The following is a 72,089-nucleotide window of genomic DNA, read 5'->3' as shown; positions in this document are numbered from 1 at the left end:
CTGGTACTTGTGTGAAAACGAAGGCAAAAGGTAAGCGAAATCCAAAATGTCTCAAAGAAAACAGCAAGAGATACCACGATTCCATGCCGATGATAAAATGCACCGGAATCGAAGAGAGCCCAAGAGAGGACAAATCGGAAGATCCAAAAGGGAGAATGAATGGAAGAGATAGATTAGGAAGAGCGAGAGAGAGAGTGAGAGCCGGTGGCAGAGGAGCGCGAGGCGAGACTCGCGACCGGCAAAACAATGACAGTGGTAACAAAATGAAAGGAAGCCAAAGTAGAGCAGAGTGTGGCTGTAGGTACATGGGGGAAAGGATGAAGCTGGACAGTATCCCAAAGACAGTTCAAGTAGTGAGCAGGAATGGAGAGAAAGTAACTCCTAGGGTGACCACGCACCTGAGGGTGGGGCTAGCTAGCCGAAGTAGGAAACACTATCAAAAGACTAGATCACCACAAGGAACAACAATGGAACGTTAATGGTGGATCCTCCACGTAGTCCAGTGTTTCCAGGAACCAGCCCTCATAACACAGTGTCCTTGGCAAAGATGTGCACAACAGCTGCACTGACAGACTGGTCTGTGTATCTCAGCAAAGTCAGCATGTCAGGCCTTTCACTGTATTCTCAACTTCTTCCAGTGTCTTCCATTAATTTCAATGTGGCTGTGGCTTCCATCTTTATTTACATGGCCGTTCATGTTATTTGTATTTAAGCATCAGCAAGCAGTTCATATGTATTCTTGTGCAACTTGAGGTTATTGCATAGTGCAGATGTGTCTGTCCTCTAGCTATTTGAGTCATAAGCATGTATTTTGTGTCTAAGAGAAGTGTGGCCTAAGTATCTGAGTAACTTTGTACAGGAATATGTGTGTGCTTTATGTGTAGTGCTTTATGTGTACTGCGTTTATGTCATAATCTTAGTCGTGATGTCATCAGCTTTCTTCGTGGTTACATTCAGTGGACTTGCTCCATCGATTGCACATGTATCTCTTCAACAATGTCATCAGGATAGGGTCTAAATGGCTGTCTAAGTGGATAACATTTTTCACATCTGCGGTACATCGATGATCGGTAGAGGGGCCAGGAATGATGTACACCTGTCATTCCTGTAGCGTCGAGATGAGGGTGGGACCGGTGCAACAATGGCCACATTTAAGTTTCCCTCTTCAATCCCCCGTCTGGTCGAGCAATCACCCACACTTCCTTGGATGTGTTCCCTGCTTAGGTATGTTTTTGGAATCCATACTTTCACCACTCCTCTCAGGTGACCTTCATACTTCACTTGTTCATTGAAACCCTAGGTCATATATCAGCATTCTCAATGGGGTTTTCATCTCATACAACGTCCCATTTAGTTGCATGGAACCGGGGGATATAATAATCTTGTGCCTGGAGGGAAAAGGGAACTTTGCTTCAAATGAGATTGTAGTACTTCGAAAGTCTGTATCTCTCTGTCTGCCTTTGTCTCTACGTCCAGTAATATTTTGATCCCTATTGTATTCTTTGTAGTCTTCTTGCAATGGGTTATTCCTAATCTGATGGCACAGAAGGCCAGTAGTACTAGCACAAAAGCCGCTACCGGTACTTTCAGTCCTTTGGCCATCCATGATGGTATCCAGGAAAAGATATACGTCAGCCAATCTTCATATTCTCCTGCTGGGCTCATGATTTCTTCCATCTTGGCATGTAAATCTGATAAATGCATGATAGCTTGTGTCGGGTTTCATTTTCTACATTGTGGGAGGGCACTTATGAGCAGTAAGACGTGCCGATCGTTTTGCACATGCCTCCTTCCATAGCTGCGAGGAGATCCAAAACATATCTATTCTGGAGAGTCATGAGTCTGACAGATCTCAATTCTTCTTTGATGGTGCTGAACCCCTTAACCATCTAATTGATCATCTGCAACAGTTCCCATTGTTTGATTTGGAGCCATGTGGCATCCGTGTTGACTGGGACCCCTGCAACAACTGATGCGAAGAACACTTCAGTTCTGTTGAACAGTCTGTGCTCTGGTGGTATCGCATCAAGTGCTTCTTCCATTTTGGATGAGACATAGTTTCCTCGTTTCACTCTTATCAGCCCCACAGATATTTTCTTCCTTTGGTGTACATCCATTTCGGGAAACCCATCCAGTTGTCTGTCTTTCTGTGCCACTACCAAGACTGGTGTTTTGAGCTGTACTAAAGAGCATGTCCCTCCTCAGTTTGGTGGCAATTGCATGTATGCTTTAAATCCACAGGCCCAGTATTGGTCCATTATTACTGCAGTACTGACCTGCATACCAGGTATCTTTGATGTTCATTTGCATCCTTTATTCGCCCCAACCTTCACTGGACCATTGTTCTGTGAACACGGGGAAGCATTCTCAAGTGGTATGATAGACATAAGGCCCTCTGAGGACTGAGAAATGGCCGACAAGTGATTTTATGGCTGGATCTACCAGTCTGTTTTCAGTCACTACTTTGTGGGAGGAGCCTACTTCATAAAGCTTTGGAGTAGAAGCTAAATACTGCATTACAGGGCAGAGCACGCACAGACTGAGAAGTGGCTGACAAGTGGTCTTACGTACTGAAGTCACCATTCTGTTCTCAGTGACTACTCTGTGGGAGGAACCTACTGCATGAAGCTTTGGAGGAGAAGCTAAATATTGCATTACAGCACAGATCTCAAACAGACAGAGAAGTGGCTGACAAGTGGTTTTACGGTCTTGGGGCTCATGGGGCATACAGCATCCTTTAACAATTTCAAGGCAGCCTCTACACTGCAATGGGTAAGCATGCAAGTTGTGCTGTCTTTGGTGCCACTTGATTGACATTACTACCTCTTTAATTGTTTGAAGCATTCGAAACTGCAGAGTGGGAGACTGAAGATCACAAACAAGAGTTTGGCAGCACTACAAGCTAGGGAACTAAACTTGAAGTTGGGGGTGCCCATCGTTCAAACCGCTCCAGAAATCTTATAGGAAAATCGAATAGTTCAATTAGAAGGGGAGGGTAAGATAGGCACTCCTCCCAAACAGTCTACCTTGCTTACCTCGCCCTCCTCTTCTCTCAGGTGGTGAGCTCCTCACCAGCCACAACCAATAATCCCACTCAATTCACTTCAAACATAACAAACTCTTTGAGTGAGACCAGGACAGATAGTTTCCCTCATTCTAAACAACAATGAATTCCATTGTCGGTCCAAGAGACTTTAAGACTGCAACCCCTGGGTCAAAGTACTAAGGGGAGTGACAGGTTGGGGTGCACTCAACTTTCGCAAAATATAGGTAGTCCAATGCAGCAGGAACTACACAGGAAGTTCCCCTGGGCTCCTCCAACAGTTATTAGCATAAGAGTATGGTTTGTGTAGTTATACTGCGCAGAAGACTCAGTATTCAAATATTCAAGTCCTTAGTATTAGTATGTACCCTCATATATCTTTGAATAAGCAAAGAGCAGACATCCAAATATCAGCCCTTTTAGACGCTGCACAAGGGATGTACCCCTTACACTGTACTCAAAGGTATTATAACCCCTTATAGGATCATAATATACTGCCTGACTACTAGCCCTAACATCTCTCCACTGGCTCCCAGTGACTGCAAGGATCAAATTTAAGACCCTCTGCAAGATCCACAAGGCTTTCTGGAGCATGGGACCGTGCTGCTACAGTCAATGTTTGCTCCCTAAATACCACCCTGCTAGAGTATTTGGTCCTCTAGCTCTAACTCTTTGCAGGTCAGACGTTTCTCACTGCAGAGAGTGGGGATATATCTCTTTCTTCGCAGGAGCCTCCATCTGGAATGGGCTTCCTGCCCCTCTCAGACTTGAGCCAGATCTCCTTAAGTTCTGGAAGACCTTCCTTTTCTCCTCCTTCCCTCTCCCCCTTCCTTGCTAATGCCACCCTACTGCTGTGACTTGCTGCCTGTTCCTTTCTGAGTCATACAGGGGCCAGGCCCTCCCTCGACCAGTCTGTCCCAGCACCCCTTCATACCAGCACTTGCCTTCGTGCAGCCTTCTGTGAGTAGACTACTGAGTCTACTCCATCCCTCTCCTCGCACTAGTTAACCTTAAATGCCAGGGGATGAAAATGCAGGCGATGAAAGGAAGTCGTACCCTTTCATCTGCAGCTCTGCACTTGCGTTTCAGGGCTGCAAGTTCAGAGTCGTACCAGGTGTTATGCTTGGAGGCATGTTCCAGGTGGATCCTCATGACTGGGGCAAGAATATCAAGAGTGTTAGTGATGCAAGATGGAGGTTGCTGAGAGCGGAGTCAGTGGTAGAGTCTGCAGGAGGGGAAGGGGGGATGAAGGTGAGAGGTAAGGAGAGAATGGTGTGACCGGGAGAGAGGGTGTCGAGTGGGGAGGAGATCAAGAGATCAGTGTGGATGATGGCATTGAGAGTGTGTTCAGCCGAGTGGATAGGACCAGAGGGGAGAATGGAGAGGGAGAGTGAGGTGCAGAGGTCACGGAAGAGAGTGGATGCCTTGATTGAGGAGACAAGGTGGATTTCGAAGTCACCCAGGAAAAGATGTTTAGAGGCGGATGAGAGGAGAGAGGATTAGAAATCAGCCCATTCAGGGAGGAACACGGTGGTAGGACTAGGTGGCCTGTAGATAGAGGCAATGGTTAGGGGGGAAGTGGGAGAGATGACCAGTTTGCTAACCAGGCTCTCGAAGGAAGATTAAGGCTGGGTGGGTATGAGTGAATAAGGGACCCCCTCAGGGAAAATCAGGGCAACCCCACCGCCAGCACGGTTAGGGCGAGGCTTAGAGATGATCTTGTAGCCATCAGGGTGAAGAGAGTCAAAAGTAGTCACTGAGCTTGCATAGAACCACGTCTCGGTAAGAGCAAGGATATCGAGGTCTAGGTCTTCAAGGAGGACAGAGATGGCAGAGTGTTTGATAGCAGAGCGAGCATGAAGCATGGCTAGATATTCAGAGGTGCCTTTGAAAGTTTTCCAAGGAGGGGTACAGGGCTCGTGGTACACCAGTCGGAGAAGGGGGGGGCAGAGAGAGTGGGAGAAGGAATAGCAGGTGTGGGAAGGAAGTTGACGAGGGATGGCAAGCACTGGTGAAAGAGAAGGGAGTTGGGATGAGGACCCTGATCCAAAATAGTGACATTGTGATAGATATTAATGATACACCTGGATGATGAGAAGCCCGTCAAGAGTACTACCCATCTAGTGCCACCAAAAATGGGTGAAGATGTGAGAGCAAAGAGAGTAGAGTTAAGATGAGGAGTCCATAGATCTGGAGAGGGGACAGAAAAGAGGATATCAGTGAAAATCTGTCTGGAAGTTGCACTGACATAGGTGTCTGAGATAGGTAGGCCAGGGTTAGTGGTCAGGATGTCTTTTTTAAAATATAGAATAGTGCGCTCAGAAATATTAATTGCTGAAATGATGGCAAATAGTCTAAAACATAGTTTAGACATATTTTGAATAAAAGTTCCTATGTAAACACTTTGAGCAAAGGAGGCTCAAAGTATTTACATGGGAGCATCCATTTTGTGATTTCAGGCAGCCTCCTCAGCTCTGCCCTGGTGGCACTAAGCAAGCAGCAAAAGCCCCCTACTGGGAGCTTTTGCTTACTGCAGCCAGAGCAGAGCTGAAGAGACTGCCTTCACTTTCATTTTGAGGCCGATTCATGGAATAAATGTGCGCCGAAAATTTCGGCGCAAGCATGCCAATACGTGCGATTCGCAGTGAAAGAGCGAAAATCGCAGTGCAAGTGCGAATATCGCAGGGAACCCATTGCACATCTATTCATGGAAGTCCGTGCGCGAGTAAAAACAGGGATGTGCGCTGAAAAAGTATGCGGCACACGCCGGCGCACAGGTCATCTAACGGCGTGCGCCAAGGCCACAGCAAAAGCGTACATAGCGCAGCACACATAACAAAAGTAGGCGGAACACGGGGCGGAACACTCGGAATGGGGAACAACTCGTGAAAATGTGGGCGTCACAGGGGAAGTACAGGAGGCAAGTGCGCGGAACGCCCACACGCTCGCCTACAACACGTATTCATGGAATCGAATAGGGCAAACCAGCGCACAGGCAAAGACGCACACTGACCCAAACCCGTCTGCCACAGGAAGGCAGGCGGTAGCGTCCCTGCACTGGAAAAAAATGTGCACCAAAATGTGCGCTAACAAAAAGCATGAATAAACAGCTCTGATGAATGTCCCATATTGTGGCCCCTTAGGACAAATGACGTGCAAAGGGGTACGCGACAAACAGCGACACCCACTGTGTGAAAAATTAGCTTGTGCGTGTATTTCGTGTGTGCGCGTGAAGTTTCACATGCGATCGGGCATGGGTTAGCGGGGTACGTGTATTTCACGGGTGCGCGTGAAGTTCCACACGCGATTGTGCCTGGGGGAGCGGGATACGTGTATTCCAGGGGTTCCCAGGAAGTTTCAAACGCGATAGGCCCTGTGCGAGTGGGGTGCGTGTATTCCTGGGGTCCGCGTTAAGTTTCACACACGATTGGGCAGGGTACGTGTAAATCTGGGGTGCGCGGTAAGTTTCACACGCGATTGGCCTTGGTCGAGCGGGGAACGTGTATTTCGGGGGTGCGCGGGAATTATCACACGTGACAGGCCCTGTGCGAGTGGGGTACGTGTATATCTGGGGTGCAGGGGAGTCCTACACGTGAATTGGCAGTGTGGGTCCTCCCAGGTGTTCCTCTACACCCACCATGGCCCCTGCAGGCAGCCCACACCACAGGGGACTTCATGTTCCGCAGGCAGCCCATCCACCATGGGCATGCCCCCCAGGCAAGCCACATGTCAGCTTGCACCACTACTACTACTGATCACCAACGCATGAGCCCCTGCACCCGACCCCCCAGCAGTGCGGGGCACCTGCCAGCAGGCCCACACTCATGTCCCACTCATGTCCCCTTGCACCCCCACCCCCCAACAGTGCGGTGCACCTGCCAGCAGGCCCCCACTCATGTCCCATTCATGTCCCCCTGCACCCCCACCCCCACCAATGCGGGGCACATGCCAGCAGGCCCCCACTCATGTCCCACTCATGTCCCCCTGCACCCCTACCCCCCAGCAGTGCGGGGCACCTGCCAGCAGGTCCCCACTCATGTCCCCTTGCACCCCCACCCCCCAGCAGTGTGGGGCACCTGCCAGCAGGCCCCCACTCATGTCCCCTTGCACCCCCACCCCCAGCAGTGCGGGGCACCTGCCAGCAGGTCCCCACTCATGTCCCCTTGCACCCCCACCCCCCAGCAGTGTGGGGCACCTGCCAGCAGGCCCCCACTCATGTCCCACTCATGTCCCCCTGAACCCCCACCCCCAGCAGTGTGGGGCACCTGCCAGCAGGCCACCACTCATGTCCCTTTGCACCCCCACCCCCCAGCAGTGCGGGGCACCTGCCAGCAGGCCCCCACTCATGTCCCACTCATGTCCCCCTGCACCTCCACCCCCCAGCAGTGCGGGGCACCTGCCAGCAGGCCCCCACTCATGTCCCACTCATGTCCCCCTGCACCTCCACCCCCCAGCAGTGTGGCGCACCTGCCAGTAGGCCCCCACTCATGTCCCACTCATGTCCCCCTGCACCCCCACCCCCAGGAGTGCGGGGCACCTGCCAGCAGGCCCCCACTCATGTCCCCTCTCACCCCCACCCCCCAGCAGTGCGGGGCACCTGCCAGCAGGCCCCCACTCATGTCCCCTTTCACACCCACCCCCCAGAAGTGCGGGGCACCTGCCAGCAGGCCCCCACTCATGTCCCACTCATGTCCCCCTGCACCCCCACCCCCAGGAGTGCAGGGCACCTGCCAGCAGGCCCCCACTCATGTCCCACTCATGTCCCCCTGCACCCCCACCCCCCACCAGTGTGGGGCACCTGCCAGCAGGCCCCCACTCATGTCCCACTCATGTCCCCCTGCACCTCCACCCCCCAGCAGTGCGGCGCACCTGCCAGCAGGCCCCCACTCATGTCCCCTTGCACCCCCACCCCCCAGCAGTGCGGGGCACCTGCCAGCAGGCCCCCACTCATGTCCCCTTGCACCCCCACCCCCCAGCAGTGCGGGGACCTGCCAGCAGGCCCCCACTCATGTCCCCTTGCACCCCCACCCCCCAGCAGTGCGGGGCACCTGCCAACAGGCCCCCACTCATGTCCCACTCATGTCCCCCTGCACCCCCACCCCCCAGCAGTGCAGGGCACCTGCCAGCAGGCCCCCACTCATGTCCCACACATGTCCCCCTGCACCCCCAACCGCCAGCAGTGTGGGGCACCTGCCAGCAGGCCCCCACTCATGTCCCCTTGCACACCCACCCCCCAGCAGTGCGGGGCACCTGCCAGCAGGCCCCCACTCATGTCCCCTTGCACCCCCACCCCCCAGCAGTGCGGGGACCTGCCAGCAGGCCCCCACTCATGTCCCCTTGCACCCCCACCCCCCAGCAGTGCGGGGCACCTGCCAGCAGGCCCCCACTCATGTCCCACTCATGTACCCCTGCACCTCCACCCCCCAGCAGTGCGGGGCACCTGCCAGCAGGCCCCCACTCATGTCCCACTCATGTCCCCCTGCACCTCCACCCCCCAGCAGTGCGGCGCACCTGCCAGCAGGCCCCCACTCATGTCCCACTCATGTCCCCCTGCACCCCCACCCCCAGCAGTGCAGGGCACCTGCCAGCAGGCCCCCACTCATGTCCCCTTGCACCCCCACCCCCCAGCAGTGCGGGGCACCTGCCAGCAGGCCCCCACTCATGTCCCCTTTCACACCCACTCCCCAGCAGTACGGGGTACCTGACAGCAGGCCCCCACTCATGTCCCACTCATGTCCCCCTGCACCCCCACCCACCAGCAGTGCGGGGCACCTGCCAGCAGGCCCCCACTCATGTCCCACTCATGTCCCCCTGCACCTCCACCCCCCAGCAGTGCGGCGCACCTGCCAGCAGGCCCCCACTCATGTCCCACTCATGTCCCCCTGCACCCCCACCCCCAGCAGTGCGGCGCACCTGCCAGCAGGCCCCCACTCATGTCCCACTCATGTCCCCCTGCACCCCCACCCCCAGGAGTGCAGGGCACCTGCCAGCAGGCCCCCACTCATGTCCCACTCATGTCCCCCTGCACCCCCACCCCCCACCAGTGCGGGGCACCTGCCAGCAGGCCCCCACTCATGTCCCACTCATGTCCCCCTGCACCCCCACCCCCGAGCAGTGCGGGGCACCTGCCAGCAGGCCCCCACTCATGTCCCCTTGCACACCCACTCCCCAGCAGTACGGGGTACCTGACAGCAGGCCCCCACTCATGTCCCACTCATGTCCCCCTGCACCCCCACCCCCCAGCAGTGCGGGGCACCTGCCAGCAGGCCCCCACTCATGTCACCCCTGCACTCCCACCCCCCAGCATTGCGGGGCACCTGCCAGCAGGCCCCCACTCATGTCCCACTCATGTCCCCCTGCAGCCCCACCCCCCAGCAGTGCAGGGCACCTGCCAGCAGGCCCCCACTCATGTCCCACACATGTCCCCCTGCACCCCCACCCCCAGCAGTGTGGGGCACCTGCCAGCAGGCCCCCACTCATGTCCCCTTGCACACCCACCCCCCAGCAGTGCGGGGCACCTGCCAGCAGGCCCCCACTCATGTTCCCTTGCACCCCTACCCCCCAGCAGTGTGGGGACCTGCCAGCAGGCCCCCACTCATGTTCCCTTGCACACCCACCCCCCACCAGTGCGGGGCACCTGCCAGCAGGCCCCCACTCATTTCCCCTTGCACCCCCAGCAGTGCGGGGCACCTGCCAAAAGGCCCCCACTCATGTCCCACTCATGTCCCCCTGCACCCCCACCCCCCACCAGTGCAGGGCACCTGCCAGCAGGCCCCCACTCATGTCCCACTCATGTCCCCCTGTACCCCACCCCCCACCAGTGCGGGGCACCTGCCAGCAGGCCCCCACTCGTGTCCCACTCATGTCCCCCTGCACCCGTAACCCCCAGCAGTGCGGGGCACCTGCCAGCAGGCCCCCACTCATGTCCCACTCATGTCCCCCTGCACCCCCACCCCCCAGCAGTGCCGGGTACCTGCCAGCAGGTCCCAACTCATGTCCCACTCATGTCCCCCTGCACCCCCACCCCCCAGCAGTGCAGGGCACCTGCCAGCAGGCCCCCACTCATGTCCTAATCATGTCCCCCTGCACCACCACCCCCCACCAGTGCGGGGCACCTGCTAGCAGGCCCCCCCTCATGTCCCACTCATGTCCCCCTGCACCCCCACCCCCCAGCAGTGCAGGGCACCTGCCAGCAGGCCCCCACTCATGTCCCCTTGCACACCCACTCCCCAGCAGTGCGGGGCACCTGCCAGCAGGCCCCACGCATGTCCCACTCATGTCCCCCTGCACCCCCACCCCCCAGCAGTGCGGGGCACCTGCCAGCAGGCCCCCACTCATGTCCTCCTGCACCCCCACCCCCCAGCAGTGCGGGGCACCTGCCAGCAGGCCCCCACTCATGTACCCTTTCACACCCACCCCCCAGCAGTGCGGGGCACCTGCCAGCAGGCCCCCACTCATGTCCCACTCATGTCCCCCTGCACCCAAACCCCCCAGCAGTGCAGGGCACCTGCCAGCAGGCCCCCACTCATGTCCCACTCATGTCCCCCTGCACCCCCGCCCACCACCAGTGCGGGGCACCTGCCAGCAGGCCCCCACTCATGTCCCACGCATGTCCCCCTGCACCCCCACCCCCCAGCAGTGCGGGGCACCTGCCAGCAGGCCCCCACTCATGTCCCCTTGCACACCCACTCCCCAGCAGTGCGGGGCACCTGCCAGCAGGCCCCCACTCATGTCCCACTCATGTCCCCCTGCACCCCCACCCCCCAGCAGTGCAGGGCACCTGCCAGCAGGCCCCCACTCATGTCACCCCTGCACTCCCACCCCCCAGCATTGCGGGGCACCTGCCAGCAGGCACCCACTCATGTCCCACTCATGTCCCCCTGCACCCCCACCCCCCAGCAGTGCAGGGCACCTGCCAGCAGGCCCCCACTCATGTCCCACACATGTCCCCCTGCACCCCCACCCCCCAGCAGTGCGGGGCACCTGCCAGCAGGCCCCCACTCATATCCCACTCATGTCCCCCTGCACCCCCACCCCCCAGCAGTGCAGGGCACCTGCCAGCAGGCCCCCACTCATTCCAACACATGTCCCCCTGCACCCCCACCCCCCAGCAGTGCAGTGCACCTGCCAGCAGGCCCCCACTCATGTCCCACACATGTCCCCCTGCACCCCCACCCCCCAGCAGTGCAGGGACCTGCCAGCAGGCCCCCACTCATGTCCCCTTGCACACCCACCCCCCACCAGTGCGGGGCACCTGCCAGCAGGCCCCCACTCATTTCCCCTTGCACCCCCAGCAGTGCGGGGCACCTGCCAGCAGGCCCCAACTCATGTCCCACTCATGTCCCCCTGCAGCCCCACCCCCAGCAGTGCAGGGCACCTGCCAGCAGGCCCCCACTCATGTCCCCCTGCACCCTCACCCCCCACCAGTGTGGGGCACCTGCCAGCAGGCCCCCACTCATGTCCCACTCATGTCCCCCTGCACCCCCACCCCCCAGAAGTGCAGGGTACCTGCCAGCAGGCCCCCACTCATGTCCCACTCATGTCCCCCTGCACCCTCACCCCCACCAGTGCGGGGCACCTGCCAGCAGGCCCCCACTCATGTCCCACCCATGTCCCCCTGCACCCCCACCCCTCAGCAGTGCGGGGCACCTGCCAGCAGGCATCCCACTCATGTCCCACACATGTTCCCCTGCACCCCCACCCCCCAGCAGTGCGGGGCACCTGCCAGCAGGCCCCCACTCATGTCCCCTTGCACACCCACCCCCCAGCAGTGCGGGGCACCTGCCAGCAGGCCCCCACTCATGTCCCCTTGCACACCCACCCCCCAGCAGTGCGGGGCACCTGCCAGTAGGCCCCCACTCATGTCCCCTTGCACACCCACCCCCCAGCAGTGTGGGCACCTGCCAGCAGGCCCCCACTCATGTCCCCTTGCACACCCATCCCCCACCAGTGCGGGGCACCTGCCAGCAGGCCCCCACTCATTTCCCCTTGCACCCCCAGCAGTGCGGGGCACCTGCCAGCAGGCCCCCACTCATGTCCCACTCATGTCCCCCTGCACCCCCACCCCCACCAGTGCGGGGCACCTGCCAGCAGGCCCCCACTCATGTCCCACTCATGTCTCCCTGCACCCCACCCCCCACCAGTGCGGGGCACCTGCCAGCAGGCCCCCACTCATGTCCCACTCATGTCCCCCTGCACCCGTACCCCCCAGCAGTGCGGGGCACCTGCCAGCAGGCCCCCACTCATGTCCCCTTTCACACCCACCCCCCAGCAGTGCGGGGCACCTGCCAGCAGGCCCCCACTCATGTCCCACTCATGTCCCCCTGCACCCAAACCCCCCAGCAGTGCAGGGCACCTGCCAGCAGGCCCCCACTCATGTCCCACTCATGTCCCCCTGCACCCCCACCCCCCACCAGTGCGGGGCACCTGCCAGCAGGCCCCCACTCATGTCCCACGCATGTCTCCCTGCACCCCCACCCCCCAGCAGTGCGGGGCACCTGCCAGCAGGCCCCCACTCATGTCCCCTTGCACACCCACTCCCCAGCAGTGCGGGGCACCTGCCAGCAGGCCCCCACTCATGTCCCACTCATGTCCCCCTGCACCCGCACCCCCCAGCAGTGCAGGGCACCTGCCAGCAGGCCCCCATTCATGTCCCACACATGTCCCCCTGCACCCCCACCCCCAGCAGTGCAGGGCACCTGCCAGCAGGCCCCCACTCATGTCCCACACATGTCCCCCTGCACCCCCACCCCCCAGCAGTGTGGGGCACCTGCCAGCAGGCCCCCACTCATGTCCCCTTGCACACCCACCCCCCAGCAGTGCGGGGCACCTGCCAGCAGGCCCCCACTCATGTCCCCTTGCAACCCCACCCCCCAGCAGTGCAGGGACCTGCCAGCAGGCCCCCACTCATGTCCCCTTGCACACCCACCCCCCACCAGTGCGGGGCACCTGCCAGCAGGCCCCCACTCATTTCCCCTTGCACCCCCAGTAGTGCGGGGCACCTGCCAGCAGGCCCCCACTCATGTCCCACTCATGTCCCCCTGCACCCCCACCCACCAGCAGTGCAGGGCACCTGCCAGCAGGCCCCCACTCATGTCCCACTCATGTCCCCCTGCACCCCCACCCCCCACCAGTGTGGGTCACCTGCCAGCAGGCCCCCACTCATGTCCCACTCATGTCCCCCTGCACCCCCACCCCCCAGCAGTGCAGGGTACCTGCCAGCAGGCCCCCACTCATGTCCCACTCATGTCCCCCTGCACCCCCACCCCCACCAGTGCGGGGCACCTGCCAGCAGGCCCCCACTCATGTCCCACCCATGTCCCCCTGCACCCCCACCCCCCAGCAGTGCGGGGCACCTGCCAGCAGGCCCCCACGCAGTGAAATGGCGATCCCACGACACAAATAAAAATTCAACTATGTACATCAACACATGTCCGCCACATGAAGGCAGGCGGCAGCGTCCCTGTGCATTAAAAAAATGTGCGCTAACGAAAATCCGTATATACAGCTCGATGAATGTCCCATACTGTGGCCCTCTAGGACAAATGACGTGCAAAGGGGTACGCAACAAACACGGACACCCACTGTGTCAAAAATAGCGTGTATTTCGGTGCTCGCGGGAAGTTTCACACACGATTGGGCCTGGGCGAGCGGGGTCCGTGTACTTCCGGGGCCCGTGGGAAGTTTCACACACGATTGGGCCTGGGCGAGCGGGGTACGTGTATCACTGTGGTGGGCGTGGAAGTACAGGAGGCAAATGTGCGGAACGCCCACATGCACACGCAAAAAATCTCGTGCTAATCCGGAAACACGTACGCAAGCAGGAAGCAGGCGTACATCGACCCGCGCAGCATAAAAGTGCGCACAAACAACAAACAAGCTCAGACACCAGGATGAATATACCGTTCCTAGCAGCAGAGGCCATGGGATACCGCAGGAGGAGGAGGATAGCCAGGGCCAGAATTTTTACACCCAGAACCAGCCTTTTTGGGATGCCTGATGACCACATGTATGGGAGGTATAGGTTTCCACCTCACATAATACTCGACCTGGTCAGTGAGTGTGAGGATGACCTCACATCACCCACCCTCTGCTCCCAAGCACTCAACCCCCTGGTGAAGGTCCTTAATGTACTGCACTTCCTGGCCACTGGATCATTTCAGCGGACAAGTGCCATAGTGGGAGGGGTGTCACAGGCCACGAAGTCATGCTGCCTACACCAGGTCTTGGCCATCATGACTGCACGCCCATCAGTACGCAGGCACATATACCTGCCCAGAACACCTGCAGAAAGGCAGGCTGTCGTCCAGGATTTTTACGGGGTGGCATACTTCCCCAAAGTGCTTGGTGCCATTGACTGCACCCATGTGGCTCTACGTCCCCCCAGGGTATCTGAGCACATCTATAGAAACCGCAAGCACTGGCATTGCATCAACGTCCAGGTAGTATGTGATGCCAAGGGAATCATCACCTTAGTATATGCCAACTATCCAGGGTCCACCCACGACAGTTTCATTTACAGAATATCAACCCTAAACCGGGACCTATAAGCTGGTCGGCATGGCGATAGATGGCTGGTTGGTGAGCATAAATGCCACAGCACATGCATGCATGTCAGATACTGAGTAATGTCACAACCCCACTAATGATACCCATCACCACCTCCCCAGGGGACAGTGCCTCCCTCTGAGCAACCACATGATGATGCCAATTCGAAACCCCACCACGCCACCCGAGGTAAGATACAACACAGCCCATATTGCAACCCGGGGCATAGTGGAGCGCACATTCGGAGTGCTCAAGTCACGCTTTCGCTCCCTTGACCGCTCTGGTGGGCAGCTGTTATATGCTCCCCCATTAGTGTGCAGGATCATAGTGGCAGCATGTGTACTGCACAACGTTGCAACACGCAGGGGCCTGCCGGTGGACATGGTGGTGCCCCCACATTCCCAACCGCATGCACGCCCGCTGCGCATGGGAGGGGAAAGGGCACGGGGTGAGGCAGCCGGTACGCAGCTGGTGGCTAATTACTTCACCTGAAATCACACCCCTGTGGAGTGCACACAGCCCTGGCACATACCAGCTGACTATCAATGATGATGAGTCAACCGACAGTCAACTGTCACAACCATACCAGCCTTAGATTGTTCACCTGGTAGTGTTCCATTGTGTGCATCCCTACCTACACAAACCCCACCAATGCTGTGTCATCAAAAGACACACTTCTATGCTGCTAAAATCATTACCCCCTTGCAAGATACAGCATGACAACAGTGCCATGTCACCCAACACCACCCCAGCACCGTCCCCAACACACCATGGCATGTCATGCTATGTGAGAGCAAACAAAGGAATCCCCAAAACATGACACAAGTGTCACAAAGTACAGTGTCCCGATGGGAAAATGGCCACACACAATGTGCTCCCATTAATGTAGAACTGACAACACACATGACCAAAGACTTACCACAATACAATGCAGCTAGCCACCCCAAACATAGCATTTACATGACAGTACTAAATTAAAGGATACGTAGACTTACAAACTGGTGATGCTAGCACATCGACCACCCCCAACTGTACAGTGTTGGTGCCACGCAAATCTGGAAGTGCACTGCTTACAACATGAACTCCATCTCCAAAGTAGACAGCCTTGTGAAGACATGTGGAATGAACCTGCAAATTAGGAGGGAGACATGGATGCACAAGCACACATCAATACACCATGCAGTGTACAATACTACAACAATATGCACTAGGAATGTATACACAGTATTGACTACAGACTGCCCACACATGTCATGGGAGTCCAACGTCACTGTGTAAGTTACTGTCACTTGGGCACACCCTTTGCAAGCCCATGGTAACGGGAAGCAGGAGGGGTGTGTGTCTCACGAACCCAAGCATCTAACCCAAACTCAGGACAAGCCTGAATGTGCCCAGCCGCAATACAGTGGATGCCCATGGGAGCTACACAAGGCAACACACTGTAACAAAAAAGCAAAAATCAAAAATCAAAAACCAAAATCAAAAAATCAAAAATCATAAATGGCCATGTGGGGGCCAGGGGGGGTGGGGGAGGCCTCCCAGGAGGTCCGAGGACAAGGTGCACACCAACAGCCACCTGTGTGGATGTTGCGAAAAAAAAACACCTCCATGGGCTCATGACCTGCACGGCTACGCTATTGTGAGAGATTCTGAATCGCTTTGGTCGCTCTCATCACCCTGTGCTGCTGCCACCACTAGAGGTGGTGGTGCTATGGGAGGCAGCCCATGCAAAGCCCTAGTCTGGTCCTCCATGGCAGCAAGCATGCGGGTGTGGAAGGTCTCGTTCTGTAGGATTATGGTGCGGAGATCCCCATGCACCACCTGACGTGATGCCCGGACCTCCTGGAAATAGGCATTAGCACCAAGGCACACAATTAGGCCTCACGAGGTACAGACCCAGTACTTGATTGACACATGGCCCACATGACTATAACCCTCCCAAGCATGCACTGTCACTGAGTTTGAAGGGGAGGAAAATGTCAGACACTGATGACACCAAGATGGAAGAGCAACACATTAGCTGCATGCTGGCTAGCAGAGCCATCACACATTGGCCTGTGAGTGGCATGTCCAATCCACATACATGACACATGCCATCACACAGATGGCATGTACCATAGGCATGTCACATATCGTTTGACAATAGGGCTGAGATATGCGTAGTGAAAGTGGGGGGATCGAAACAATCAGCATGAATGAACAATGAGAAATACGGAACAATGTTGTTGCAAGATGCCACTTCGAGGGCTACTGGCGTGAATTTGCACAAAAAGTCTACTGTGGGCAGAAGGGATACTGTAATACCCAAATCCAGGGGTGCAGAATGTTATGGATGAAGCACATGGGTGACCCAAACCACTCAGGCACAAACACCCTCACCTAGCACTCAATCAGAACCCCTCACACACACAACATACACATGGATCACACACACATGCATGTGCACTCACCGGACAATGCCTCGTAATCTGGCAGATCTCCCACACCTTGGATCTGTTCCTCTGTGACGTAGGTCCCAGCAACAGACTCATGTACAGTGAGTTCAATGTCCTCTTGTGGAGACCCACCTCCAGTCACCAGAGTAGCGGCATGACTTGAGGCCAGCTTTTTCTTTGCCCTGCGCTTAAGGTCATTGCAGCGCTTGTAGCACTCACCAGATGTGCGCCTCACTGATCCAAGGGCACTTATGATGTCCGCGACGGTCTGCCAGTGTGCCTGACATTGAGCAGGTGTGGTCTTGCACCCTGCAGTTATCAACATTTTGCTGTTGTGTGCGGACACATACTGCACAAGTGCATCACGTTCGGCTTCATTGAAGCTAGGCTTCCTTTGCGTGCCGGACTGCATAGCCGTGTCTGGAGTATCAGCCTGTAGTGGACGAGCACTCTTCCTCTTTTTCTTGGAAGGTGGTGGGGATCCTGAGTGGCCTACGCCACTCTGGCCACCAGGGGCAGGAGCACTGGTGGACTGGGTAGTTGGAGTGTGGGAATGCACACTGAGCATGGGACTTGGTGCAGGCATTGGCTGAAGTGTTACGTAGTCAGGGGGAACGTTAGCAAGATGGACTGGGACCAACACTGCCCTGGCTGGGAGAGTCAGAGCTGGGGTGGATGGAGCTGCAGCTGCCCCTACAGCCTCCCCACCCTGCCTACTCGGGGCAGCAGATGACATAGCTGCCCCTGATCCACGTGGCTTGGTGACACCAACTTGCACCACCACACATGGCCTAGACTTGGTGACCTGGAAGTCAGCCTGGGAGTCACCCTCTGCCATGTCAGGTGCCACAATGGGCCGGTCCAACAAGGGCTGATCAGAGATGGTGTCAGCCACGTTTCCCTGAACTATGGGGGGGTCATGGGTGTCCCTGACTGGTCCTCCACACATGGGGGGCTATGGGTACCCTGCAAATCCCGGCCACATCCCCTAACGCGCCCACCACGGCCACCTCTTGCGGCTCGGCCACCTTTGCCACCCTTACCGCTTGGTCGCCTCCCAACCATGGCACTGATGTTGTTGTGCGTATGGGAGTTGCAGTAAACTATTGTCCTGGGCAATTGGGTGTCAAAGGGGTAGGGTACTAGATGGAATTCGTACCCTAGTGCTCTAGCAAGGCTGTATGTGACCCCTGGGGAAAGATGACGGGTCACGCAACGCACAGGCACCCCAAAAACAGAAAATAGCGTGCACGCAACCCCTCGTAGACCACGTGCGTGGAAAAATGAACCTGCACTACGCTGTGGCACCCAGAAACACAAAAATGAATGTACGCGTGTTACACGCAGCCTACAATGAACTCTGAAGGGGTACGCGACACACAGGGCAAGCACAGTTGTTAAATACGTGCGCGACTCACCGTCTGCCTGGAAAATGAGCTACACATGGCAACACCCCCGCCAAAAGAAGAATTGTACACTGTCTGAGGAGACAGGACAAAAGAAGAAGTGAACGCTGTTTGAGGAAACAGGCCCAACAGAAAATCAGAAAAAAGCTGTCAGAGGTAACAGGGAGTACGAACTAGAAACGCTGTGAAGTAAATCGCGTGTGAACTGACAAGAAGTGCAGAATTCACCCACTCGCTCTCCACGAAAAGCATGTACAAGGAAATTACGTCCTACACGTGCCTTTTGAACAGGCCCACACGTCCCACGTCACTTCCGCATATACGCGCTAAGCCCCTATCCTCCAATTACACGAGCTGACACTCGGACGTGCAGTTCTTGGACATGTAACATGCACCCGTGTACAGGGAAATGCCTGCGCACGCACGTCACAGACGCGCTTACGCGCTAAGGGCCTTTGGTCCAATGAAATCGCGTACGCGTGCTGACGCGCTTATGCACTAAGGGCCTTTCCTCGAATTACACGCTGACGTGCAAGATTTTCACGTGCCAAATCACTCCGTATCAAGCTGGCCACGCGTAAGCACACAGAAGACCATGCTCCTGCCCAGAAGGCCGAATTACTGCCCCCCAGAGCCCCGAGCACGCTCCCACCTGCCATCTGCTGCTGCCTGACTGCCTGCTGCCCACATGCCCTACTATTTGGTGCCTGCACATCAGCCATCTGCAGGGGTCCAGTTGCTGTGTCCACCCCTGCTGGAACTGAAGACTCCCGACTGGGATACCATCGCTCCACAGCCCAGCCCCATGACCCAGTTGCCCACCCACGCCTGCCTCTGGGGTTGCCATGTCAGGCACACCACCATCTGGCAGCACTGGCAACCCCCAGCCAGAGAGGCAGAGGGGCACCAGCTTCACTGCCACCGAAGTTGGTGCCCTGGTGGAGCTTGTCCTGGGGCATTATGATGCCCTCTTCGGATCATCACGCGCCAACATGGAAGGACAGGACAGGATCTGGGACGACTTTGTGGTTGCCATCAACACGGAGGGGGTGGCAACCCGCAACATCAAGCAAGTGAGGAAGCGCTGGGAGGACTTGAGGTCCAGGACCCTCATGAAGGCCCGGCGCCTCGTGGAGGGGGGCCGGGGCATCATGAGTACCATCCAGCTGAGGGTCCTGGAACGCGTATGTCCAGCGCTCCACGCCCAGATCCTTGAGAGGCAGACCCGTCTGGAGTTGAGCGGTAAGTGGCCAAGCATTGCCGTGTGAGACAGGGCATGTTGCAGTGTGCTGGTTGTCTGAGACCTGCCTGTATGTGTGACATAGGCCATGTACGTATGTGTGTGTGCAGGGACATCATGGTCATGCATGTGGGACCAGTAATGTGTGAACCACATGGTTGGTGCATGTGTCGAAATGCAACATGGGGAGCTCTATGCGGAATGGACACATGAAAGCATGCCAGTCTCTGTTCCTGGACATGGGTGGGGGTTGAGGGATAGGTGCTGATGCCATGTACATGTATGGTGTCCATATCTGTGTGTCTGACCTGCATGTCTGTGACTTGTAAATGCCATGGTTGCATGACACATGTCTGTGACAATGTTTGGATTCACTGATGCAGCCTAGTCATCCTTGTATCCACTGTGTCTGGGGTGTACGAGTCTAGATGGATGAAACTACGTTGAGGTGTGTGCATGTGATAGGCATGACCCATGATGCATGTGAGTTTCAAACCAACATTGTATGTTTCAAGAGTCCCTTGGACATGTATGCTAATGTCCATGGCATGCGCCATGCCTGTTACTGCATGTGTTTTGCCTGCACTGACCCATGTGTTGTGGAGGGACATGATGGAAGTGATGTTTGACAGTGCCACTCATCTGCTATTGCTTTGTGTCTAGGGGACCATTGTACAGTACCCTGATGCTTGTGTTCTATGTCTCCCTCTACACAGCGCCAAGTGAAGAAGAGGGCAGAGACGGCGCTGTGGAGCAAAGTGGCGGGGATGCCCCCACGGCTGCAGCCGAAGGGGTGGGTGAGCCCCCACAGGGGCTTGCAACGGCGGAAGATGGTGTGGAGCCATCCAGGTTGGTGGTTTCCACAGAGGAGGAGGAGGCCACTACTGAGCCGCACATGGGGTCTGGTGGGGGCATCCCTGCTGGTGCAAGTAGTGCAGTCCAGGGGCAGGGGCAGGAGGCAGCACAGGTCACCGTGGAGGGGCCTGTGCATGTCACTGTCCCTGACACTGTGACTGCACCACCATGCACCAGCAGGGATGCCCCATTCCAGGCCCGTCCACAGGTAGGGGGGATGTCCATGTCATCTGACACTCCTCTACCTGCGGATGAGGGGACTCCTGGCCTTATGGAGAAGGTCCTGATTGGTGTCTCGTTGCGCACGGGTTTCATTCATGATGAGGTGCGTGCTGTACGGGGGGAGCACTCACGTCATCACGAAGAGCTCCGTACCAACGTGGCCCAGTTGGGAGCGACCATGGTCGGGGGTTTCCTACATGTGTTGGGCACTCTGGCGACCCTCTCCTCCTCTGTGGAGGCTATGCACCAGTCGTTCTCCATGCCGTCTTCCGGCCCAGATGCCACCAGGGCCCCCTGTGGACCTGCCCCGACCAACGCAGCCAGCTCGGTGGGGATCCCATCCCTGCCACAGTCGGGAGTCGGAGGTCCAGCAGGGGTGGACACACCAGCAACTGGACCCCAGCAGATGGAGGATGTGACGGCATCATCGGGCAGGGCACGTGCACGACGGCGTCGGTGGATTCCATCAGCCTGGATGCCGTCGTGCTGGCAGAGGCAGTTGCGTCGGAGGCAGCGGCAGGCTCGACGTGGGAGGCATCATGTCTCAGGGCCATCAACCTCAGAGGGGCAGGCATCGGCCGGATGGCAGGAGAACCCTGGAATGGGAGTGTCTTCCGTGGGGGAGCGGTTGGGCCAGCAGATAGGTGCGGAACGGCGCCGGGCGGAGGAGGAACGGCTCACAATGGTCAGGGCGGAGAACTCCATGCGGAGGGCGCTGAAGCGAGCTGAGTGCCTCGAGGGTATTCGCAAGGAGTTGGAGCTGGACACTGCATTATCCCTACGAGACCTCGGTGACAGTGAACATGCCCGCCTCCAAGCCATTGAACAGGAGTTCGATGATGCCCTGGCCCATGACATCAACCAGTGAGCCGTCGGAATGGCCCTCTGCCTTTGTATATAGTTATTTAGGTTTAGGTTTCATTTCTTTATTATTATGATTTGGAGTCCACAGACTTTGCTCCACTTTTTGTATATAGTTGTATTTTAGATAGGGTTTTTGTTAGGTTTCATTTGCTTTTGGGATAATGGACCCTTCAGACTTTCTTTTTCAATTTTCAGGACATGTATATACTTTCTTTTAGTCATATTCACATGGAGTAATGTTTTTTTATGCTTTTCATCTTTGGATTTCGTTCTATGGACTTTGGGGATGCACTTCTTATATTTTTTAATTTTTTGGATTTATTTTCTTGCTTGGATTTGACTTTCCTTTTCTTATTTCAAAAAACATTTCTTCTTTTGCATGTGTGCTTTTCATTTTAACATTTGTTGTACTTTTTAATACATTTATGTATTCTACATTATTGGTGTGGTGTTGTCTGTGCTGCCTGTGCCGAGGACCTTGCTTGTCCAACAGAGACCCAGGAGAGACCCAGGAAATCGAGGGTGCACGGAGAAATCTAATCCATCAGCTGTTTTGGATAGCGACAGCGTGTCGCTTCGTTCCCAGGAGGGGGCGGAGCCTTGTTGCTGCTCACGTGAGGAGTCACGTGACCCAAAACACACTGAAAAAGCATCCGCTTTCACCCTCGCTGCGTTGAGCCCGGTAGGGGTGGAGGGCGTTGGCTGTTGTGCGGCTGTTTTCCGCTGACAGCGCGACTAGAGACTAGGGAACGGGAGACGGCGGAGGTATACCCTCTTTGATCCCGACCCAGAGCAAAAGGTAAGTCCAATCAACACTGCCCAAAGGTCCTAGATAAAAACTTGTGCACCGTGGTAAAAATTAAGTACTGTAAGTCTTAGCTGGTGCTTGCTGGTCGTTCTAAGAATAAAACTGTCCGATAATGTCAGCAGCAATGAGGGGCACGCTGTCATGACCACTGCTTTCAAGGAGTCAGGACCTACCCAACACCCTTGGAAACAGGCTCATAACATGCCTTATCGGCACCAGCAAGTCCCAATAGGGACCTTTTGGACCTTGTCCTGGCACCGGTGGTGCCAGGCTCATAGTAAGGACCCGTCCCGGCACAGGAAGCGCCGGGCTCATATCAAGTGTAAAAGTGCTTGGGTGAACCTACCTGAAGCAGACCATGCTGCTTACTTACCAGCCAGATGATGCTTTACTCTCTTCTAACTGGGACTACTTTTCTTTCTGGGTGGGGCAGGCACCACTCCCTGGATCACTGATGCTGGAACTCTTCTGGAAGCAGGAACTCTTTTACCTGGGCGCGGCTGCTGTGGAAGAAGACCCCTAAGTACTCCTATGGGCTATTTAAACCACACCCGATTGGTACCACATGCTTCGCGTTATTCTGCATCTGCAGCAGGACGCTCACCGTGTCAGCTCCAGCGAATCTTCAGCTCCGGATCCTGTAGTTACGAAAATTACCTGCTGGGAACCAATCTTCAATCTTCAGCAGCTCCTGCAAAACAAAAGGCACAGGTTAGACAAAGGCAAAGTTAGCGCTTCAACTCACCCGAGCCATCGGCAGCATCCAAGTCGTTTTCTTTTCTGCATTCCGCGTCCGGCACCGGGCCTGCAAAGACAAAGAACATTGGTTAGTAACGTTCAGTTACAATACTGCTTACCTGTGTTGCGCTTGCTCCAACTTAGTTCGCGCTGCATTCCGGCACCTGTAAAACAAAAGGGGACATTAAGGTGCATTCTACGGCCCTAAAGCAGTCTTCCTACTTACGTGCCTTCGAATTCACCATCTTCTTGTTACGCTCTCTGCCACGAATCTGGGAGAGCATCTTCTTTGGCATCGACAGCATCCTAAAAGCAAAAGACATAATCATAAGGAAAAAGACATTTAAAGAGAGCAATCCAAAGAGAACTTTAATACTTACAAGTCACGCTCGTGCAGCAAAACGGCGGCATCGCTCTCACCTTCCCTCTGCAATCAAGAGGCGGAACTCACATCCAGTGAAGTAACTGGACCCAGCGCCCCTGCACAAGACGCAGGATGGAGAGCTCAACATTCACTTACTTAAGGTGAGCACAACAATCATCTGAGTACCACGGGGAGAAAGGGAGAGAGGGGCTAGGAACTTCTCCCATCCTTCCAGCCACTAATACCTTGATTTTCCACTTGCAGACACCTCACTCTGCAGGTCAAGCTTTCGGTGAGTAAGGGGCCAAATCCGGGAGCCAAACGAACCCTACGCCTAACTTTGAAGACGTTTGCAGCGCCCAGCCCAGGACCAGCGCCTCCGAGGGAACCAGGTGAGCGTTACAGAACGCGAAGCCTCCCAAACATTTCCCGCCCAGGCGCAATGGAGACTTCAGACACAGACCAATTGGCCCAGTTGCTCGGGGAGTTGAGAGCAGAAGTACACGCAGCATGCCAGGAAACAAATGCCCTAAGAAGAGAGCTAGTGATTTCTAAGGAGCGAACAGACGACTTGGCTAGACAATTGTTACAAGCCCAAGCGGGACAGACTCCTCTGCCTACCCCTGGTGGAAGCCATGCCCCAACGGCTTCCTCTAATCCGGTGCAAATTAATCTACCAGGAAATGTACCTTTGGCTCCGCCCGAACGCTTTTCAGGTGATCCGAAAAGGTTTGCTGTGTTCATCAATCAGTGTCGTTTGCACTTTCTGTGTAGACCTGCCGCTTTTCCAACAGACCAGGCTAAGGTAGCCTTTGTGCTCTCATATCTTAGTGGCAGCGCTGCAGATTGGTCTATTCCTTTAGTGACTCAGGATAACCCTATCCTTTATAATTTCCAGGACTTCCAAGCTAGTATGGAAAGATTGTTCGCAAGGCATTCTCAGGGACAGGCTCTGGACAATGAACTTCTTTCACTACGACAGGGCAATCAAGATCTTCTGGCCTACATTGCATCATTTAACAGACTAGTGGTTGAAACCGGATGGCCTGAGGATAAGAGAATCACCCTTTTCTATAGAGGCCTTCGTGGAGAACTTAAAGACGTTCTGGCCCAGGTGGTGAATCCACCACAAGACTGTTCCGAATACATTGATCAGGTGGTGCAATTAGATCATAGGATACAAAATCGAAAAGCCGATCGTTCCAGGTTTGAAAATCGAGTTTTTTCAAGACCACAGAGCTCCGTTAAAGGAAATGATACCGTGGAACCCATGCAGATTGGGGTGGTGAAAGGACCTCTAACCCAAAAGGAAAGAGAAAGGAGAAGACAACTACAATTGTGCCTCTATTGCGGGAACTCAGGGCACTTCCTCCAAGATTGCCCAGTGAAACCAAAGAAGAAGACAGTAGGAGCTTCCGATAAGGGTGCCAAAGGTTCAGAGTCGGAAAACGACCTCGCCCGACAAGTGTAGAGGTCCGCTTGCCGAGCGTAAAAACCAGTTCTTTGACCTCGCATTTTACCATGCCCATGGTCCTCGTGAGTCCGGAACAACCCAATCGTATGCATGCCATTAAAGCATACATTGATAGTGGCGCAATCGGCAATTACGTGGACTGTGAATTGGCCGCCAGGATGAATCTGTCTCTTTGTCCTAAGTCGGTGAAAGACGTCATCACCACCGTGGATGGTACGGAAATAGCTTCCGGACCAGTTACTCACACCACCATGGAAGTGACGTTGGTAAGCCAAGATGGACATCAAGAGAAAATCGTGTTTGATGTGATCAAGGCTCCACAGTTTCAAGTTATCCTGGGAATCCCTTGGCTGGAAAAACACAATCCTCAAATTGATTGGCGAGCAAAGACAATCCGGTTTCCAGAATGCGCACCTACCTGCTATCCGCAGCCCCCCACGAAACTAGCTGCAACTGCTTCTGAGAGTCCTCACCTGCCTCCTGAATACCGGGAATTTCAGGATGTCTTTCGAAAAGATCAAGCTAATTCACTGCCTCCTCACAGATCATACGACTGCCAAATAGACTTGGTTCCAGGATCCACTCCTCCATGCAGTCGAATTTATGCCCTCACAGAACCTGAAAATCTTCACCTAAGGCAGTATTTGGATCAGTACCTGGCTAATGGATTTATCCGTCCCTCGAAGTCCCCAGCCTCTTCAGCTTTGTTCTTCGTGCCAAAAAAAGAGGGAGACCTAAGAACATGCATAGATTACCGTGCCCTGAACCAGATTACGATTAAGAACAGATATCCGTTACCATTGATCCCTGAACTTCTTGACCAAGTTAAAAGTGCCTGTATCTACACAAAGCTGGACCTCAGAGGAGCTTACCATTTAGTACGAATAAAGGAGGGCGATGAATGGAAGACGGCCTTTCGTACTAAATATGGACTGTTCGAGTATCAAGTAATGCCCTTTGGGCTTTGCAACGCTCCGGCAGCCTTTCAGTATTTTATGAATGACGTCCTCAGAGAGCTCATTGATGTATGTGTAGTTGTCTATATTGATGACATTCTGGTCTACTCGTCCTCTGAGGCGGAACATCGAAAACATGTCACCGCAGTACTGGAGCGGGTCCGAAAACACAGACTCTTTGCAAAATTGGAAAAATGCGTTTTTCACGTCACGGAGGTCGAATTTTTGGGATTCATTTTGTCACCAAATGGAGTCCACATGGACTCAAGAAAAGTGGACGCTATCATTAAGTGGCCCTCACCAACGTCAGTGAAAGGAGTTCAAAGCATGTTGGGCTTTGCTAACTTTTATCGAAGATTTATCCCAGATTTTTCTCGAGTTGTCCAACCCATTACAGCCCTCCTCAGAAAGAATAAACGTTTCGAGTGGTCTACAGAGGCTGAACAAGCCTTTCTGGAACTAAAAACAAAATTCACCTCGGGTCCAGTTCTAAAACATCCTCACCCGGAACTTCCCTATATCGTAGAGACTGATGCTTCCAGTCTCGCAATGGGAGCAGTGCTTTCGCAAAGAGACCCGGAAACAAATCAGTTACACCCAGTGGCATTTTGGTCCCGCAAATTTTCAGCTCCTGAAATCAACTATACCATTACAGATAAGGAACTTTTGGCGATTAAGTCCGCCTTTAAAGCTTGGCGGCATTATCTCTTGGGAGCCCGACACACAGTCACCGTCATCACGGATCATCGTAATTTACAGTACCTTAAATCAGCCAAAGCTCAATCCTCTAGACAACTTCGCTGGGCATTGTTTTTCGCCGAATTCGACTTTGTGATAACTTACCGACCAGGCAACAAGAATGGTAAAGCAGACGCTCTCTCCCGAATTGGAGTAGATGAACTCACGACCAATCTTGAACCCGTACCTATAATTCCGGAACAGAGAATCCTGGGTTTAATAGATGCACAATCCATTGAAGACATTGAAACTAAAGTTAAAGATCTTCTGACTCCAGCAGAAGTGCAAGACTGGCAGCTCAAGGGAAATGATTTCACAATGGATAAGAACCTATTATACTTTCGAGGAAGATTATATCTACCATGTACCGATTTACAAAGACAGGTGATCTCTTGTTACCATGACTCCTTAATGGAAGGACATCCTGGCATTACCAAAACGTTGGAAAAGATAAAGAGACATTTTTGGTGGCCATCTTGGAGAAAGGACATTAAAGACTTCATTAATTCTTGTGGCGTGTGCGCTCAAAGCAAAAGCCAGAAGGAGAAACCAGCAGGCCTCCTACATCCAATAGACATTCCTCCACATCCATGGCATACTCTCTCCATGGACTTCATCACGGATTTACCACCATGCTCCGGATTTAATACAATCTTAGTGATTGTGGACCTATTCTCGAAAATGGCTCATTTCATCCCATTGAAAGGGTTACCTACAGCTCAAATTTTGGCCCGAGAATTCCTCGAAAACATCGTTCGGTTGCACGGCTTTCCTTCAATTTTAATCTCAGATAGAGGGAGTCAATTTATTTCTCACTTCTGGCGGAGTTGTTGTCGTCTAGCCCAAATTGACATAAGGCTTTCGACCAGCCACCATCCCCAGACCGACGGGCAGACCGAGAGGACCAATCAACCCTTGGAACAGTATCTACGCTGCATGTTACAACAATCAGAGGGCACTTGGAAAGACATTCTCTGGATTGCGGAGTACGCTTATAATAACTCAGTCCACGCCGGAACAGGAAAAACTCTGTTTTTTCTTTCATATGGAATCCACCCTCGCACCTCAAATCTTGACCCACCTCAGACTCTTGGAACACCCGCTGTAGATCATCTGCATTCGACAATCACTCAAGCCTTTAAGGAGGCCACATCTCACCTTAAGCAGGCCAAGGAACAATATAAAAAGAGTGCGGATCTACATCGAAAGGAAGCTCCTCAATATCTTGTGGGAGATCAGGTCTGGCTGTCCACCAAACATTTACCCCTAAAAGGACCGCGTACTTTCAATCCACGATACCTGGGGCCTTACCCAATCACTGCCATAATCAATCCAGTGGCGGTAAAATTGGGCCTACCTGCTCATATGAAAATACATCCAGTTTTCCACGTTTCACTACTGAAACCCATGCAACCTGGAACCCGTTTGACAAAATCTCCAGACCCTATTCTCGTGGACGGAGAACTAGAATTCGAAATACAAGACATATTAGACTCCAAGATTTCCAAATCTAAATTATACTATCTGATTGACTGGAAAGGTTATGGCCCCCAGGAACGATCTTGGGAACCGTCGGAACATGTTCATGCACCCCGTCTGGTTAAGAAATTTCATCGAACTTTTCCTGATAAACCAAGACCCCCGGAGGGAACAAATTTGGGAGGGGCCTTGAGGGGGGGTGCTGTCATGACCACTGCTTTCAAGGAGTCAGGACCTACCCAACACCCTTGGAAACAGGCTCATAACATGCCTTATCGGCACCAGCAAGTCCCAATAGGGACCTTTTGGACCTTGTCCTGGCACCGGTGGTGCCAGGCTCATAGTAAGGACCCGTCCCGGCACAGGAAGCGCCGGGCTCATATCAAGTGTAAAAGTGCTTGGGTGAACCTACCTGAAGCAGACCATGCTGCTTACTTACCAGCCAGATGATGCTTTACTCTCTTCTAACTGGGACTACTTTTCTTTCTGGGTGGGGCAGGCACCACTCCCTGGATCACTGATGCTGGAACTCTTCTGGAAGCAGGAACTCTTTTACCTGGGCGCGGCTGCTGTGGAAGAAGACACCTAAGTACTCCTATGGGCTATTTAAACCACACCCGATTGGTACCACATGCTTTGCGTTATTCTGCATCTGCAGCAGGACGCTCACCGTGTCAGCTCCAGCGAATCTTCAGCTCCGGATCCTGTAGTTACGAAAATTACCTGCTGGGAACCAATCTTCAATCTTCAGCAGCTCCTGCAAAACAAAAGGCACAGGTTAGACAAAGGCAAAGTTAGCGCTTCAACTCACCCGAGCCATCGGCAGCATCCAAGTCGTTTTCTTTTCTGCATTCCGCGTCCGGCATCGGGCCTGCAAAGACAAAGAACATTGGTTAGTAACGTTCAGTTACAATACTGCTTACCTGTGTTGCGCTTGCTCCAACTTAGTTCGCGCTGCATTCCGGTGAAGTAACTGGACCCAGCGCCCCTGCACAAGACGCAGGATGGAGAGCTCAACATTCACTTACTTAAGGTGAGCACAACAATCATCTGAGTACCACGGTGAGAAAGGTAGAGAGGGGCTAGGAACTTCTCCCATCCTTCCAGCCACTAATACCTTGATTTTCCACTTGCAGACACCTCACTCTGCAGGTCAAGCTTTCGGTGAGTAAGGGGCCAAATCCGGGAGCCAAACGAACCCTACGCCTAACTTTGAAGACGTTTGCAGCGCCCAGCCCAGGACCAGCGCCTCCGAGGGAACCAGGTGAGCGTTACACACGACGAATAAAGCTAACACACAAGCTCAAGCTAAGCGAGGGCTGAATACTATGTCCATTACTATAGGAAATCCTACTGACATGGAGAGAGCTCTTAATCAGTCCTCCGCCTCTTCTAATGCCCATGTAGCCGCTACTATGGTTAGTAAGAGCGTCACTCCCCAAGTTAACGGACCCAGGATGGCAGCCATCAACGTCAACACTAGACAGCAGCAGTACTCTAGCACCGAGGCACCCAGCTCTACCGGTTCTCATGAACATATGGGAATGGTGTGGATGAGAAGGGAAGGAACCACTAATGACTCGATGGATACTTTCGATCTAGGAAGTGACTCTGAAAGTAACGAAGACCAAGAACGGGACAAGGCTATCGAGAAGGAAACCAAAGATGAGCCTGAGACTGAAAAAGAAACTCAATCTGAGAACTGCAGGGAGAGGCAAGGGACAAAAGACATTGGTTCACCAGAATTGCAGGGAAAAAAACCCAGAGCAACCATGGAAATGGAAAAAGAGATGCAGGTGGTCGAGGCACAGAGAAGAGACAGCGAATCTGAAGGAATCCAATCAGGAACAAAGAGTGTTGAAGTCTGTACTGCTATGATACACCAGGTTCTGAGTGACCAACCATCTCCCAATACCCCCTACTTCGGGCATAAGCCTGAGGACCCAACACGAGACCCAGCCCATTTGACTCAAGACAAGAACATAAGCCTAGTGAAGATACAAAGAGCGGCAGCCAAGGTTGAGCATTTAAAATCGAGTTCATCGCTAAAACTATTGGCTTGGACAAAGGTAGCTGAGATGCATAAACCAGAGTCAGACAAAATAGAGATAACAGCAACCACGAGTGAAGGAGATGAGCAATTGATCAAATCACTACAAGATACAAGGGGTTCCCTTGCCAAACTAAACACAAAACACCTTACTGCGCTAGAGAAAATGGAGGGTACTAGAGAGATGTGGTTACCTCCAAATGAATGGATAGAATGCTCTACACTACCAACGACGCTACCACAAAATAATCCAAATTCAGGAGAAAGAAGAAATTCAGTTGGGATTGCGGATCAAGTAATAAAAGATCTAGCAAAATTGAATGCAAAACTGCTGCAAATTCGAAGGTCATCCCAAATAAGCGCCAACGTGGAAAATCCACTATCTGCAGAGCTATACTATCCTAAGCATAGGAGTATCCACGAAGTAATGACCCTAGAAACAAATTCGCCAGCATTCGAATCTAGAAATGAGGAGATTATAGTGTCTCAAAAGAGAAGTCGTAGAAGAGAAAGTTCCGAAAATGAGGACAGACGTCTGAGGAAAAGACTCAAAGGCCAAAGAGAAGAGGAAAGCATGGGAAGAAATACATCTGGTGAGACTCAATCACCAAAAAGGTCCAAACGACGTGCCACCTTAATTCCATCTACAGATTCGGACGATGAAGATGGTACAACAACTTTGAGAAATGAAAACTGGCGGAGATCAACAGAGATACCCCTGACGGGAATAAACAATACAGATGAAACATCGACCTGTGTTGAAAAAATAATATCGAAGCTAAGTCCAATTCTGATGTCTGCCGCAACAATAGCTGTTGCGCCTCTGATGAAGCTATACGAGAACTTAAATGAGAACTACAGAGACCAAACAACTTTGATTGCTCTACTAAACTCTAAAATGATCAAACTAGAGACAGACCTTAAGGAAATGACCTCTGAGATTGTGGTAGCCAAACGAGGGAACGATATTTCACTAACGGCTTTAAAAGAATCCCTAAGAAATAATTCTGAAGATAAGAAACTCCTAGCAGAAGTGACAAGGCAAGCCCTTACGCTACTACAAAATGAACGAGAAAGAAGGAGAGACTCAAATACAACACAAGTCCCAAAAACAGTGCAAACGAGCCAGACCTCAGTGATCAACCTAGAAACATTAGAGTTACCCGAGAAATCTGGTGTAACTAAGCAACCATCTGAAAAAAAAAAGAAAGAAGCAGAGATAAGGGTATCTCAACAGAACTGCTGTTATGATAAGGAACTCGTAATTAGGCATGATACAGTGATTGTGGAAGGATAGAGTTTAATAGTGCGGAGATTGCACAGAAAACAGGGTCTTGCTCCTCGACTGTCTCTACGAAACCTATAGAAAAAGAGGTCAAGAAAAGTAAACAGCAAAATGGAAAAGAAGTAGATAAAGAGCAATCACTTCCACCACCCAATCCACCTGAAACGTCTAAATCCATTGACACAAATACAGAGAATCTGGGAATTAAGCCTGCAACTGAACATGAAAAAAAGAATGAGAGGGAGTGGTATGATATATTCGAAAACCCGAAAATCTGTGCAGGAGTAATGAGAAGAGATCAAAAATAGCTAAGTTAAACTCAAATGATTGTAATAAAAAATCTAAGAACCAACAAGTAAAAAAGAACAGGAAAGCTCGTAGTTCAGCCAACTTCATCAGAGACATTAAAGCATTGAACATAACTGTAAATAATTCTGAACTATCGACATTGAAGGGAGAAAAAAAAAAAAAAAGACGATGAGATCCAAATCGTGGATAAAAAAGTACAGCCAGTAAACCTGACTGAAGACAATATGACGCTGACAGGGAGAACAATTGAGCTGGATGTGGAAGACATAGAAGGTGATGAGGAGGAACTGTTGAACATGTCAACTTACAGTGTGTCTGATGCGGAAGAAAACAAGGATAATAATAGGGTAGTGAAAACAATCGAAAATGGAAGTAATATTGGACAAGATAATCGTGAGTCAGAGACAAGCCCGCAGAAACCGTCTACAGAAGGATACGAGAAAGAGAAAGAAGATAAAATGTCAAGTAAAAGAGTGATTTCGTGGCCAGAAACACCTAAAAAACCTCAATTTACAGCAAAGAAAAAGGTGGAAGATCCACAAATCTTTTTCACCTTAGAAGAGAAAAGGCTGAAGAGTATGTTGAAGCAGGGAAACTCATCTAAGATCAGGGAAGTTACAAAAAACCCCATATTAGATGAGCAGGAGAACAATATGCACGGTACTGAGCTCCCGAAAGAAAATCTACAACAATCCACAAGAGAAGTCGGAGCATCTAGAGGGAATGTCGAAGAGTCCACTAAGTTAAGAAATCCTAACTTGATTGTCGGAAACCAAACATCACGGAAAAATCACCAGTACAGATTACTGGTTGAGAAAATTGACGGAAGAAAAGGTGGTACCCCACTAAATCGGTACACCATTCTACAGATATTCCAAAAAATTCCTGTGTTAAGGGTAATAAAGAGTGCTCGGATTGATCGTGTGGAAATCATGGCTGAGATGAACCAGAAATTTGTACTCTTACACATCAACGACAAAAAAGATGCAGAATTGATCATGATGAGTGAGAGACAACTCCTGGAAGTTGGATACCAAGTATACGAAGTAGACAACACCTTAAAGGGAAGTGATGATGCAAAAACAAAAGAATCAAAAGTACAAAAAATAAACAAGAAAGATCTAGTGACAATCAAAACAACTGAAAAAAGCAGAATAAAGGAACACGTGTCTAATGTCAAGTTTAAAGACACTGAAATGGAGACTGAAGTAGCAGGTCTTCCCGATGATATAAAGACGAAGAAAATCAAAATAACAGTGGACAATCGCGAAAAGTTAGGTCCAGTGAACTCTAAATCCCCGGAAGTAAACTCTGATGTAGATGAAAGGAAAAAGTGGTCTTGGTTGGCAAAATCACTAAACTCAACAACGAAGAGCTAATGCTATGGCGAGATAGGGACACTGATGATAGCCTCGTGGAATACCAGAGGATTTTCACATCTCCTAGGATCTCCACCTGAAACAATACAAAAGGCAGACTTGATATGTTTACAAGAGACATGGGTCCCAATCCACCATGTGTGGACGGTTACGAAGTAGCGATAAATCCAGCTATAAAACAAAAAAAAGGGCGGCCTATGTCAGGACAACTGACTTTAATCAAAAGAACATGTGGGCTAAGAATAAAATCGGCCCGTAACTTGTCACCTTTCCTTCAGGAGGTTTGCGTAGAACAATCAGAGCCCACAGAGAAGCTGACGAACCAATTACATATATTAAATATATACTGGAACACAACGCCAAAGTTCAACCAAAAGCTGGAAGATGATATCACTGAAGCCATAGACACAATTAAAACAGAAGATTCAAAGGCAATAATCATCCTATGTGGAGATTTCAATAGGAAATTTATTGATCTAGACCAACGAAAAACAACGAAGATCAACGGGATGAGATTTAAAAGTGAATGTTGGCTAGAAGAAATGGCAAATAGAAATCTATCAATGCTTAACCGAGCAACAAGAGGGGACATTCCAGCAAATCCGACCTGGGAAAGAGGAACTCAGCTATCTATTTTAGACTATATCTTTGTCTCGGAGAACATATTACACGAAATAGTTTCCTTCACAGTCACTAAAAACATCCAAAGCGATCATAATATTACATCAATGGAATGGAAATGGAGAAAAGTAGAAAAAAAGGAACAATGGAGATGTGACATCTCAGTGGAACCTGGGCGTAACAGACTAAGGATAAATAAATCAAATATTAAGGTGATATCTGAACAATTGCAAAGATCCCAGGAGCAAGGCCTGACTGAGGCAATTGAATACCAGCATTTACTAGAAATTTATAAATCTAAAAAAACAAAGGCTCTAAAGAACCAAAATTTCTGCAAACATAAGTATGACCCGGAAGTGGCGAAAAAAAAGAGGGAATTGAGGAAAGCATTAAGATCGATTAATGCCACTAAAGGAGTAGCAAATCAAAACCAGTGCAAAAAAGTGAGAAACCAATATAACAACTGGCACAAGTTACACAGAGCTAAGATGGAGAAAAACGACGCAGAGATAATATTGAAAGCGCTGAATCAAAGGAATTCCAGGGGTTTTTGGGCCTTAATAAATGAATCATCTAACTCAGAAAAAGCGATTGTAACAAATATGGTAACGGAAACGAACTGGGAGTGTCACTACAAAAATCTGTTTAAAAGAAGGGAAGGTCCAAGTACAGTAGAGATCCACACAAAAGTACCATGGGACCTACAAATGGACAGAGAGGACATTCGAACCTCAATTGCAAATAGCAGTACATCCAGAGCCGCTGGACCTGACGGCCTCTCGAATGCTGATTTAAAAGAAAACATCGATGAATGGTCGGAATTTTGTGATATCCTGTTCAAGGCGATAATAAAAGAAGGAAGGATCCCTGCAACCTGGAAATTAGGAGTCATTGTTCCGATATTCAAGAAAGGCTTACGGTCGGAGCCAGCAAATTACCGCCCCATTGCCCTCCTCGACGTTATAGGTAAAGTGTTTGCAACTCAGCTCCTTAAACAACTCACACTGTGGATTAATCACGAAAAAATCTATGATGACCGACAGTCTGGGTTCGTAAAGGGAGTGGGTTGCAGCACAAACCTTCTAATATTAAACCTACTAAAAATAGATGCCATTCGATCGGGCCAGAAAATCTATCTGGCATTTATTGATATGGCAAACGTGTTTGATGGAGTAAACAGGGAAATCCTGTGGTGTAATTTAAAGAAGAGAGGCTGTGATGAGAGTTTGATTGCAGCCATCAAAGAACTCTACTCCGACACCTACATTCAAATAAGGCTAGACAAAGAAGGAAATCTGTCAAATCCAATTCCTACAGAAAGAGGAGTGAAACAGGGCTGCCCATTAGGGGCGACCCTGTTTAACTTCTACATCTCGGAAGTAGGAAAAGCACTGACAAACGTGACTTCATTCCCGCCAACCATCAATGGATTCCAACTTCATCACATCTTATACGCAGATGATATGGTGATCTTGGACTGAACACCAATCGGTCTACAGAGGAAATTGTCTGCACTGAAGATCTATTCAGAAGAACTCGGACTAGAGATAAATGCAGCCAAATCAGAAATCCTAGTCCTGGAGAATAAAAGAGGAAGGAAATCTGGCAAGTATAGATCAAGCTGGTCCGTGGGATCAAAGAAGCTAGAGAAAGTGCATTTTACAAAATATTTGGGCACAATAATCAACTCCAGCATAAATGACGAACCAATGGTAAAAAAATTTTTAAATAGCTGCAAACAATTAACCTTACAAGGGATCGTAATGCAGAAGAAATTCGGGAAATTCACGTGTGAGCCAGTGAGAAAATTTTACCAAAATAAAATTACACCGATCTTGATCTATGGGGCAGAGAACATGTTTGGCTGTGACCACAAGATATGGTCTAGGTGCGAAGGTTTCTTCTGGAAAAAAGTTCTTCAAATACCACAAAGTACACCGACTGCGTGTGTTCTATATGAAGTAGGAATATCCACTCTGATCGCAAGGATTACATGGAATAAGCTATTGCTCTTTAGGAAAATGCATGACGAAGCAAATCTACCACCTTTCAAAATCCTATTAGGAAATGAAATAGGTGAAAAAAAGTCGGCCCTAAGAGACTGGAAACAGCAATGTGGAGAAATCCTCAAACAGTTAGGGACGGATGAGTCAACGTTATGGAATAATCCAGATTTTGTAAAAAGAAAATTGCTGGATCTCGACTGGATTACAATTGGGGAAAGAAGAGCCTGTCAAAAGTCCATGATAAATCAACCAAAAGAAGCAAAAAAACGGAATACTCTTCAGAAATATCTGGCACTGGCTCCATGCAAGCACCTCAGAAAACATTATTTGTTGTTTCGTCTAAACATTCTAGAAACAAAAGAAATCCTGGGAATCAGGCGTGTGATATCAAGGGAAAACACTCTATGCCGATTCTGTGGGGAGAAAGATGAAAATTTAAAACACCTCATTCTAAGCTGTACTGAACTAAACGACCAACGTGATAGTTGCATGGGAAAGATGAAGACAAAGTACCAGACGCTATCTGAAGAAGAATGGTGGAGACAACTACACATGACTGAAAGCAAGCCACTGTTGATCGCAGTAATGCGATTCTTGGAGCTCCTGCAGAAGCGCCTAAAAATGAATCCGGTGGTTGCCTAGAACAGCGGTCTGCACAGTTATAGGTCAGGAGACCAACCTCTCTGAAAAGACTGATAAAGACAGAATATCTGTTGGTGCAAAGGCAGAGGAATTAGGGGTAGAAAAAGTCTAGAGAAAAAGACCAATAAGGTGTTTATGAAAAATAGTTAAGGACTATAGATGGAATGTTGATCTTATGTTAAAGATAAAGTTTTTCAAAAGTTTGTATAAACTAAATGAAAATAAAAAAAAAATAAAATAAAAAATTGGTGTGGTGTACAGTGATGGTTTGGTGCATGTCTCCATGAGCATTGGCACAGTCATGTGTTGCAACTGTGTGGCTCTGTAGGACATTTGCTGATGGGCATGCTGGTTCTTTTCAGACTATCATGGAATGGGTGATTTACTAGGGAGTGGGTGCAGTGGATCGTTGGGTGTTTGCACTGGGGGGTGGAGGGTTGGTATTTGGGTTGGCATTAGGGCCATGGGTCTGTAGAGTCATGGCGTGGTGTTTGGGGGACATGTGTGGAGGCCTGCTGGCAGGTGCCCCTGACTGCTGGGGGGTGTGCAGTGGAACATGAGTGGGGGCCTGCTGGCAGGTGCCCCTCACTGCTGGGGGTTGAGGGTGCAGGGGGACATGAGTGGGACATGAGTAGGGGCCTGCTGGCAGGTGCCCCTGACTGCGGGGGGTGGGGGTGCAGGGGGACATGAGTGGGACATGTGTGGGGGCCTGCTGGCAGGTGCCCCTGACTGCTGGGGGTGGGGGTGCAGGGGGACATGAGTGGGTGCCTGCTGGTAGGTGCCCCTGACTGCTGGGGGTGGGGTGCAGGGGGACATGAGTGGGGGGCCTGCTGGCAGGTGCCCCGCATTGCTGGGGAGTGGGGGTGCAGGGGGATATGAGTTGGTGGCCAGTAATGCAAGGTGACATGTGGCTTTGCTGGGGTGGCATGGCCATGGTGGATGGGCTGCCTGCGGGACATGACCAGGGGTGCAGGGTAGTCCCCTGTGATGTGGGCTGCCCGCAGGGGCCGTAGAGGGTGTAGAGGGAACACCTGGGAGGACCCACACTGCCAATTCACGTGTAGGACTCCCCGGCACCCCCGTAATATACGTACCCAGCCCATTCGCATGTGAAACTTCCTGCGCACCCCTGAAATGCACGTACCCAGCCCATTCGCGTGTGAAACTTCCTGCGCACCCCTGAAATACACGTACCCAGCCCATTTGCGTGTGAAACTTTCCGCGCACCCCTGAAATACACATACCCAGGCCAATCGCGTGTGTAACTTCCCGCGCACCCCTGAAATACACGTACCCAGGCCAATCACGTGTGAAACTTCCTGCGCACCCCTGAAATACACGTACCCAGCCCATCTGTGTGTGAGACTTCCCACGCACCCCTGAAATACACGTACCCAGCCCATTCGCGTGTGAAACTTCCCGCGCACCCCTGAAATACACGTACCCAGCCCATTCACGTGGGAGACTTCCCGCGCACCCCTGAAATACACATACCCAGCCCATTCGCGTGTGAAACTTCACACGAACCCCGGGAATACACATACACCACTCGCACAGGGCCTATCGCATGTGAAACTTCCCGCACACCCCTGCAATACACGTACCCAGGCCAATCGCATGTGAAACTTCCCGCGCACCCCTGCAATACACGTATCCAGCCCATTTGCGTGTGAAACTTCCCGCGCACCCCTGAAATACACGTTCCCAGCCCATTCGCATTTGAAACTTCCCATGCACCCCTGAAATACACGTACCCATGCCAATCGCGTGTGAAACTTCCCGCGAACCCACCCCAGTTATACATGTACCCCGCTCGCACTGGCCCTTTCGTGTGTGGAAGTTACCGCGAAACCCGTAATACACGTTCCCCGCTTGGCGTTTGCTGTTTGGCAGTCCGGTAAACTGGTTTTGGGTTGGCGCAGACCTTTGCGCTGGTTTGGGGATTTTGATGCCTTTTCCTTGCACGAGGGTATTCTTGGGGGCGTATTGGCGCTGCTGCAGGGTCGCTGCGCCACTCTGCACCACGGGTGGTTTTGGAGGCTAAAATCCATGAATACGCTGTGCGCTGAAATGGATTTTATCGCATGCGCCACTTTTGTGCGAATTTCCATGAATTACCCTGTTTATGTTTTCGGTGCTCCCCAAGCCCAGGGAAGCACCGAAAACGTAAAATTAAGGCAAAAAGCCAAGGCACATCAATTAAAAATACAACGTTGTTGTATTTGTGATTGCAATGGTTGGAAAACCACGGAAATCATAAATACAACAATGTTGTTATTCTGACTGTGGCAGATTTGCGTGGAGTCTCCTGGGCTCCCCCAACCCTGAGGGAGTCCAGGAGACTCCAAGCGAAAGCTGCCGCATTCAGAATAATAACGTTGCTGTTAACACAAAACCGCGTTGTGGTTCTGCCTGCAGCGGCTTTCGCTTTGGGGCTCACTGGCTCCCCTGGCAGAGCCCGCGAGCCCCAAAGTGAAAGCTGCTGCATGGAAACACAACCGTGTTATGTTTCTGCCTGCAGCGGCTTTCACTTTGGGTCTGCGGGGCTTCCCTGGAGCGAGAGAGAAAAAGAGTGTATGAGAGCGTAAAAGAGAATGATAGAGTGGGAGAGAAGGGAAGGTGACAGAGTGAGTAAGCGGAGGGAAAGAGATGAAGAAGGAGGGGCATAGTTGCACCCCCGCAGCACCTCATGGATTAGCCACCAGGCATGCAGCCTGTTACCCCACGAACTTGGGCCTCTGGATCGTTTTGCACACTCAAGAATACTTGTGTTTCAAGGCTGGACATTGCTATCGCTTACTAATAACCTACACCACTATTGACCCAAGGTGTGCCTATGCCATTCTGCCTTTCCTGCCTCACTTAATCATTCTATAAATCCATTTCTGTACCCTTGTGCCAATTCGAATCCTGGTGTGTTTTTAATATCTCTGCACCCCATTTTGCATTGCATTCTGTGCCCTTGTGCAAATTCAAATCCTGGCGTGTTTTTAACATCTCTGCACCCCAGTTTGCATTGCATTCTGTGCCGTTGTGTAAATTCGAATCCTGGTGTGTTTTTAATATCTATGCACCCAATTTTACATTGCATTCTTTGCCCTTGTACAAATTTGAATCCTGGGGTGTTTTTAACATATCTGCACCCCATTTTGCATTACATTCTGTGCCGTTATGCACATTCGAATCCTGGTGTTTTTTTAAATATCTCTGTACCCCATTTTGCATTGAAATCTGTCCCCTTGTACAAATTCGAAGCTTGGAGTGTTTTTTAATATCTCTGCACCCCATTGCTGGTACAAAAAATGCAGAAAGAGGGTTGACTTTGAAACCCTTTGCCTGTTGTGTAAATGTATCACTGGCCCTCTGCTTCGTTCAGCAGACCAGCACTCGGTTTGCTTCTCGAGGGGGCAATGGATGTTTTCCATATATGGCCCCCGATTATGGAACTTTATCGATACAAAGTTTGACTTAATTCCACATTTTTCAGAAGTCCTTAAAACCTAACGTTTTACTTAAGTCAGGTGTGTTTTAAAAAATGAAGCTGATTCCTAGGTTACGGGATTATTTTTATATTTAGTTATTTGTAACGCACTTAATACCCACAGATTTCTAAACGTGGACCCGGGGATCAAATCTGTGTTGCACCGTGTTGTCTTGCTTCCAAGGCGAGCACTTTGCCCCTGAGCTATCCTCCCGTGATTAGATCTCTCTCTAATGACTTTTGTTCTGGGTTGATAATGGGTCACAATTGTGTTTTGGCACTACGTGTTCATTATAATATTCTGCGTTTAGATGCAGTTAATTCTTCTTGATACAAGTATAACCATGACATTGAAATGAAAACATTTAATTGCATTTCTGCGTTTACACTATCTGATGCCACCTGTTCTGCTCTCCACCTATCTACATCTGCAGAATTAAAAAGAAGAAGAAATGAAGCACCATAGGAAACTTTTGAATACCGTAATGGCTTTGGAGGTATAAATCTTAATGCAAAGGTCAGTAAGGGAATGATTGTGTATGCTGTCTCCAGTCCAAGATGGCTGCTAAACCAGGGGAGCAATGTAGAGGCGGCATGACTTCCAAGACGGACCTTTAGCCGATCAGTATATTAAACCCATTCACCCATCCCTTTCCCGTGTTAATGAACGACACATATTACTGCAACATTTGCAAACACCAGCAGATAGATTGTGGTCTTAACACAAGGTTTTGCCAGCCTATGCAACACAGGGAGACTTGGAAAGTCAGCCCAAAAGTGACTCCCTAAGAGACAGTATGCAAGTGGATGAACTGTACTCTTGCCATGAATCTAAGTTTGATCCTACTCCACTGCTTTTGTTTTGGGATTTCTAGTTGTACCCTGTCAGCATCCTATAAATTACATTTCACTGACTAACTTACTGTAGCCAGGCTTCAGCCTGAGCTTTTTCTGACGTAGAATAAAGTTTAAAAACTAGAAAAAGCAAAGGGGAATGCAGGGCTTCACCCGTGCTGATAAAATAAATATGAACAGTTACAGTCAGGCACATGCAAAGGGTGCCGAGGGCTACAGTAGGATGGGAGTGGAAATGTATGTGCACGATTGCACCATGTTTTAAGTGCTTCAAGCACCCTCCTCCCTCCCCACCTACTCAAGCAATGTCAAAAACCTGTACCGCGAAGGCGTGAAAGGCAGAGTGGATGCAGGATGCAAGTGCTGCACAGGACAAACAGGAAGTGCGTCACGCGAAGAGAGCACAGCAAGGAAATAACATCTCAAACGTACACTATGGAACACAAACTTGCGATAAGGTGACCCCGATGCATCAGCCTGATGTATCGTGTGTACTAGCGACATGTGGAGCAGTGGCGTGTCCACTCTTCTGACTGGGGTGGCCCAAGTGTGACACTGACGTATGCAGGGGTGGCATGAAGTAATGATCATAGTTTAGACTAATGGAATGGAACCTAGGGTGGCCAATCAGATTCCAGGGATAACACATGCCACCCCAGGCCACGCCACTGATGTTGGGAGCTACAGTTAGCATTTTGCGTTGGCTTGAAGTTGTACACAGCACCCAGGTCTTCTCGCCAAGAACCTCCACCTCCCTAACGTTCCCAGGCCTTTGTGACCTGGTTCCACAACACAGGAGTGCGTTCTTCTTTTTTCGTCTCCAGCATTATTCACCAAGATGTTAAGGTGCCATTGTCTTACCAATGCTCCATCGGTCACACCTGCTTTCTATGTCAGCAATCGGAAACTCATTTGATTTTCCTTTTTTTATATCACCCTACACATTTTACACCTCAGTTTGTTTTTCATGTTCACTTAAACTGACTTTAGTTTTCTTGAAGGGAGTATAAGCCTTCAGCATAACATTGGGCCTCATTCCGAGTATGGCGTTAAGGGATAGCGGCCACCGCTAACGAGAGCGGTGGCGGTAATCCCTTACCGCCATACTCCGAGTTCCCTTAGCGCCATGGTGCTTTTAACACCTGCTTTTAGCAGGCGTTAAATACCATGGCGCTAAGGGACCTTGATGTTAATTACGCCACCGTAATTTACGGTGGCGTAATTGACGCCTTCCCCACTCCCATTATGCCCTATGGGGCGAGAATGGGAATGGGGAAGGGTAAATGGGGATTGGGGAATTACCGCCCCGCCAACCTTGGAATGGGGCGGTAATTCCGCCAACCACCAAGGCGCTGCCGGTCCGGGTACGGCGTCAACCAAGGCGTTAATAGCGCCATTGGTTAGCGCCGTACTCGGAATGAGGCCCATTGTGTTGATACTCATCAATTTATTTATTATTTCTGACCCCCATTAAGTAAAAACCCTCTCTCCGGCCTCTTGCTGTTAAGGGGCGATATACGGAGCATGCATGGAAGCTATTGAGGAGTAATGCGATTGCTTTTAATAGAAGCTTCAGCATTCCATGCATTGATGCCCAGGTCCCTTGACGCTTTACTTATAATATGGAATAATAAGTTATCAAGCATCATCATATCGGTCCTTCCCCCAAAATAGCCTGATCCTCCTTTAGCATGTTTAGAGTGATTACTGCATTGTATTGCACATCAGCTCGCTATGTTTGCATTACAACCATCACAGGGTTTCTGAAAACACACAATACCATGACTATTAAAAAAGAACATTTTAATCTACGAGTGCAAAGGCAACCTTGAAACGGTTCACAAAAGCAGCAAGGGATTTCCATCAACTCATGAAAGGTGAGGGAATGGGATGCAGTGTAATTGCTTTTCTCAATCTCCAGCCCAGAAAGCTCTCACTATATGAACCTGCCACGATCTGAGTGGATAGTTCAATACTAGACAGATCAGTAGTCTATTATCAATTATCCGTACAATTCATTATCTGAAACAATTGTCATCAGAGATCATACTTGAGACACACCTAAAACTAACTTAGAAAGCTTCCTTGCTGCACCAATACTGGCAACTCCCTCCCCCTATCTTCTGAATAATTCCCTGATGGCATAGATAATGCCTTTAAAAAGGAATGACGCAAAACTTAACATGGATGGCGTAAAAAGAGGTTATCAAAAAAATACGGTTGATTTATTACTTGTTTGTTTATTTGTTTATTTATTTATATAGCGCTGCAAGCCTGGAGGCATCAGAGCGCTGACAAACAAAAAACATATAAACATATAATATAAATTATTGCAAGACTTGAAACGAGAACATAGAAACTACAAACATAACACTAGTCAAAGAAAAATGATGAAAAACAAAAAGGGACAAATATACCAGAGAATCAGCATGGCCCAACCACTCCAACTAAAAAATGCATCTCTGAAGATAGAAGGGGGCGCATGTACTCTTGGACATTTAAAGGTTAAATTACTCCAACATACTAATACTCAAAGTGAATGAAGCTATCTACTCAAACTGGATAAAACCAACAAAAAATTGGTCCAACACAATTCTCAGATTAGAGTGAAATGGTGTACTTTTCAGGCTCCTGCAAATGCTCGGAAACGCGGGCAGGCTACTTTTGCCGCATCACACAATGCTACAATCTCTGTTGTTGAGAGGGCACCATTCATTAATATGGACTATCAGGTCAGCCAATCTTAGAGTCCCATGTGCTTTAGAGCAGATTCTCCCCAGCCCTGAAATTGCTTCAACAGCTACAGAATAGTTAAGGAATTGAAAACAGAATTTACGGGCAATACCATTGAGCCTGGGCGAATTTCCTGAAAACCTAGCACCAAATCCCACAGGGCTAAACCGCTGGATCTAGCTTGATCCACAGCAGACCGTGTCAGACACATTGCACCCAAACGTTTTCGGGTGAGATCGGGAAGCCCATGCATGGAGTGAAAGTGTGCACGAGGATTCGCTGTGATCATGATGTTTATGTGCAATTCGGGTACTCAGCGAGGATTGGGGAGAGTTTCAGAAACTGCCTGCTTCCTGTGTGGGTTGGTTTGGCCACAGGAAAGAGAAGCAGGGCTGATGGATACCACAGTATAAGAGTAAGAGACATTTTGAAGGGCAATCAGGCAGCATTTCTTTTTCTTTCCAGTGAGGAGGACTGTGCGTTTTGTGAAACCTTTGCTATTTTTGTAGGGAAACTTTATTTTGTTTCTTACTTTGGAAAACACTTTTAATGTTGGGCATCATTAAGAGATATTGGGCCTCATTACAAGTACTCCGGTCCGGAATTAACACTGCCGGTAAAACCATACCGGCACCGTTTGCATGTCCGCGCAATCATGACCCGCGGCCCCGGTAATAGCACCACCCTAAACCGCCACCGCGGAAATAGGGTTCCCCTTAATTCCGCCTGCACGGAAACCCCTCCGTTACCGGCAACACGAAACACCGTGAGCATCACAACTAGCGCGGACACGGAAATACCGGGAAAAAAATGGCGGAAATACCGTGATCACGGTGGCGGAACCGCCGCCACCGCGAACATGGCGTTATACACTGCCGGCTGAACTGAATCAGGGCACAGGTGCACCAAATCAGCCCAGCTGGACCTAGCAGGCCACTGGGAGCCTACAAAAGGGCCACACCCAGCCCAACACAACACAGAACCATGCAGGCAGCAGGGCTAGTAGCACTGGGACTGGGCCTACTCAACCAACAGGCAGTACTGCACATGGTGGCAGCAATGGCGCAGAGGAGGAGGCGTAGGCGGAGGAGGCGCAGGCGGCAACCAGCCAACCCTGCAGCTATGGCAAACCCCATTGCCCAGCCAGCCCGACCCCGCCGCCAGCCACCAATACCACGCATCAGGGCCTCACCCTGGAACCTCACCCCAGGACAGATCCACACCCTATACCGGCTGGACCGTGCAACAATCATGCACATCACCGCCATGATTGAGGACAACATCAGCAGCCTAATTGACACCCCCACCGCCATCCCCCCCCTCTTGAAGGTTGTCTCAGTTCTGCATTTCCTTGGCACTGGCACCTATCAACACACGGTTGGTGAGCTGCACGGCATATCACAACCGTGTTTCTCAAAAGTCCTGGTACAGGTACTGGATGCCCTGTTGCGCCATGTGTCGGAACACATAGCCCTACCCCGCACCCTCCCCGGGGTCATTGCCACCAAGTTGGCCTTCCATGCCATAGCAGGCATGCCAAATTGCATAGGCGCAGTTGACTGCACCCACGTCGAGCTGACAGTACCACATGCAATTGAGGCGGTGTTCCGCAATAGGAAACAGTATCACTCTTTGAATGTCCAGATGGTTTGTGATGCCATGCAACTGATCACACACTGCTGCGCACGTTTCCCAGGCTCATCACATGACTCAATGGTACTGCGGAATTCCACGTTGCCACGGTACATGGAACGCTATGCCGGACAAAGCACGTGGCTATTGGGTGAGTACAGCTGACGATGCTACAACCCTGTCGGAGTGGTGTGTGTGTGTCCAGGCAATGAGCATTGTGAGTGTGCCGCTGTGACCGCACATGCATCACCCCCCTTCCATCTACCAAATACACAGCGGATGCCAAACATCATGAAGGAAGACATGACAGGGCACCACAATGTGCCCGTGCACACGCTGCCACAGCCAATCCCGTCACTGTCCCATGAACCCTGTGCCACTGCAGACACCCACCCTCAATTGAAACACTGCCCCAAAAAGCACGAGAGGCGTGTAAATGATACGACGAGTATTTACTACTTCCGTACAGTGGAGTCACTCTGCCATGTGTGGACAGCACTGCACCATGACATGCACACAATCAAATGTCACCCGCAGGGCACAGCAAACATGCAAGTTAATGTGTAGGCCCATATGCAGTCAGCGACATTCCTCGTGATGGCCAAAACATACCTCCAGACACTGCATGGTTCATATGCATGAATGAATGATGATACAAGAATGCACAGCAGCAGATGAGGACATGATGCCACAAACACTGACATGTTCCCCCATCTACATCCCATGTAGGTGATGCGGGATATGCACTCACGCCATGGTTGATGACACCTGTACGGAGACCAAGGAACAGGCATGAAGAGGCATACAATAGGGCACATATCCGCACACGTCGAATGATTGAGAGGACATCTGGACTGCTGAAGGCCCGTTTCCGCTGTCTGAGCAGATCTGGCGGATCACTGCTGTACAGCCCAGTGAAGACGGGCAAAATCACGCTGGTATGTGCCATGCTGCACAATATATGCCTGCGCAGGAACATCCCAATGCCACCAGACGCAGATGAGGAAGATGGGGATGGGGATGGGGATGGAGATGGGGATGGGGATGGGGATGGGGATGGGGATGGAGATGGGGATGGAGATGGAGATGGGGATGGGATGGCACCGCCTCCCCCTGGGGGTGCACATGATGGCCAGAGAGCACGGGATGCCCTGATTCGCATTTACTTTTGAGTCACAGCACATTCACAGTAATGCACAAACATGGTGACGACAATGAATTAATAGTTGCACTGCAAAATAAATGATCAATGTCCACACATGTATGTCTTGATTTGAAATGGTGATGTATTGATGTAATAACAACAGGGAAGAAGGTGCATTGGTTAGGGAAGCTGTACACCCGGGGCCACCCACCACCCAAACGTGCCCACCCCCACCCAGAGCCCATTGTCCAAACCCCCAAAACTACCTACCCCACCACCCAAACGTGACCACCCCTCTCACACCCTTGTAGTCCACATGTGTCCTGCACTGCCCCACACACATGCCATCACTTCCGTGTGCGCTTCTGTGCAACCTTGCCCAAGGGACCCGTTAGCCTACTCGAGCGCCTCCTTGGACTGGCAGTAGTGGAGCTGGATGGGGTGGTAGTGTTTGATTGGCCAGAATCAGGGATTGAGGGCATCCGTGCCAGATTTGCCTGTTGGCCAACCAACATGGCCTCCACAAGCCTGGAGGTGTGGTCATTGCCCTCCCGCACATGGCGTGCAAGGGTCACTATGGTGCTCGCAAAGCGTCCAATGGACCTCGACAGGCGACGCACTGAGGCGCTGTAGCTCTCCCTCTGCAGCCTGGATTCCTCTAGCTGCCTCTCCACCAGCTGGGTGAGGGTAGCCTGCTGGTCCTCCATCCGCTGCATGCGGGCATTCAGTTCGGCCATGGATGGGGTGGGCGACCTCATGGGACTCCCCAGTGAAGTGGGGCTGAACCCCAGCTCATGGAAGGAGCCCAGGTCTTCCAATGTGGGCATCTCCCCCTGTGGCCCCGTTTCCGAGTGCTCTTGCGGGGCACTGTTATCACTGCAGGCCGCCCCCTCTGCAGAGCTGCTGCCTTCCGTGTTGTGTTGGGTGGCCATGATAGGTTCCTGTGGCACCTGTCTGGACTCAGCCAGTGTGGAGATGGTGGGGATGTTGGTGGTGGTGGTGGTGTGCTGCACATCTGTAGTGGCTGGTAATGTGGCCAGAGGTGCAGAACTGCCGGCAGCATCCTCCTGTGTGGTGGCGGTGGCTAGTGTACTTGCCGATGCTGATTGGCTGGCCTGTTGTGCAGTATCACTGTCACTTGAAACGGCTGTGGGGACACAAAGGGCATGCAATTAGTGTTGTTGTGGTGGCAGATGGGTGCATCACATGCGTCATTAAGATTGTACATTGAATAGTGTTAGTCACATGCATCTGATTGCTGGTGTCTGCATTCAGTGATATTGGTTGCCATACGGATCATAATGGGTCCTTTGGCCCACACATGCACTGCCTGGGGGGGGGGGGGATTGTTAATGGGTCCTTTGGCCCACACATGCACTGCCTGGGGGGGGGATTGTTAATGGGTCCTTTGGCCCACACATGCACTGCCTGGGGGGGGGGATTGTTAATGGGTCCTTTGGCCCACACATGCACTGCCTGGGGGGGGGGATTGTTAATGGGTCCTTTGGCCCACACATGCACTGCCTGGGGGGGGGGGATTGTTAATGGGTCCTTTGGCCCACACATGCACTGCCTGGGGGGGGGGGGATTGTTAATGGGTCCTTTGGCCCACACATGCACTGCCTGGGGGGGGGGGGTTGTTAATGGGTCCTTTGGCCCAGTACTCACAACTGCATATTTACATGTGGCATTCATGTTTGGGCACTTACCGGCATCTGCAGGTGGGCTCACTCCTGCCTCAGCCTGCCCAATCCCATGGATTCCCTCTAGGTGGAGGACGCTGCTGCAACGCTCCTCCCATGCTTGCAGCCTCAGTGGGGAAGGGGGTCCTCCGCCTATCCCACTGCTGCGTTGGTGGTGCGTGGAAATGAGGTTGCGTACCCTCAGCCTCAGGTCGTCCCAACGCTTGTGGCAGTCCTTCACGCTCCTCACTGCCACGCCCACAGCGGTGCACTTGCGTGCAGCTTCGGCCCACACCTCCTTCCTCCGCTGCTGTGTGGCACGCCGTTGGTCGGCGCTGAACAGCATCTCAGCATTGTCCACAATGTGCTCCACCAAGACGGTTAGCTCCGCCTCGCTGAAGCGCTGTTTGCGCTGCCTCTGAGCAGGAATCCTGGCAGACATGCTGGTGGTCCCTTTTGGCTTCTCAGAGTCAGGATTGTGCTTGTGCTGGCTCTGGATGGCAATGGATTGTGCTTTTATATGATGGCCGCCTCTCTGTTTCCTGTTTTGGCGATCATGGTATTTCCGGTTCCGTGTCCGTGGCGGCGGAGGCGGAAACGGGTTTTGCGCCACTTGTGGCTTCGTTATTTCCATTTCCGTGGGGTATTCCGTGACAGCGGTAACAACGTTTCCGAGTCCGTGTGGTGCGCGCGACCGACAGCGTGTAATCGTGCGGTTTTTCCGCACCCTTGCGGACACGGAAACGTTTTTACCGCCATCACGGATTTTGCACGGTCCCGGACTGGCAGGTTGTAATGAGGCCCATTGTCCTGTGTGGGTTAAAATGACAGAAACATGGCGTTCATTATGCTAATGACAATTTACTGCAACATTTCTGCACCACTGAATCCCAAGGTAGGTGGTGAAGTGAAGAGTTTACCTATTGCAAAAAGGTAATTCCCCAATTTTACATCCAAAAATCACCAAATTTATCCCAGCGGAATTACTGCTCACAGTAAAGCAGCTGAAAAACCCATGGAGTCCTATGGATTTCAAAAAAGAGAACTAAGTTTTCCATTACCCACTGGGTACATCCACAGGACTGAATGGTGGCAATGGTAAATGAGTTTGCAGTCATTTCAATGGGATTACACCAAACTCATAATGAGGGTCTTTGTTGGTTCTGGGGCACCAGTGTGCTATGGGAAGTCATTTTATTTGGGCTATTTGGGGAAAGCTTTTGTTTTTTCTTGAAGGAAATGGCAGAGTGGGAGGACAAAGCTGCACATGCTGTTCATCAGTGAGTACAGCAATCTTCATTTTGGGCTGCTCATAGACACGAAACCGCTGTACTACCCTGCATCTGATTGCGGGGAGGCACAGTTATATTACCTGTTTGGTATGAGGTGGCACATGGACAATCTGCCTCCTCCTCCAACAGATGCTGCTGCTGTTGGGTTTGTAGGTTGGACTGGTGGTTATGATTAGTATGGGTGTGATGGTGGGAATGCTGGTGATGTTCTCGAGCCGGAGGTATGGGAAGAGGGAAGGGATGGAAAGGAGCATGCAGATACAAGGGTGTGGAGGAGGAAAGAAGGAGGGCAGCATTCAGGTGAGAGGGTGGTGGTAGAGAGGAAACCACAGCCAGCAGTGCAGTGGTCAGACGACACAGGCACAACCCCCAGTAGGGTGCAAGGCAGGCCAAGAAGTCCCTCTGGAGGTACGTGGAGGGCAAGAGAAATGCCCCGTGTGACAGATGATGGGAGTAAGGAGAACATGGTGTCTGTGTGCCACAACCCGCTCTGTGAAGCAGGCCACGGAAGAGGTGGCTGGAGGATTCCCTCTGCTTGCCAGGACATCGCCAGCCTTAAGGAACGGACATAACTTTGGACCCAGGTAGACAACCGGAAAGAGCATCACAGGACCATGAAAGATGAAGAGACCGCAAACCAGGGGACACTTGTGGTAAAAGCTTTGGTCCCAAGGGATCAGTGGACTGGTGGCAAGTGGAAGATAGGAAAGAAAAGGCTGACACCTGCAGAGAGGCAAAAGCTTAAGGAGAGCAAGTCATCACGTTTCCCTCAGTTGAGACACACCCAGGAATAGTAAGAAGAAGCGCTCAAGCCCTGACTCACACAGTAATGTCTGCCAGTAGAACCTAAAAAGTATATGAATAATCTTCATAATAAAATATATTCGGTTGACCATCAGATGTACACGTTGTGACAATCTCAATCAAACTTTGTACAATCATCCAACACATAATGTCTTCCCTTTATTCATTGTATCATACCTTCAACCAAACCCTCATCCATCTAGCCACAGACAAACACATTCTTGTGCCTCAGGGGTGCCTCAAGGGTCAGTTCTAGGCCCCTTTCTATTTTCCTTATACACATCACCTCTCGCTGATATTATCTCCTCCTTTGGCCTATCACATCATTTCTATGCAGATGACACTCAACTATTCCTATCCTTTTCCTCCTTTTGCCTGGATATTCATCACACTCTCTCAGTCTGTCTTATTGCTATTAAATCCTGGATGTCCTCTCATTTTCTGACCCTTAATGCAGGGCAGGCTGAGGTATTGTTCTTCCCTGCAAACACTCTTCCTCCTCATCTTCCATCTCCTTTATATCCTTCCCACCTTCCAAGTTCCCAATTTCAACCACAGCTCGTAATCTTGGTCTCCGCTTTGACTCAAATCTTTCCTTTTCTCATCATATTGTGGAAACAGAGAAATTGATATGAGGCCGGGAAGCCCAAAAGGAAACACACCAACACAGGTTACAAAGGACATACAAAGCGCTTTATTTCAAAGTTACAAAGTTACCAGAGTCAATTGACATGCGAATAGCTATTCGGCCCTCTGACTAACACGCGAACCTTCAACGTTAGGTTCGCACTGAAAGTGGGAGAGACCGACCATCGGGATGCTCGGGTTTTTATACATTTTGTACTGCATTGGCCAGCCCTCTTGTAAGTTAACCATTCTTGGAACAACGGCTAGGGTTCGTAGCCAGGTCGAACATGCAATTTCCATATATTAGATCGGTTCCGCTGATACAGTTACATATTTACACCTAGGTTAAACAGAGGACAGGGTCTTAGTTCATGACCCTAACAGGTAGCCTGCGGACATATTATTCATTCACGTGTGCGGAGGTCACCATAGCCGAAGTCTTACTCGAAATGTCATTCGGCCTCCATTTTGTGATTCGAGGTGACTTTCACACGGCAAGAGTACCTAAAATGGCGGCTAAATCCAAGATGGCAGCTTTCACGATACTTTAAGGTCAAGACCTTGCCGCGGAACCTATGTACATAATATTCTTTAGACAGCTTGGCGTAGGCCAACATACATTTAAACAATGCGATTGGGGTCACAATATTATCTCGATTTCCACAGACCCTCCTTTTGGCCTATGCCAAGTGCTAAAACATTATTTCCTAATACTCTTAAAAATACTTGAAGGCATTATCATTCATAGGTTCTGCATCATTGTCTGAAATGTCAATAGCCATAAAGTTGTTCATAAGAACTTCTTGCAACATGAATTCTTTAGATGCTGTCTTCGGGGTATATATTCTACGCCCTATTGCGCTCATAACTTGGGCACAACATCCCCCTATCATTCCGCATATACTCGGGAGGCATTGAAAACAGCAGCAAAGAAATAACAGAGTCCCTAAAATACCTAAAATAACAGAAAGCACCTTCCACCCCCAAGATCGTAGAGAATCCCAAAACCAAGTACTAAGGCTTCAGTCTCCTACAGGGATATGGACTTCAGAACTAAGAGTGTGTAAATTCTGAATTGCTTTAAATATTGTTGATGAAGAATCTGGTACGAAAACACAGCAAGCAGACCCCACTAATTTACATACTCCACCTCGTTCAGCTAAAATGACATCTAATGCCATTCGATTTTGAAGTGCTACCAATCTTATCGCCTTTTGCTCTAAGGTCATATTGTAAAGTATGTCCGTGGTCCGGTTGATCGTTTTCTCCAATACCCTCGCTAATCCCCTAATGTTTTCTGAATTTGCTATTTGTCCCCAGAAGGGGACTACTGATTTGGCTATATCCCCGAATACTTGTCCAGGGGTATCTCCATCATTATCCCGTCGCGGGCGAGCCTTAGATACCTCTAAGGTACTGGCTATAAACACACCTGGTAACAATATCCCTAAATAACAAGTCCCCTGCCAATCCTTGGGCAACCAGGGAAAAGCTAAACTACCACAAACAAAATAAACGGGTCCCCCTACATACAAAGGCCTATTTTCCCCAGTCAAATTTACAATATTTACACAAGGCTCAAAATCTCCCATTGGCCTAGTGCCATTTCTTTGTACACAGAAAGGGACAGAATCAGGATTGTGATTTACAGAATAAGAAGGAGGCATGGCATCCTTATTGCCTATCGGAGCCATCTTAAAAGAAACTAGATTTTGAAAAGGAAAGGAAAGTTTATCAAACGGCCTAATAGAAGCGATATTAGGCCTACTCCTATTTGCGAAAAGCGAGCATCCCAGGGGAGTCAATTCACGTTTTTCAAATTCATTCAAATTAGTGCCATCGAAGTTCCCTGAGATGCTATCATTCCATCGGCCAAAGAAGAGTGCTCTAAGAGAGGCATAGCAGGAAGTCGTTAGAGGTAGGGGATGTATATACCATCCCAGTCCCTTGTTCCCATGTTGTGGTAAGTGAGTGCAAATCCAACAATTACTCCTATTAAGAATAGCATGCGTAGCATTCATTACTATCATCAAAGTGTTATTATGATATTTCTGCCTATGCCGAGAGTCCCTAGGGGACAGAGTATGAAGGTGTACAGAGGGAGTCAAAACAGTTGGTACAATTTCGGTCGGTAACAGAGGCTTCAAAGGATAAATTTCTTCAAAGTACCAAAGTCCCACGGCAGCAGTTGCAAAACTAACAATAATCAAAACAAGAACACAACAGTACGTTTTCAGGGCCCAGGCACATTGTCCATTGTTCGATTTGGTCACCCCCTTATCTAATAGTTCGATACGAGGAGCAGCGGTGAAGGCGGCAGGCATCATGGTTATCCCGATCGTCGGCCCCAATGTTCGTTGCTGGCGGCACTTCGGCCGCGCGACTTCTTAGTCCTTCCCAACCCTAGCCAACAGAACCCACGTTTTCCTTTGTTCCAAAAAAAGGAAAGACAATAGTATTTCGATCACTCCTTCTTTCAGATGCACTATACTCGCGCGGCGCGTGGTCGAAGGTTGTACCTGATGGTACCCAAGTTTGCTGAATCCAAAAGCAAAGTATCGTCGCTCCCTGAGGGGAGCGTCACGTCGGTGGCGACGGAAGTCGCAGAACTTGAAACAAGAGTTTCCGGAAGTGATCGATCAAGAGAGTGTGGAGACGAGATGGACGGCTCCCCGAGCTCCTCGGGCTCAGAGAACTTCTCCGACGCACTCACAGCGCTGCCTGCTACTCCGCGATCAGAGATCGTAGCATCAGCAAGGGGTTCTGTTTCTTCTGTAACGTGTGGCGTCGGGTGAGGGATCTTCTTCACATGCGTTGCATGTACCCAGTTCTTCTTTCCTGCCACCCGCACTGCCGTCCTGGTGACCAATAAAACCTGGTAGGGTCCCCGCCAGCGAGGCGCGAGACAGGAAGACCTTTCGTAGGCCTTTACCAGGATCCAGCTGCCGGGCAATATATCGTGTCCTGGGCCCGTAAACCGTACAGGTAAGGCGGCATTCACCTGGTGGTAAATGAAATACAGGTTTTTAGTCAATTGATTACAATAGTCTACGAGCAATACATTCTCCACATCCCTCAGGGCTTTAGGTTTAGGGAGACCCCAAATGTTAGCAGGCCTTCCCATTACTACCTCGAATGGAGAAAGCCCAGTTCTAGTCTGGGGTGTGGTGCGCATAGCTAACAATACAATGGGTAAAGCATCTGGCCATTTTAATTTAGTGTCGGCACATGTTTTTGCAAGTTTGTTTTTCAAAATACCGTTGTGTCTTTCTACCAACCCCGCACTTTGAGGGTGCCTAGCTGAATGAAAACGTTTCTCAATCCCTAAGGCAACACATATTTGCAATATTACAGCTGCGATGAAATGTGGGCCATTATCCGACCAGATTATCCTCGGGAGCCCAAATCGAGGAAAATATTCTTTCACCAAGATCTTTGCGGTAGTCATGGCGGTAGCATCTTTGGCAGGGAAAGCCTCGACCCATTTGCTAAAAGCACAAATGATAACAAGAACATATTTCAAGTTATTACAACGTTCCATTTCAATGAAATCAAGGTGAATGGTTTCAAAGGGGACAGAGGGGGGCCCGAAACTTCCCCTTGGAGTCACTGTCCCTTTACCCACATTGTGTTGTAGGCAAATCATACAGTTTCTAACATATCTTTTTGCAGTTTCCAAAATTTTGTCATTCACCCAAACCTGCTGTAATATCTTCGCAATTTGCTGGGCACACACATGTGTTGGACCGTGTGCCATTGTGACCATTGCTAATACATAAGAATCAGGAAGCAACCATTTCCCGTCAGATGCGTCCACCCAACACCCTTCGTCATCCAATTTCCCATGCCTTCAGCCCATTTCCTAGATTCTTCAACAGAGGCATCAGTCTGAATATCTCGCACAGACCCAATGCCTTCATCTATTATACAACCATCTCTCACTTCCCTCGAGGTATACATGTCTGTGCTAAGGTCTGTGGCTGTTTGTCTAGCTATCGAATCTGCAAAAGCATTTCCCTTGCCCACATCGTCTATGACCTTCCGATGTGCTGCACATTTCATGATCGCTAGTTGTTCAGGGAGTGAGAGTGCTGAGAGTAGTTGTACTATTAAGGGGCCATGCTGAATCTTGGTCCCATGTGAGGTCAGAAACCCTCTTTCCGACCACAGTTTTCCGAAGTTGTGAGCCACCCCAAAGGCGTACTGACTATCCGTATAAATGTTAACTCTATGCCCTTGGGAGAGCTCACAAGCACGGGTCAACGCTATAATCTCTGCGGCCTGCACGGAGTTATGCGGAATCCTTTTAGTTTCTACAATCTTATTCAAAGTAGTAACTGCATAAGCAGCTGTAGATGTGCCATTCGGAAGTTTAAAACAGGAGCCGTCACAAAACAGCTCCCCTTCCGCATTCTCCAAAGGAGTATCTGAAAGGTCTATTCTGCCCTTTGTTTCTTGTTCGGTGGCGTAAGGCAGTCATGTGATCCATCATCGCCGCAAGCAGAAGTTTGCGGGAGAGGCAAAAGTTCAGCCGGATTGAGAACACAACACCTTTTAATTTGGATATGAGGAGCGAATAGAACTAATTCATACCTGGTCAACCGGGCAGAAGTAAGGTGTTGTGTTTGAGTTTTATTCAATAGAATATCAACAGAGTGAGGTACCATCAGAATCAAATCGTGGCCTAGGACCATCCCCTCACTCTGTTTTACAGACGCAGCAGCAGCAGCAACAGCGCGCAGACATCGCGGCAAAGCGCATGCAACAGGATCGAGGGCGGAGGAATAATAGCCGCACGGCCTATTCTTCCCTCCATGTTCCTGCGTTAACACAGACAAAGCACATCCATTACATTCATGCACAAACAACACAAAGGCCTTATCGTAATTTGGTGTACCCAGAACCGGTGCTGAACACAGCGCGGCTTTGAGAAGCTCAAATGATCGTTGATGTTCCGATTCCCATTGCAGTGGCAGAGAAATGCCCTTCTTCGTCAAAGCCAACATCGGTTTTACCACTAGGGCAAAGTTCGGGATCCACAGTCTACAGTAGGACGCCATCCCTATCAGGGCTCTGACTTCCTTCTGTGTTTTTGGGACAGACATGCCAGAAATGTGTTTTATTCGTTCAGGTGTCAATCTTCTCCCCTCCTTTGACAGGAGGTAGCCTAAATAGGCAACCTCCTGGCAACAATATTGAAATTTCTTAAGTGAAGCTTTGTGACCATGTTCAGCTAAATGAACAAGCAACAATATAGTGCCTTCTTTACAAGCTTTCTCAGAGTCTGCAGCTAGGAGCAAATCGTCTACATATTGAAGCAGCGTGCAAGTAGGTGGCAGTTCAAGGGTGTCGAGCTGCTCTTTTAAGGCTCTACTATAGATACTAGGACTTTCAGTATACCCTTGAGGTGCCCTTGTGAATGTAAATGAGCGTCCCCCCAAGGTGAACGCAAACAAATACCTGCTCTCCTTGTGTATCGGAATACTAAAGAAGGCGTTTTTCAAATCTACGACACTAAAGTGCGTAGCCGTAGCAGGGATCATTGTTAAGATTGTTGTTACATCAGGCACGATTGGAAATTGTGGGGCCACTACCCGGTTAATAGCACGAAGATCTATTATAAACCGGTACGGAATTGCATTGTCGCCTTTCTTATATACCGGCAAGATCGGACTATTACATAAGCTACCTGTAATCTCTTCGATCACTCCACGATGTACAAAATCGGAGACAATGCATTTCAGAGCGCGCTCGCCCTCAACTGAAATTTTATATTGCGGAATGCGCGGTAGCTTAACCCCATGTTTCAATACTATCTTAACAGGGTCAATGTGCAATATCCCGACATCATTGTCGTCTATTGCCCACAAACATTCTGGGACAATGTCAAATTCGGGAGGTAGAGGTCGGGTCAAGTATTGGGAGTTAAAGGGTTGCTGTGGTGAAACTGTTAATCTTATTCCGTCAGGGGAACAATGAATCACTGCGTTCAATTTCTTCAACAAATTCAACCCCAGCAAATTTTCTCCACAGTTTGAAGTAAGAAGAAAAGGGCACTGGTCTGTAAAAGGGCCCAAAGAAATGGGTACCGGTGCAGAAACCGGACAAACAGTTGGTATACCAGAGAACCCTATAGAAACATTCGTTTGCCCTGACAGGGGGATGTTTGGAACCCGGGAATGGTCGATGGAGCACTTCTGTGCTCCAGTGTCGATCAAGAACTGATGTTTCCTATTCCCCACCAATAATTCAACATAGGGGCCCTTCTGAATAACGGGAATAGGTAAAGGTTCCAAACGCTGCTTCGGGCAATCCTAATAAGGCAGAACTTCATCAAAGGGAAGTTCCTCAGAAAGATAGGCGGCGGAAGGGTGATCAAATATATTTCTCGAGTCCATACTCGGAGTCTGATTTTCCCGTGAAAAAGGTTGCTGTGGATCTTGTAAAAGCTGACCCCTATCAGGGCCCCCTGCTCCAGGGCGGCCCCGTGGTCGCCTACCCATACCTCCGAATGTGCCTCCTGACCTCTGACGGAGGGCAGGGCACTGTGCTCGCCAGTGACCTTCCTGGCGGCAATAAGCACACTGATTAATATTTATAGAATTTAGAGGAGTATTTCCTCTTGGAATGTACTGACCTCTAGTTTGTGTCGTACCTCCTCTGGGGTGTCTGACAATTTGCTGCAACAATACCTTAGTCTTTAGGTCACCCCTTCTTTTTTCGATTTTCTCTTTTTCGTTATTAACCCGATTCTCATAATACTGAGCCATATGCAAAACCTCTGACTGAGATTTTGCCTGCCAAGCGCTCTCTGAGGACATAATTTGTGACTGGATGTCGGGCAACAATCCACGCACAAATTTGTCCACAAACAACCTCTTCCCCGACTCTGTACCTAAATCCTGTCCACTGAAGTCGGAGAACACCTGTTCGAATCTATTAAAGAATTCGGTAGTACCTTCAGTTTTCCCTTGGACGCAGGCCGTAAGCTTGTCCCAAATAATCCTTTTTTCTGGGATTATAGTTTTTAATTTGGCAACTATTCTATCGGGTAAAGTGAGTATTACCTGGGGTGGTTTCTCACCAGCTGGTCGTTCCCCATCTATTCTAGTCAAATTTACCCATGTATCCCCTAACCCCGGCACATCATCTATTGTTCGTACCTGTTTCCATACATCAACAGGTAAAAGCACTGGAAACAATAAATCCATGTCACTTAAGGTGAACACAGAAGACTGCAAAACGGATTCTATTTCTTTGTAAAACCCTGTCGGGTTCTTCCTGATGTCAGGAACTGATTGTCTAATCGTGTTCACTTCCTGTCGAGAGAACGGGACGTGAACAAACTGTGATACGTAATGTGCAGGGATATCCACCGCGGGAGTACCAGCCACCGCGTTGGCGGGGATTTCTACTTTTGGGACAAGGGTCGGAGGGACCTCTCTCATAGGCAACTGAGATATAGGGACCTCCGACCGCTTACTAAGTAATAAGGCCAAATCGAGCGCTAAAGCAGCTGTAGAAGTGTCGGGCGAAAAAGCTCTTTTACAAATACCTAATAACTCTGTGGGGCAACCAACCTTTTTCCTTATACATTCCTCCTGTAAATGCTGTACCATCACTTGGATCACCTTCCTTTGCATCTCTACCGTGTATTGACTATATGTGTCATATACCTCATCTGGCGGTATCGATGAATCCGAGATCCACCGAATCGCATCTCTGGTACAAATCCGTACTTCCTCAGGTGCTGATCTTCGGCACGAAAGGAACCGTTTCTGCACATATATCCTATCGTCCTCATCATCCTCGTTTTGTAACCTTTCAAAATCCCTTCTAAACTCAAACAACTTATCGACATGCCCATATACTTTCTGCTCTGTATCCCTCGAGAGTGCCAAGGCATTCAGATCTCTCACCCCTTGTGGGAGATCCGAAGTCTGCAATCTACCCCACATTACACATAAATGAATCCCCAGTCCTTCAATAAAAACGTTTTTCTCGGGAAAATCGTGCAAATTAGATAATGTTGAAAATACATCAGTTTGATCACCTTTTTCCATGCAATGTTTAGCCCAAGCAAATAGTTCCTGTTTCCTGCCTGCAGGAACAGTACTACGAGTCACTATTCTCGACCCTGCACCGGGATCTGATTTAATGAACACAGGACTCCCCGAAATCGAAAGTGTAGGTGAACCTAACATGGGTGCAGGGGAAAGAGGTAATGTAACAGACGAAATAGACGGAGGAGCGACAACTAAGGAACTAGGGGTAGTAGGCTGTGTAGGAGGAGTAGGAATAGCGATAGGAGCAATAGCAGGAATGGGAAGAGCGCCCACAACGGGAGCATACGGAGGTGGCGCTGAAGAATCAGGCCTCCGTTAGTTTAATATTTTCTCAATAAACTCCTCGGAAACATGGAAATCTTTAGAAGGGTAAATTTCCTGGACTCCGAGCGAGAAAGCCCTGTCCATTTTCTGGGTTTCATCTAATCGTTTTTCCTTGTCATATAACAATGCCTTTTCGGCATTCGTTTTATGACGTCGTGCATGTTTATCCCTACTTTTAAGCTGCTGTACTGCTTCCTTTTTCCAGTTTTGTAACACATCAAAGGCTGCTGGCCTAGCCTTTTTCTTAAGCAAGATCGACTCTAAGTATTCGATACGGGGGATCTCAAAACTACCATTGATTGGCCACTGAAATTCGGAGGCATTTCTGGTCTGTCTGTGCCAAATGTCATTAAATACAATACTACCAATGCCATACTTACAGTACATAGTACACGCCGGCGACCCCTCCTGTGGTGCCGGACGGCTAAATTCCAAAGATTGTCGATCGCTGCGGAATAGAGCCCTAAAACAGCTAGACAATTTCCCAGGCATTTCTCAAAGAATTGGTGTTACCTGGTCCAATAATTGTGTCTGCAGATACAATACGCCAAATTCAAATTGTCAGGGTTAAATTAAGAGCCGGGTCACAACTACACCTGACCAAACCTAAGGAGGACCGTACGGTTTACAAAGGACTTCAACTAACAAATTTTACCTGCGTTCGGTGGTTTCGGCAAATCTGCCCGCCTCGGAATTGGACCCTCGTCAAGATGCCGTGTCAGACCACACGACTATCGTCCGAGGATCGGATCGTGCAGCGCTGCCGAGGTATCGCGTCTCGATCGGTCGGGCCCGCAGAATCACACCGTCCGATCCCAGTTCGATAGTCTGCGTCAACCTTCAATGATCCGGCATCAATCTTGAGGGTCCCTATTCGGGCGCCAACTGTGGAAACAGAGAAATTGATATGAGGCCGGGAAGCCCAAAAGGAAACACACCAACACAGGTTACAAAGGACATACAAAGTGCTTTATTTCAAAGTTACAAAGTTACCAGAGTCAATTGACATGCGAATAGCTATTCGGCCCTCTGACTAACACGCGAACCTTCAACGTTTGGTTCGCACTGAAAGTGGGAGAGACCGATCATCGGGATGCTCGGGTTTTTATACATTTTGTACTGCATTGGCCAGCCCTCTTGTAAGTTAACCATTCTTGGAACAACGGCTAGGGTTCGTAGCCAGGTCGAACATGCAATTTCCATATATTAGATCGGTTCCGCTGATACAGTTACATATTTACACCTAGGTTAAACAGAGGACAGGGTCTTAGTTCATGACCCTAACAGGTAGCCTGCGGACATATTATTCATTCACGTGTGCGGAGGTCACCATAGCCGAAGTCTTACTCGAAATGTCATTCGGCCTCCATTTTGTGATTCGAGGTGACTTTCACACGGCAAGAGTACCTAAAATGGCGGCTAAATCCAAGATGGCAGCTTTCACGATACTTTAAGGTCAAGACCTTGCCGCGGAACCTATGTACATAATATTCTTTAGACAGCTTGGCGTAGGCCAACATACATTTAAACAATGCGATTGGGGTCACAATATTATCTCGATTTCCACAATATCTCCCTCACTTCTTGTTCCTGTCGCTTTCATCTCCACAACATCTGCAAAGCTCGCCCGTTTCTCACTTTTCATGCATCCAAACTTTTAATCGCCTCCCTGATCTTTTGTCGACTCTTCTGATGTTCTACCTCTCTGTTTGGCCTTGCCAGATCTCGTATTGCCCCTTTACGATCAGTCTTCAACTCTGCTATCCATCAATTGTGTCTTCTTCCCTATCAGGACTCTACCTCCTCTTCTCTCGCAACACTTGGTTGGCTGCCCTTCCACACTCGAATCAAATTTCACTTTCTTTGCCTTGTTTTCAAATCTCTCTATGGGCTCGCTCCTAACTACCAATCTCGTTTTCGATCATTTGAACTCCTTGCTTCTCTCTACTGCAATGCTTTCCGACTTTCTCTTTGTTCAATCACTGCCTATTCTCTTTTCCTTGGTTCTCTAAAAACATACCTACTTCAGCACCCCTGAGTGATCATCTTCTGAATTTAGCTGCCTTCTCAATTTTATTGTAGCATTTTTCAATTTTAATGTTCAGCGCTTTCGTTTAAGGCACTCTATGAAAGACTAATAAAATACAAAATACAAACATTCTTGGGTCTAAGAGATATTTGCATCTTTCTCAAATTGTTGTCATGTGTGGAACACAAACAACATTAGAAACTCTGACACAAAAACGCTGTTAATGAGACACACTTATGGAACAATTAATGTGGCGTTGTGCAGGCTTACGCAATGAAGAATTCAGTGTTGGTTTGAGGAACCAAGTTGTCAGGCAGCAGGCTGTACATGCACCAGTGTCCGCGAGACTGGGGCCACTTTGCTTGCAGCTGCAAGCAGCATGCAACCACCACACAACTCTGCCACTGGATGCTGCAGGGACCACAGCACCTTCCCCCAGCTAGGACTGCAAGGAATGAACAGGGAAGATGGCGGGTTGTCCTAATGAGGGCTCTGTCCGTTGTGCAGCAGGCGCTTGCAGAGGCAAAGTGGAATCAGCTGCTGATGCGGGTTCAGATGCAAGGAGCCAATCCCCACACTTGCCGTCCTGGCTGTTCTGTGTCCATTTTGGTGGTTAGGAGAGGTTCTGCCAAGAGCAATTTAAGAGAAGCCTCACATCTCAAATATTGCTGTCCCAAAATATTATTCTGAAGAATGAATACATTTTAACCTTTATAAAAGATACTTAAAATGAATGTTCCCTTCTGCTCTGAGATATCCCACAAACTGTCTGCTCTCAAGATTGCATCGTGGATAGGGATGGGCTAATAATGAGATTTCCTTTTAGATATTTCATTAGATTAACATTAATCTCAAGTGTCCTCTAGATATCCGCCCACTAGATTTCAATGCTTAACTTGGAATAACGAGGATATTCACCGTTTTTCTGGGCCACGCTTTGCTGCCAAGATTGTGCTTGGTACATAAATGGGCTTGTAAAACCCTCACACGTATTTCTATCCCAACATATTCTTCTAAACTATAGAAACTAGTGGTGCTCGAGTTTCCCAAAATGTGCGCTGCAAAAAGCGCACGCATTTACTGGTGGCTTCGACCTACCCCATTGGGTTCACCCGGAAATTCCCAAGGGTTAAATTCTGCCTCGGGCCTCAAGGCTGGATTTGAGTGCCACCATCCAATTGGGAGATCCAAGACTAGAGATGCATTTCTAAAAGAGGTTTGGGGGCATTTACAAAGCTCAGCTAACTTACTGCTTTCTTTGTGGGATTTGTTTTTCTGTCGAGTTAAGAATGAATAGGACAGGATCACAAACTGGAGGAGCTTTATAGTGCTTTTGGTGACTTTGGGAACATTTAGAAGGGCGCTGTTTGTTGAGCCCTGTTTGATCCCTTTTGCCTGTTTAGATTTGTTTTTGGTATTTATGTGTAATGTTGATCTCTGTTTTATGGCCTTTTGTATATTTGTGTGAGTTCATTTTACCCTCACACACTTATATTTTATTTTAAATAAACCAAACAATGTTTTTTTTCCCCTGCTGATTTTTCCTATTTTTAAATAAATGATAAAAAGGCCATCTTGTATTTTCCCCTTCTAATTTTACCTAACACATCCTCTTTCTGTTTTTACAGAAACCAAGTAGTCTTCCTGTGTTAGGCAGTCACCTTCACTATGGTTTGTGTTTAGGGAGACACCTTTCTCATTGTGTGAGTTGCGGGTGAATCTCTTTGCTTGCCTTTGTCAGTTGTTTTGTGTTTTGAATTTTGAGACTGATGCCTTATCCAATCAGGCCTTTCATTCAGAGGGAGTGGCAGTTGAAGACGATTGGGAGCTTTGTCACAGAATGAGGAAGTCATCTGGGGGATGAGGAGGATGGCGTTGGTTTAGATAGAAGTTGAGAAGAAACGTGAGGTGGGCAGGTGGTGATTGAGGTAGGGGGACAGATATTGAGCAGGGACAGGAGAGCCTTCATTGGAGGGGGGCAGTCAGGACAGGAAGTGCCTGGGACAGGCCAGGTGCTTGAATGAGCTGGTGAGGTGTCAGGGAAGGATGTGGCTACCAATCAGGATGAGAATGAGGTAGATGCACGGTCCCTGTAACATGAACGTACATTGTCATTGGAGTTGGCAGGGAAGAGGTGTACCTGGGCAGCAGCAGGGAGAGGTAGACACAGAGGTGCAAGGCTTTGGCTTTCCATGCAAAGGTGAAGGGAAGTCAGAAGTCATCCCCACCCATGACATGTCTATCCATGTGTTCATGCGTGTGTGAATACTTCAGCTTATTGAAGGGTAAGAATGTCAGGGGGAGGAAGTCATAGAACATGTAACTTCTGCCAGAAACCAGTTAAGCAAGGAAACCCACAATCCAGTAAATTGGGCACTTGATCAATTCCCAGGCTCTGTATTTTGTGCCACATTGATGTGCATAAGAAGGAAATATATGCCACAAACCTTGCTACTGCAGCACCCTCCTCTGGCATTGGCGGTGGTCACAAGGGGTGTCGAATAATACACCAGTTGATTGCACAGCCAGTTACAGTCAAGCAAATGACCCTCTTTGCCCCATGGCTCTGGGTCAGCCCATATGACTTCATGGCCTCCGTTGTCTGTCCCAGTCCAGCATGACCCACTGGTACCATCAGCTCGCCGGTCCACTTTACCACCAGTAGCACAACAGCATTGTGTTGGTGTCTCTAGAGTTTAGGGGGTGTTGCTATTTGGGCAGGAGAGGATCGACAGACTGATGAAGAATGCAGGCAGGTAATGGATCTGTGGCAGTTGTGGGTGCCATGGGGAAGCACATTCTCCAGCACCACGTATCCTCTGGTATGTGACTGGGCAAGAGATACTAAAAGAAGAGGTAAGGGGTAGAACTTTTTTGTTGGGTGAATGTCATCCATTCTCCCTCTTGTGCTTTCCTTTTCCAACTCTTTCTTATCCTCAGCCACCTCCCAAACTCCATCCACTGTCAACTGATGCAAGTGTAATTGTGATGCATTCACAATTATATTTCTTCTCGTTGCACCATATTCAATTCAGACAGATGCCCCTATTCTTTCCAGGGGAACAGACCTGCAGCTACTAAATGAATGGGGTGGCTGCAGCCCATACCCATGTACTATCTGGGCTTCTACAATTCATACAACTACTGGTGTATCAGGCAACAAAACACCCAACAGTTACATCCTGCTTTTGTCCCTTCTCCATCCCTACCATGTTTGAGTATTACAGCATACTCAGACATGTTCATTCTATCAACTTCCACCCTAATATCAGAAGACTGCATACGATTGCTTTGGCCTTCTCAATGCCTACAGAATAAAGTGGGGTTCCCAGTGCTTTGGTCTTATCATATGTGAATGAATACATATTTTTTTTCTAAATGTTTGGCCTTCTCCTTTGCCTACAAAATAACACAGTGTTATGAGTTATTTGGCTATCCATAAATCTAATAAATGCACAAGGGTTTCTCACTGCTTTGGCCTTCTCCTTTGCCTACTAAATAACACAGTGTTCTGAGTTATTTGGCTATCCTTACATCTAATAAATGCACAGGGGGTTTGTAGTGCTTTGGCATTCTCCGTTGTCCACTAAATTAACATGGGGCTCTGAGGGCGCAGGCCCTCTTTTCCACCTGCTTAATGCATGTGGGTACTCATTGTGTTGGCCTGCACCCACACCTACTAAATGATCATGGGATATTGTTGCTTTGGATGTGTTCTCTGTCTACTAAATGCATGTGTGGTTCCCTTTGCTTTGGCATTCTCCTCTGTCTACTAAATGTAAACAGGGATCTCATGCTTCGATCTTTCCTTACACCTACACAAGCCATGTGGGTACTCTGTGCTTTGCCCTTCTACTAAGCCTACAAAATGCACATCAGTTATCATTGCTTTGGATTTCTCCACTGCTTACTAAATGCTCATGGGGTCTCAGTGATTTGGCCTTCACGTATGCCTAGTACATGCACAAGGGTTTCTCTGTGCTTTGCCCCTACCCAGCTACTAAATACACATTTTATTTTCAGTGCTTTAGCCTTCCCATCTACATACTAAAGGCACATTCTATGCCTCCCAAGTATCATGGATTTATCATTGATTTGGCATTTCCCCATGCCTACTAAACGATCATGGGGTTATCTACATCCTCTAGATGTTCACATGGTTCTCAGTATTTTGTCCTTCTCATTCTCCTATTAAATGCACATGAGATTCTCAGTACTGTGGCCTTCTCCTACAACTACGAAATGCAATTGCGTCTCAGATTGCTTTCTCCATCTCCACATCCTACTAAATATACAACGGGTGCCCAGTACTTTACCTTTCTTCTGCACCTACTAAATGCACATGGGGTTCTAAGTGCCTTGACCTATATCTCTGCCTGCTAAATGCTAGTGGAGTTCTCAGTGATTTGGCTTTCTCCCACACCAACTAAAAGCACACGAGATTCTCGGTGCTTTGGCCTTCTCTTTCTCCTATTAAATGCATATACTTTTCTCACTACTAAATGCAAGCGTGCCTAACCCTGCTTTGGCTTTCTCCTCTACCAATTAAATGCACATGGGGTTCTTAGTGATTTGGCATTCTCCTACACCTGCAAAACACTAAAGAGGTTCTTAGTGCTTTGGCCTTCTCTACTACCAAATACATGCATACAGGTTTCTCAGTGATTTAAACATGCTGTTCTCAGTGTTTTGGCCTTCTTCCAAGCCTAATAAATGCATGTAGGTTTCTCCAAGTGTCGCCATTTTCCTGTGCCCACTAAGTGCATATAGGATTATCAGAGGTTTGGCCTTACACTCAGCCTACACTCAGCCTACTAAATGCAAGTAGGGTTCTCTGCACATTTTCACTTTCCTCCACCTACTAAATACACCGGGTTTCTCAGTGCTTTGGTGTTTTCCTGGACTCCAAATTCCAGGGCGTCTAAAACTGACTTGCCATTTGCCTCTGCATTCTAGGTGTTTATCAGTGATTTCAGATTCTCTGCCGTCTACAAAAGGCATGTGCACTTCTTAGTTCTTTGGGCCTCATCATGAGTTGGGCGGTAGCCCTTAAATGCAGCGGTAAAGCTATTACTGCTGAATATAAGCGTTCTGCCCAATCATGTGTCTGGCAGCATTTACCACCAGCTCGAGGCTGGGGGTAAATGCTCCAACTTAGTTCCCATTTTTGGGCACAATTAATGATTGTGCTGAAAATGCCCCATTGGGTCCAATGGATCCAATGGGGAATGGGGAATACCGCTGGGATACCGCCCAACTCGTGAAGAGGCCCTTTGACTTTCTTATCTACCTACTTAAGGCATGTGGGGTTCTCACTCTTTTGTCCCTTGCACATGCGGTGCACACTTGGCATTCCCTCTGCCGACTAAATGTAGGTGGTATTCTCAATACTCTGATCTCCTCCTCGAACTAACAAAATAAATGTGCAGTTCTCAGTGCACTGCCCAATGAATAGACATGTGGTTCTCAGAATCTTGCCCACACCTACTAAATGCATGTGGGGTTCTCAATGCTTTGGCCATTTTCTGTGCCTACTGAATGCATATGAGTGCTCAGTGCTTTAGCCTTCTCCTGCACCTACCAAATGCATGGGGGTTCTCAGAGTGTTGGCCTTCTCCTATGAATACAAAACGCACGTAGGATTCTCAGTACTTTGGCCTTCTTTTACAGCTGTTAAATGCACATGGGATTTACAGTGTTCTGGCCTTTTTATACACCTACTAAATGCACAGCGGGTTCTCAGTGCTTTGGCCATCCCCGCCACCTCATAAATGCACATGAGATTCTCAGTTCTTCGGCCTTCTCCTCATCCCACTAATTCACATAGGGTTCTCAATGTGTTGCCCCTTTCTGTCACCTAGAAATGTAAATGGGGTTCTCAATATTTTAGGCATTTTCCTCCACCTAGTAAATTGTGTTTCCCTTTGCTTATGCCTACTAAATGCATGTGGGGTCTCTGTGCTTTAGCCTTCTCCTCTGCATACTAAATGCACATAGGATTGTCAATGCGAAGGCCTTTTTTGTCACCTAAAAAGTTTAATTGGGGTTCTCAATGCTTTGACATTCTTCTCCATCTAGTAAATTCACATGGGGTTCTCAGTGCTTTAACCTTCTCAGCTGCTAACAAAATACAGGTGCATCTGAAACTGACTATGTGTTCTCCTGTGCTACTAAATGCACATGTGGTTATTGCTGCTTTTGTCCACTCTTCTGCCTACAAAATACAGGCAGGGTTCTCAATGCATTGGCAATTTCTTTATCTACAAAATATAGATGTACCTAATACTGCCTTCATCTTCCCTTTTGCCTAACAAAATGCATGTGGGGTTCTTACTGTTTTGGCATTCTCCTCCACCTACATGAATCCTATGTGCCTGCTACTGTTGTAATCTCACTTATTTGGTGCACTGCCCCTCCACCCACAAATCACATGACACCAAACACCTAAAATTCTAACCTCCTTCCTTTACTCTACCTAGACCCTGTTATGAATGGATATTACTTTACCCTACACTATCCACCCTCAAATTCACTTCCCTAACTAGCCAGAAAAATAACTTCCTGTTCAAACCCCAACCACCAACTCTTTTGAATTTGTACTCTTCTACCTTTAGAGATCTGGGATGGAACTAAGAAGGGCTGCATAGTCCGAACCTCAGTAAAAATATGAAAACTTCAACCTTCCAGAGCCTGTCATAATTCTAGGGGTTTGTGTTTAGCATAACCGTCCTGCCCATGGTTAATCATAACTGTATAATTCTCTATGAGAGGTTTCTGCATTTGGGGCTGGCAGTTGAAATGCACTAATATTCTGCAAGGTGCCTAAATGCAGCAAATATCTCCACGAAAACCAAAGCAGTGTGAGAAAGTATTGTCTCCAGAATCAAAAGTAGGAGAGCCTTGGAGTGATAGCATCTTGTAGCCACTTTATCCTCATATCCTAATCATTATATTTGGCTCATGGTTACAAGCAATATAATGGTGAATGTTGTGAAAAAATAAAATGAGCACCAGACATATTTTAATTCTTATGTTTGCTCTCAAGATAAACAGACAACACCCTAGACTGTAACCCCATTCCTTTCTAACTAACCAACCCTGCCCTTGAGACCTGCCACTTTTATAATGTACTGGATGTAACAGCAACATGACAGTCGATCATTCTAGAATCCTTAAGCCAGGCCTACTCCAGCCTCCCTCCTAAAACAAAGTGACTTCTTCATCCCAATGGATAAGGGAGGAGGAGTGGCTCTAATAGTCAAACACAATCTGGCCCTTTTTCCCTCACCTATACACTGCAATGGTTGTGAAAAAAGGTTAAAAATGAGACCAACAAATTACATCAGTATCAATTGCTATTTATAGACCACCCTCACTGATTATTGACTTTAATGAAGAGTTAGTCCACCTCTTAAATTCTGTGAACTGACCCAACACAGTCACTATCCTACCTGGGTACCTTAATAGGTGGAGAGGAAGCCTACAAGACAAAGAGGCCATCCTCCTTGAGAAAGAACTCAGTGTTATAGACTTTCAGGTTGTCAATACAGAAATCACTTCAAACACTGGTCACCAGCTTGACTAGGCTATATCCAATAATGTGAACATCATCGTTCTTGGAACGTACCCCTGTATCTAGACCGACCACTATAAAATTGAATAAAGTTTCTCACCTAATGATACTGTTAAGAAACTGAATAATTCCCCTAAACTGTTGTCAGGTAGAAACCTTAAGAAGATCTCACCAGCCATTCTTGCACTTGACATCTCAAAAATCATGCATGCCACGAGCAAGGATGACCACTGTGAGAAATGAATAACTACTTTTAACGATCATTTCATAGAAATCCTTGATGAGTATGCTCCACTTAAACAGAAATTAGTAAGACCCGAAAAAAAACCATCAAAACTGGCTTAATACAGAAACTTGTAGACTTAAAAAAGAAAAACAAAAAGCAGAAAGAAATTGGCAAAAAGATCCATCCACTATTAATAAGGAAATCTGGAAAAAGTTAGATCTCATTAACAAAGAAAAACTGACATTAGCTATATAAAATTACAATAATGACCAGATTATTTCTGCATCCAATTCAACAGGCAAACGGTTTCAAATTCTTAAATCAGTTGACAAGCCAGCAACATTATCTCACCCGTTCCAACCATCGCAAAAAGACTGTGAGATTGTCCAAACCGCCTTTTCCAACAAAATATTAAAGGCTAGAGAAAATATTAAATCCTACACTATAGCAAACTATCCATCACCCTGTCCCATTCCTGTTGCAGAACCAGAGTATTCTGAGATGACGAAATTCAACTTTTCCCCAATCTCTGTTGATGAAATGATGAAAATCTTAAGATCCACTAAATGGACCTGGTGTTCAGAAAATATCTTACCGCCAAAGTTGATACTAGATAATACTGATTTGTTCACCCCTTTTCTCTTTTACATGGTCAATGCCTCTTTTAGAGACCTTAAAGTACCTACTTCTATCAAAACGGTAACTGTGACCCCTCTAGTAAAAAAAACAGGCATGGACCAACGTGACCCAGTAAACCTCTGTCCTATTACTAACTGGAACCTTTTGTTGAAGATTTTGGATAAAGTTGCCACAGGGCAATTACAAAAATATATCGATGAAAACAATCTCTTGCATGCCCAACAATCCGGCTTCAGAGAGGCACATGGAACTGAGTCAGCATTGTTGGACCTTCAAACTAAAATGCTGGGGATAATGGACAACAGCAAGTCTGGATTGCTCATTTTATTGGACCTCTCGGCAGCTTTTGATTTGTTAGATCACCAGAAGCTCTAAGAGGCCCTAGACAAGGCAGGTAACTGTTCACAAGAGGCCATTGAATGGATGTCCTCATTTCTTGGCAACAGGAGCTCCAGGATATAATGGGGCGACCATTCATCAGGCGCTCAGCCAGTAGATTGGGGGGTGCCCCAAAAAGACATCTTCTCCCCCCTCCTTTTCAATATCTATATTTGTTGTCTCTGCACCCTCCTTACCAACATGGGCATATTTTACACCAACTTTGCAGATGACACGCAGTTAGTCATTGAATTAACAGGTTGTCATATCACCGATAACGACAAGCTTAACACCATCTACAACTCCATTGAGGCATGGATGGAGTCCAATTCAATGTGCCTCAATGGAGGGAAAACGAAACTCATGGGTTTCATTTCTACTCAATCTAGAGCCAGACTTGATTCCGCTTATAGTGATTTTGAAATAAGAAAATACCACAGTGAAGGTATCAGATAAAGTTAAGACCCTTGGCGTTTACCTGCAAGCTTCCTTGGGAGCAGATGCACATGTTGCATATCTGAAACCAACCTGCCGGTTCCATCAAAAATGATTAAATCGAATGAGACCACATCTGAGTCAACCAAATAGTTCTACCATTGCCAGAACTACTAGTTTATCTAGACTAGATTACGGGAACTCTCTCCTATTGGGCGCCAGCACTAAATGCATTAAGCAATGCCAAATTGTCCAGAAGAACATGGTTAGGACTATCACGGGCAAAACCAAAAGGGATCCCATCACAAAGGAGAGGAAAGCCCTTCATTGGCTATCGATTCAAGACTGCATTACCTTCAAGGCAATGACCTTAGTCCATCACTGCCTATATGGAACCACCCCTGACTACCTGAAAAAGCAAATCAGCCCGTACATGCCCAGACGGACTTTAAGGTCTGAAAATAAAGGTCTAATTCTGACAGGAATTGCAAAAAAATCAAATGGACTGGGACGGGCTTTCCCCACCAGAGCCACAATAGGATCGAATGATCTTCCTCTCCCCCTTAGACGAGAATCAATTTACCTTAAATTCAGAAAGAATCTGAAAACTTTTCTCTTTAGATAAATCTATATACTAGGACCCACCAGCTGCTGATCTGCAGGACCTGATATAACTGTCCTTTTCTCTCTATCTTTTGTCTTTGTCTTTCATGTCAGCGGCCTGATGCCTATGGGCTCCGGCGCTACATAAATACATAAACATAAACAATAGACAGTCCTATGACTATATTGATGTAGAACGATACCACATGATGGTGTCCTTCTGGGTAAGATGGCTGACCAAGTTGACTTCCAGTCTTGTCCTCCTCAGGCAAGGGGTTTAGGTCCTCCACCCCTGCTGACGACTTCCGTTGCCGATGAAGAGGCCGGCTTGAGTTGGTGTGATCCATTGGCCTCAGTTCAACGGCCTTTCTCCAGTGCCCTCTGACTGGCAGGCATAATGTGTACAGCCAGCAGTTTTGGTGCATATGCACAGTCCAGTTCACAAAAGTAGGTTTTGCCCAGTACCAATAGGGGAAAGGGGTTACACCTAAGTCCACTAGAGAAGAAGGAAACAATTGTAAATGCTAAAGATTGCAGCACATAGCATGACTTTGTTATGGGCAAGACATACATATATTTTTCCTGAAAAGAACTCCCTCATTCCTCCATTTTGTTTCCTTAGCCCCTCGATTTCTTTCTTTATAAACCAAATCTGGTCTGGCTCTTCCACACCCTGGCCATTTCTCATAGTGTATTTTGAATGCGCACAATAGGAGTGAAGCAAATTGTCAATTTTGGAATGATACCTATCTATAAAAAAATAATTGCAATGTGTATTCTATGTTTTGATAATGTATATTGCTCAGATGGACAAGTGTAATTGTCTTAATATGACTATAATGTATAGTTTAAGGGCCCGGATTTTTTTTTTTTTTGTACCGTTTAAAGTGACTTTGCACTGCTGAAAAGTGACTCTGCACTGCCCACACAAACCCTGATTCATGGAACTGTGCAAAGTGTATTTATGCAGTGCAAGGTCAGTACAAAGTCAATTTTGCAGTACAAAATGACTTTGCACTGTAGAAATTCACTTTGCACAGTTCCATGATCAGGGTTTGTGTCAGCAGTGCAACGTCACTTTTCAGCAGTTCAAAGTCACTTTTCA

The sequence above is a fragment of the Ambystoma mexicanum genome, chromosome 5p, assembly GCF_040938575.1.
Source record: "Ambystoma mexicanum isolate Mex_15411 chromosome 5p, UKY_AmexF1_1, whole genome shotgun sequence".
In the NCBI taxonomy this organism is placed as follows: domain Eukaryota; kingdom Metazoa; phylum Chordata; class Amphibia; order Caudata; family Ambystomatidae; genus Ambystoma; species Ambystoma mexicanum.
The sequence above is the reverse complement of the archived record's forward strand: the minus strand, read 5'-3'. Positions refer to the sequence as shown.